This window comes from Uloborus diversus, chromosome 6 (genome assembly GCF_026930045.1).
Source record: "Uloborus diversus isolate 005 chromosome 6, Udiv.v.3.1, whole genome shotgun sequence".
Lineage (NCBI taxonomy): Eukaryota > Metazoa > Arthropoda > Arachnida > Araneae > Uloboridae > Uloborus > Uloborus diversus.
The window spans coordinates 59,743,739-59,815,827 of NC_072736.1; the positions used below are offsets into that span (position 1 = coordinate 59,743,739).

The window sequence follows — 72,089 nt, forward strand, 5'->3', positions numbered from 1 at the left end:
TGGAGTTTCTGTTATTCTTCATTTTTGTTTTTCTCAGCATCCTTTAAAAAAAGCGAGACTAAATTCTCTATTTACTGTTTGTAAAGGTGTTCCCGGCTCTGTATTTCGTCGGTCGGAGAAGTTCGGTGGAATGGGTCAGCGCTGCATTTATGCTGAAATAAAATGGGAAAAATTTGTAGCCTGTCCTGTAGCAGCTTTACACTCTTGCTCCTGTATCCTACATCTACCGACTAAGCTAGAAATAATTTTTCACATTCCATCTAGTCATTAATGCAGTGCTGATTCATTCCTTCCAACTCTCCCTCAATTTTAACGGAGATTTCTTTAAAGAGTAAATCATAGTCTTGATTATATTTTTGCGCAGTTGATATTTTTTGAAGAAACTGTCATTATTCTGACGGGAATACCTTCCGTAACAAATTTTACACATGGATAGTTGAATTGGGTAAAAAAAAATTGAGATCCGTATCCGTGGATTTTGACAGTAATGATCCGTATCCGCGGATCTACTTTTTTAACGATCCGGTACATCAATAGTCCTGATGGTTGGGCGTATTATAGGCACAATACTCGCAAGGAACCCCGAACTTTTTTCAGCAGACAACAAGGGGGTGGCTCACTCATGGTGTGGGGAGCATTCTCTTTCAATGGAATAACCGATATATCTTTCTTAAAAGGTCGTCAATGTTCCAAAGATTATCAGAAAATGCTTGAAGTACAGTTACTTCCATTTGGACAATTACTTGGAGGGAGCCAATGGATACTGATATTTCCACAAGACAACTGCTCCATTCACGTGTCTAAATCTACACTGCAGTGGTTTAGACAAAACCAAGTAACTCTTATGGACTGACCCAAACTCAATAGAGAACCTCTGGGGAAAATTAGCTCGAGATATATAATGCTAATGGGAGGCAGATTGCAACAGTTCAAGATCTTAGGCTGCAAATTGAACGCAGTTGGTTTTCATTAAAGCCAGAAGTTCTTCTTCAAACTTTTGTTTTAAGTATGCCTGATCGAGTTTTTGAAGTTATTAGAAAAATGGCTTAAAAATTTGAACATTGAAGAAAAATAATGATTTGTCTTGGGTCAGTAAAATTTAAGTTTAAAATTTTATCATTAAGTCTGATTGTTGAGCATAATTTATATAAAGTGTTAATATTGTAATGATATTTTTTATGATTCTAAATTGTTTTGAATTTTTTACTTCTCTTTTCAACTTGTAAAACATGAAAACCTTGTTGTCTCTAAGCTGTTGGGACACACTTTAGTTGCAGTTATACAGCCTGATTTGAAAAACTTTTCAATGAAAGCCTACCAAGGACCGGAACTTTAAAAGTGTTTTACTCAAACTTTAAAATGTCCACTTACATCCAGGGCTGTGGAATCGGAAGGAAAAAAGACCGATTTTAGAACCTTTAACTACGGCTTCTTTACCCCAAAATCAGTTCAACTCTGGCTTGTCAAGCACTGGCAGAGTTGCGGACTTTGAGGGGAATGAGACTCCAACTCTTGAAACTTTCATTTCCCGACTTCGACGCCCCTGCTTACACCCCTTTGCTACTCACTGCCTCATATTAAAACAATTTTATTGTTAGTATATTAACTTCATTTTAATGTTAGCAAAAAATCATTTTGCAGTAATATATGTTACGGAACTGAATGTTGGATGGAAGGGACACCTTTATACACATAAGCTCCTACAGTAATGTTTCAATAACAAATTTCCATCCTAAATAAATGCATGATTTTGAGGCAGTTATCCGTCCCAACTTTTTGCATATCATTAATAGGGCTCTAGGAATCGGAACTTGCGCATTTTATACATTAATCAAACTTCATTGGCCTTTTTCATGCTATCTTTCCATTAAAAAAAAAGCACCAGTGAATTTGATTACATCTGATAATCAAGTACAGAACAATTGATGCATGTAACTTTTCAGAGGAGAGTTAATCTGTAGTCCTATTCAAAAATACTATCAAACATTACAGACTACTTACTGTCCTGATTTTTTTTTCTAAGTCACTCGGACGACTCACTCAAAGGAAAAGGTTTGCATCAGGGGCGTTTATAGAAATTTATTTTGGTAGGGGCTCAAGGTAATTATGAGAATTTTCCAAAATTAATGTAAAAATATTAAATTCTTATTCAATCAATTTCTTTACTTAATTTTGGGAGGCCCATTCGGCTCTCACCTGTAGTACCTCCTTAGTTTCTATCTAAGTTCATTTATTTGCAACTTCATGAGTGTTTCATGTTTAGAAACAGCAGTAGTATGCATATTCGACGAGCTGATCTTCTGCACATGGAATGAATGGTATATAATGAATGCATCATGCTAGAAAATTTGTTCTTCACTTTTCTACAACTTTTTTGTGATGTGTCATCCAGTTTGTGTTGTTGCAGTTAGTGTTAGCTTGAAGCAAGTATAAAAAAAAGGCCTCTAGTTTAAATTACTGTTTCAAGAACGTTGTCGACATCATTCTATGTGATGTGTTTAAATGTTTAATATTAACTTACTTAATTTTTCCTTGAACTGGAATTAATACTTTTGCATTAATTTTAACTTTTTACATGTTAGAAGCTGAATAAAAGGATATTTTTCTTCAAAACGTTTTCTCAAACTCTTATTTTTACAACTTGATTAATGTTTGAACTCAGTATGTAACTTAGCTGTATTCAGACTCAGTTTACTATTCAAGCTTTTTCCAACTGACAAGAAGATTAAATTGCATACCCCATTTAGAAAGCACAACAGAATATCGCATTGTTCTGAAACTTGTTTTGTGATGACATAAGTTGAATAAAGAACTTAATTAAGAGTTATTTGGACGATCTTATTTCCTAATCGTTTTAAATGAGTTTTCTTTATCGAATTTTGTTCAGGTTTTGTATATTAAACCTAATAGAATTATAATATTTTACGATATTTTCAATTTGAATTTCTTTGAAACCTTTTCGACTATCAGAATTTTTTCACCAAAAAAAAGAAAAGAAAAGTGAATTGAGATCAATACTAGAAATAAAAGACCTCTCACACACAAAATTTAAATATTGATTTATTGTAAAAATGACTCATTCATACATATTTACAAATATTACAAAAGAAGAAACATTCCTTCCATCATCACTAAATGGGGTCTATACAGACTGGGGGTCACGTGGTCGGCCTGGGCTTCAGGATCAATCTCCCATTCTGAAAAAGAAAATACATTTTACTATTTCATATACTTGGGATGGAGATGTAACATTAATCTATATATATATAAAAATGGAGTTTGGTAAATTTGTTCCCTAAGATCTCAGAAACTACCCGGCAGATTTGGCTGAAACTTTCACCGTTTGTTGTTTTTGGTACTGGGGAGGTTTGTAGACCAGGTCGAAAAAAATCCGATTGATAGTTCCTTTTTTATTCTAATTTGCCCAAATTTTTGCATAAATGCCCCAATATGACGGTGAAAAAATAGGTGCACATATTAAAATTGTGTGTCCGTCGAAAGCGTTTATTTTTCTGCTGAAGATGGCATCTGTTAGAAAGTTCTAAGTTGTATGAAAAACGAGTTATGAGCTTTTTTTGGTCCATGTTCGAAGGCTTTCCTCAACCCAATTCATTATTTAGTGTATCATCTCAACTCCCAGTTCATAGTTAGAATTGTTGAATGTTTTTGTGTTTCGTCTGACTGTTTGAGGCTTTTCTCAAGTCAAATCTTAAAGTAACGTTTTTTCCCTAAGATTGGCTAATAATACTAGATTTGGTTGATTATTTTCCATTTAAACGGAATTTTAGTGTAATTAATGGGTTTTTTCTTTTATTATTTGTGCTGATTGGATTTTTCAATCATTATCCAATTTAACAGCAGAAACCTCGTCAAAATTAATACAGAAAGATTTCAGTAGCGGATGCATTTGGCAGTTTTTTCAACTGTCACGGTTTTTGAAGTCAAAGACTGCGTCATAATGTTTCTTAGCTTTCACCATATAAACAAAATATCGCCAATCAAAGAATCTTTAAAAAAACTTTTTTTATGGTGTTAAAAAATCCAGCAACTAAATTAGGCAAATCCATAAACAACACAAAAACTTCCATTAATTTTCCTTTTTGCACAATTTCAAACAATCGCCAAATTTTACTACTTATTTTGAGAGCATTTCGGATGAAACTCTTTAGCGCCATTTTATGGTGGCCAAAAGTATCTCAGCATCTTGCGACAATATCTCTGTAACAAAAATTAATATCATATCGTTTTACAAAGTAAGGAAAGGAGGGGGAGCATCATCGAAGGTATCCCAAAACGATTCCCGCAAATTCGGTAAAATCGCACCAAGAGCCCACAATGATTAAAATTTCCCAAAATAACTAAAGCAAGTATAAGAGGGGATTACGAGCACGGCTACATTTTTTTAAACACTTCGTACTTCAATAGCCATACAGAGAAGGTTTTAGATTCCATGTTCATACTGTGGAAATTTGTATATGCTTAAATATCGTGCTTTCGTTTCTAAATCAATACTTATTTCGTTCTTTATACTTATTGCTATTTTAGTTTTATGGGTAAGGAAGAAACTCGATTTTTAATCACGTCAAAAAGACGTGTTTTAAATTCTTTCACTTAAAACAGAAAACAAAAGCAAGTAACAATTTTTTCTCATAATTATTACTGACCCAGGCAACGCCGGGTATTTTTGCTAGTTTCTTATAAATGAAGACTAGTTTTGACAAAAATTAAAAACATAAAAAATTATTTTAATTTTCTTAATTTTAAAAACCCAAAATGCTTCATTTCTACCTGGCATAAAGTTGCCTTAAATGAATTTTTACAGCAAAAACTCTTTTTTTTTTTTACTTCCTGTGGTTCACTTATTGTGAAACTTAGTTTTTCAGTGAAAAAATACTATAGTGAAATCCCAATTTTAGGTTTGCTGAATTTACGTTTTCCCGCATTTCATGTTTTTTTCATGAGGTCCCAGTTTTTCCCAGGGCTGTGGAGTCGGAAGGAAAATGGCCGACCCTGACTCCGACTCCAGATTTTTTTTTTAATTGTATTTTTTCAACTCCCTCTCTTCAGGGGAAGGGGGAAAACCTCTAAACAGAGATTGAAATATTAATTCCTTTTTATGACAATTTCGCATTTTGTTTTTTATTGTAAACCCAAGACGAATACAACGTTAGAAATTCAATTTAAAAATCAAATTTTCCAATAGTTACGAGTTAAAAAGTGAGATGACTTAAAAATCCCTTTTAAAAAATTTAAAAAGGATTATCTGTAATTTGCCCCCATTTAATGTTTAACAAATAGATATTGATCAAATCGTGTGCTTTCAATTTTTAAAAGCTGTAACTTGAGAGAAAAAAGCTTTTTTTCTAAATCCAAGTTATTGAGAGGGGGTGGTTTGCTCTGGGTGACACCCATCTGGTAGATGACACCCAAAGTTAATTTCAGAGTTATGAAAAATATAAATATTTTAATTCAGAAAATTTTCGTGAATATATTTTAAATTATATTTCATCAATAAAATTTCCACGAAAATCGGGCACATATACGTCAGGAGCTAATTTTACACAAAATGCAGCGGTATACAAATTTGTACGAATAGCTTTTATTATACCTATATTTCTTCTTCGCTAAATTTTTAATTTAAATTTTATTGGCTGCTTTAGAATTAACCTTAATATGAAGATTTTAAGATTAACTGCAATTAATTAAGTGTTGTAATCAAGAAATCATTTACACTTATTTTGTTCCATACTTTTTAGTGAGAACCAAGCTTATAGAAATAGCCTTAATAAAGAAAAAAACATTAGATTATTTCATCGGATCATTTGGATTCGTGCTTTCGCGCCAGAATTGCCGATCACCCTTAAACGTTTCAACCTTAGCTACGGGCCTCGACTTACTAATTTGTTACGTTTCTTTTCTATTTTATAACTGAGATCGAACAAAACACTATATTTCTATTTTTATTTGAAAGTAATTACTTGAAAACGTTAGGCAACAAAACCGTTTGCTGACAGTTGCTATTAGTTAAGTCGAGGGGTCTAAGGACCCTTAACCTTCAAAATTTTCGACTTTCTGGAAAAAATATATGTTATGCATAATTTGATTCTGAACAATATGATACCTTATTTTTTACCATACGCCAAAAACTTTTCAAGTTATCGTAAAAATGCGTAAACTTTCCCCATAGATCTTTATGTTAATAGCAGCTGTTTAAGCCTCTTTTTCTCAGGTACCGGTTTCTTCAGTTTTCTTGTTTTGCGCGCATGATATCTCAAAAAGTTTCTTATATATTTCCGTAAAACTTTTTATACATGTTCGTCTGGTATATATTTATGATCTGAATCTAAATTTTAACTAAAAATGAAAGGTAATATTAAAAAAAATATATTTTTTTGCCCAAAATTTTGGAAATTTTTGATTATGATTGTAAAATTTCAAAAAATAAAAAAATAATTTAAAAAAATAAAACAAATTTAGGTTTAGGTCATAAATACAAACCAGACAAACAAGTATGAAAAGTTTTACGGCAATATGTAAGAAACTTTCTGAGATATTATAGGCGCAAAACGAGGAAACCGAAGAAACCGGCACCTGAGAAAAAGAGGCTTAAACAGCTGCTGTTAACACAAATCTCTATGGGAAAAGTTACCGCATTTTTACAATAACTTGAAAAGTTTTTGGCGTATGGTAATAAATAAGGTATCAAATTGTTCAGAATTAAAATATGCATAACATATATTTTTTCCAGAAAGTCGAAAATTTTGAAGGTTAAGGGTCCTTAGACCCCTTAAGTCGAAAAGCAAGCAAACTAGTGGACAGCTACAGAAAGTTCACTAAGCACTCAAGCTAGCTGATTGCCATAATGGCAGTTATTTTCTCATTAGTATCTTTTAATACATGTAATCGAACAAATAGGTAGTCAGTTTTTAAAAAATGCAAGGAAAGTCAGTGAAAAGGAAAAAAAGAAAAAGAAGCCCGGAGTCGGAGTCAATCGGCATGTTTTCTAACAACTCCGACTCCTTTACCCCAAAATCAGTCCGACTCCGACTCTTCAATTCCGACTCCACAGCCCTGGTTTTTCCGTACACAGTGAAACCTCTCGGCGCAGCCCCTCTCTGTTCCGTAAAATTTAGGCTGTTGCAATACAATTTCTACAATGCGTAATATAAGCAAATCTAACATAAAAAGTGAAGTTTGAGATCTTTCTTAGAGGGGAAATGGTATGTTATTTAATTATTGTTTTCATTTTTTGAAGAAAGGATACATTTTGTGACAGTTTTTATTCTTCTCCAACAGCTGTTTCAAATTTGTTTTTCAGTTCAAAATAAAAATCTCTAACAAATTTATGTGTCGTTGCATCCAAATTTCTGATGACTTCATCTACTGTCCTCAAAATCATTTCAGTTAAAAGTTTAGCTTGCAGATGATTACAAAACGTATTAGTAAATTAATCGTCAAAAGCGGAATTAGTGCCTGAAAAGCACTAAAGTTTATTTGTTCTAAAAACGTTAATAATGCACACAGTGAACTGATTAGTTAATTTGAATCAAACTCAAACCAATGTTTTGAGATTAGATTGATATATTGATTGTGATAGATTTGTTTGAAAAAACGCCTTTTTTAACAGACTTGTTGACCAGAAGACATTTTTCTTAGTCGGCACTGTAATTTATCAAGGCACTCTATTGCTGTTCTGTGCTGATATGAATTCAAAATCGTACTCTTAATTCTCTTGCCGATTTTCCGTGCTTATATTGCTCAGAACTTGAATACATTGTTTGAGATTCATATAAATGATCTTCGACAGTGCTATTTGCCACCCAGATCACACATACACACACTGACCAACTAATAAATAAAATAAACGTAAGAGACATTTTTACTCAAATTATAAGAATTCCTTAATAGCCAGTAAGTCTTCCCCTTGAACTGATAGACTGTAGATTAGAAACAGGAAGTGAATTGATTTTCCTGAAAAATGGCATGGACGCACTCACTTCTTGGCTGTTGCTAGGGTTGTTTTTAACATTAAATCAAAGGGCTAAAAAATTGGCTATTAAGGGTTGTGGCCGCTTAAAACAGGAGGCCGCTTGAAAATGTTTTACTGTTCTAATAATGCTAATTTTAACCATATTATAAGTCTTATTTATGAATGAAGAGATCTGGGGAAAAAATGCATTGTAAACATTAACTGTAGGTGCAGCAAACCAAATGACCTTTAAATATTCAATTACGGTAAAGCCATGCTGGTATCACTAGTATCAAATATATCATTGAAACAATTAATTCATAAAATATTAATAATGACCTGGCTGGTGAAGTGAAAGAAAGAAGTTAAAATTATTTATTCCATTTTTAGCACTATGTTGCTCTAAATACTAAAATGAGTCTCCATTTGAAATTCATTAAATTTTGGTATAAATTATTTTTTTTAGTAGGCTATTATGGCAGTTGGCTCATACGTGAGATATAGACATTTTGAATTGAGTTATTTTAATTGAATTGTTTCCTAAAATTTGAGAAAATTTCAAGATTGTCATATAAAAATAAGATAACACAACACTTACATCATCACAGGACATGTTGAAATCGGCCAACACCTGGCGTACTCTAGATACTATACTAGTATGGTATAGGAATTAAATATGAGCAAAAAAAATCTTAAACAGGGTTCGCGTTTACGCGCTATAGCGGGTTTTTTACGCAAATTCGCGGGAAAGGGACGTAACTTCCGCGAAAATTCCGGTCCTAGGGACCCAGAACACCCAAAAGATAAAATCCAGAAAAAAAATTGTGGAAAATGCTGAAGATCTATCTAGTGAATGCTTTTAAGCTTCAATGACCAGGAGAATCAACAGAAAAGTATTAAAATGACCTTATCTCTCTATCAGCTATTCAAACACACCCCTACTGTTGACCAGTCAATGGAATGTTAGTGATAAGACTGGAGCTTACAGTGACCTCCTGGGCAGAGCTCAAGGAGCAAAATATTGCAAGTTCATAAATAGCCCATTGTACTGTATGCTAAGAATAAGTTCTCCCTCAACTTTTATCTTGGGGAAATTCCTGAAAACAACAACAAAGATCAAAAGTAAGAGTGGTTTCAATGCAATCTTCAGGATTGATACAGGACAACTGAGTAGTAAAAGCTTATCTATTTTGCATTCATCTAACCAGAATTACTTTTGAAAATTATTATCTTGCATCCTCAATAAAAGGATGGGTGAAAAAAAAATGGCGAACATTTTCCCGATCGCGCAAAACACAAAGTTCTGAACTTAACATTTTTCTTGTTAAATTACTTATGAATATGAACTTTATACGAAAGCACTTTAACCTTGTTCATTTTCTAGTAATTCACCTATTTCTGAGGGGCTATTTTTATTAGGACTTGCAAAAGTCACGTATTAATCGATCGCGCCATTTTGAAAATGGCGAAATTTTAAAAGTAGCACCGAAGCCAACACAGATATTTTAAAAGAGTCAAAATGAAGTCAAATTTTCTAATTTAAGATTGCAAATGAGCAATTTTCATACTCATGTGAGAAAATGTTTCGTTTTTGCGATCGCAATTTTTGCGTTGGGTTAATTCGCTTGCGATTTTTTTCTATTTCTATGAAATTGCTATTGATAATTGATGGAGGGGGGGGGGGCTGTTTGCTTTTTTTCACCTAGAAAAATGTTTACGAAAGCAAAGGTTAAGGGAGTGCTTTCTGCTTGATCAATCAAAGGCATTTATTTTTTATTTCATGGTAAAATCCAACTTTAAAGTAAATTTTAAGTTTACCTCATTGTAACTGACTAAATAGTTTCTCAAATAACTAAATCTTGCAAGTGTATTATTTGAACATATGATAATCACAGAAAAAAAGGGCAAAATTAACCAATTTAGTTTATTTCATACCTTTTTCAAATAACTATGTGGATAGTTTCTTTTCCCTAAGTATAAATAGTTGTATATTATTCAATTATATGCTAAGATTTTCTGTTTAAAATTTAAGGGACTCATTTTTTCCGCCAAAGGACCCAAATCTATTTCATTAATGGGTCCTTGGGACCCAAGTTACGGATAGTTGAGCGCGAACACTGAAACATACATGTTTAACTAGAGCTGTAATGAGTTGCACTTTGGCGAATGATGAGTACTAGGCCCATTATACTAAATTACCCAGAGCATCCAAGCATGTTCTTTCAAAAAAAAAGAAAAGAAATACTGTAACCAAAATTATGACCATTTACATATTTAGCTGCTTACATGTTTGATTGAGCATCTATCTTTTGTATAGATTTTCGTGATAATGATTTTTTCGGTATAGTAATAACAGTTACCCTGATACAATAAGTATTTGCCATGGTAACATATTCCCTGCAAAAATAAATGAACAGGAAAAGTGAAAATTTCTAAGGATACATGGACGGTGCAACAACTCTCCTGTGGATACCCATCAGGAAGAGGACAATGAGAACAGTACTACTGATACTAAAAAACAGATGATTTAGGAGAGACTGGACAAATCCAACCTGCAAGAACAAAGACAGAAATATTAAATTGAGGAACTATATGGGGAACATTCAAAATTTTGAACCAAACCACTAGTTTTTAAGAGAGTTGTCAAGCTGAAAATGATTAAAATGAGATAAAATACAGGGTAATCATTCCAATAAGAGATGCTGTATCATCATGGTTTCAGTTTAAAAAAGTGAAAAGCTACATTTTTGCTGAAAAACAGTATGCATTTTCTCCAGAAAATAACTTTTGAATGCAAATATTTTTCAACTTTGAAACCTTTTGTTTTCTTTTTTTTTTTCCCTCATTCTTACATGAAAGTTTTACCTACTAGAAGTAACCATAAACAATGGCCTAGCTAAGTTCCGATTATTTTACTCATAAATAAAATAAATAAAACAAATGCCTTTTTCACAGAAAAATAAATAAAAAATAAATAAATAATAATAATAATGTCTGAAAATTGAGACCAATTTAATATCAAAGTAGAAATTTTGTTAATTGTGCAAACAATGAATGATTAGTGGGATTCTATTACTAAGTTTTCTTAATTAAAGTACAGCTTATTTTTCAGTTATCCTTTTAGTTCAAATGTGCATTAAAAAATAGTACAGTGAAATCCCTCTAACGGGACAATTTTTTTTGTCCGCAAGACAGGAGTTTAATATTGTTATTTGCCATGGAATCAGGGAATCAAAAATTGTCCTCATGAGAGTCCACCTTTGAGTGGTGTCCGTTAGGAGGGGTTTTACTGTACCTATTTAGTAAGTTTGAGAACATACTGGTAATTTATAATTTTGGTAGAATGTCTAATATTGATGTATTTCCCCTCCACCATTTATTTTCACCTCAGAAATAATGACATTGGTATGTCATGGAGGTGAGGAATTTTCCATAGCTAATGGATACATTTTTCAGCGAAATATTTTTTTTCTTAGTTTCTACAATCTGCACATGTTAAACATGCCTGAAAATAAACAAGAGGGCTCTCCTGTATCATGGAAAATAAAATGTGATGTCAGTACTGCCACGGGTAATGAGGAATGGCATTTTGTGTTTAGGTAACAAAGGTGAGAATTTATTGTGTTACATAATTCATTATGCTACTAAAACGAACTAAAACACAATAAACAATTAGTATTTGAGACATTTGTGAAAGGAATAATAAATAAATAAGTATGTACTTTTAACTAAACAAGTTATTAAGCAACATAAACAGTCACACCAGGTGTGTGACATGCCACGGAGGTGAAAATTCACATGTTGTGAACCAAAAATATATTAAAATAAAACTTATTATTAAAAATTTGTTGGCAGGTTTAAGTAGATATATTTTTGATGAAATTAAAAAGCATTGTTCAATGAATTGCTCCTTAAAGGTTTTACAGTAAAAGGTGTGTGACAGAAAAGTTACTTTTTGAACAATGACCCATATGTATTTAGAGGATACATACATATTGTTTTTCACATATTACAAGATCTGTATTATTTCACATCTACAAGAAAACAAATTTCACATCTACAAGAAAATTGCTTTCTAAAGTTTTTACTATTCCCATCCTGTCAAAAGTAGTTGATTTTCTACCCAACAATTAGAATGAAATGGCAATCAGTGTTCGTACTCAATTTGAGAAATAAAATGAAGGAGTTTTGGAGGAGTAAAATGAGATTTTGAAGGAGTACTAATGGAGTGTCATTAAATGTCACAATTTTTTTCAATATTATTTGACCATCTGCATCCTTTATCACAAAGTTACATTTCACCTAGTGATGTGGATCGGGTAAATACCCAGCGGGTAGGTAAATATTTTTTGGGTATTTACCCGGGTATTTACCCAAGGCCTGGGTAAATACCCAAAAACTGGGTATTTTACAAAAATTGCAAAAAAGCGAATGAGAATTTTTTTTTTAAATCTAAATATGAAATAATTGGTAAAACTGACATATACATATGTATTTACACAGTTTATAATATTTTTTATTGGAAGACTTGATGAAATCATGAAAGAAACATATTGTGAACCAAAGAACCTTTCTTTTAAATGTCATAATTGGAGAAGTATAAGCAATTCATTATGAACTTTAGGATTTTAAAATCACAATCTAGGTTAGTCATATCCAAAATGAAAAAAAAAAGGAAGCATGAGGGATGTTTGGAAGAATAAACTGAGAAGTTATTAAGAAACTATGGTGTTATTTATTTTATTGATATTTAAGTGATATCATGGAAAATATAGAAACAGTTTTCACATTAATAAACCAAAAAAAAAAAAAAAAAGCAAAATTTTCTTTTCTGTTGCCTTGCTCATTTGCATTTGCTCCCCTGTAGGGTGGGAAGGTAAATATTTTTTTGGGCATTTATCCGAAGGCAGGGAAAATCCCCTAGTAATTGCGCATTTTGCAAAAAAATTTAGGTAGTATTAAAAGGTGACTATTATCTTTTTTAAACAGAAACCCTAAAATAAAAGATTAAAAATTTTAAATGAATTTTAAATGTTTATGTATATTATGTGTGTGTGTATATATATATGTGTGTTTGATACAGAATACACCTGAACAATTGAACTAAGTTTGGAGGAAATTTCTGCATAAGATATAAGTAAATAAATTGTAATAATAAATTGAGCGACATTTCGTTACATTTTGATGTCATGCAGGGACATATTACTGGGTTATAAAAGACTAGGACCTTAAAAAATTGATGTTTGCTTTTTTTTTTGTAACCAGTTAAGCTTTTTTCTTTTTGTAGAATGGCTTTTTATATCTGAAATTTGGCTATCAACATTGATTAGGCATATCCAACACATTTAATTTGAATATCATATTAGATTGCTAAGCTGTTTCACACAATAATTCTTTAAATATGTGATCAAAATGCAATTTTTGGGCAAAAATTTATTGTTTTGTATATGGTTGGTTGTATATATACATAATGGAATACATACAGAAAAGTATTTTAGATGAATATAAATTTTTGAAATAAATACCCGGGTATTTACCCATTTTGGGTATTTACCCGGGTATATACCCTGGGTATTTACCCCTAAAAATAAATACCCGGGTATTTTACATCACTAATTTCACCCCAAACTTCTCTTGTCACGTTATATTTTTTACAAACTTATTGTTAAAATAACTGTGTGATGTCACTTTTTGTCACCCTCTCTCTTCCCCTTGTCACAATTTCATGAGCCCGTCTCCTCCTCAAAGCATGCCATCACTTGTGGATGACCCTTTTTACAATATCATAACTGCAATTAACTAAACAATTGTTTTTTTTTAATGCAATCACTTAATATGGTATATCTACTCATGTATTTTTAAATATTTAAATAATAATTAGACAACCTGACTTTTGCTGCTGAGAGTGTGATGGAGGGAAAAACAATAATCATAAAACTTGAAAAAAATAGCCAAACACCATTTAAGCATGTTTTACTTCACTTATGAAATGTCTTAGTCTTCTAATAAAATTCTCACCTTCAACTTTTATGAATTAACTATGATCAATTTGTAAATCGAAAAAAATAAATGCACGAAATTACTACATTAAAATTGCCTTCGTGACAAAGTTAGTTGTCAATCGAAGTATTTTAAGTTTCTGTTATAGAGGAAGATTATGTAGTCTTGAACTAAAAAAGAAGGAGTTTTGAAGGAGTTAAAACCAAAATGAAGGAGTTTGAAAGGCCCTTCAAAAAAATTTCATAAATGAAGGAGTATTGGAGGAGTTTTGAAGGAGCGTACGAACCCTGGCAATTCATAGCTTAACTTTGATGTCTTGAATTATAATTTAAATGAATTTTACTAAATTTTATGCTTTAAACTAAGTTGAAGGTTACTGAGTTAGTACAGTATTTGCTATTTGCACTATTTTAATGCAGCTGTTAAATGTTGTGTAAAATAATTTTTAAAATGAAAGTTTATAAACACAATTTGAGTGAATAAGAGAATACTACCTCAAACCATTTTTTATATTCATATCATAGATTGTACAAAACCATCTTAAAATTATACAGGAGAAATATGCATAACTCATTCATGACATAGAATTTGGAGAAGGCTTAGCATGACAATACTTTTCAAGAATGAAATGAGCTTTTTTCAAGGACTAGTTACGACTATTTGAAAGCGCAGATATTTCTACAATAAAATAACAAATGCTGATTTGGTTCCAGTTCATATAAAAGTTTCAGCATTAGACAAAAACTTTTACACCAAACTATAAATACTTTAAAATCAATTTTTAATAGTGTGGGCAAGGTTTACATCAGTATCTTTATTCAATTTAAACTAAAAAATAATAATACAGTAGGCGCCATCACTTTGGGACAAATACCGTTTGAAAACAATAACCGAAAAGAATGCAAGACACACAAAAGAATGATTTATTCAATTAAGAAGCATTTACTTTTACAACTGCAAGTTAAAATTACAATGACTTAACTAAACGCAGTTTTAAATTATAAATTACTAAATTAGCAGAATGGAATAGCTTTTTTTACCTATTGATTAAACCATCCTTCCGATACAACAAAGTCTTTCTTGCCCATTTTAAAAGCAAAATCTTCTCTATTTTTTGCTGCATTATCGAACCGTTAACTTGAGCAGCACCCTTGTCCCTGACATTTGTAAACCACAGTTTCAAAACAGTCTCAGCTGCACCTTCTTTTCCAGTACAGTTTTGCTTGTTGTTTAAATTTTCATTTAGACTTACTTTCTTTTTAATCCCCTCACGACTTTTTAGTAGCTTACAAAGTAACGGCCGAGAAATGCTTAAATATTCTGCAGCATAGCATTTCTTTGACTCATCACGGTTAAATTGTCAAAGCATTTTAAAGTGTCAAATTTTACTTTGACAGCTTCATTGCGCTATTTTTCTACAGCTAAAATGTTTGACTGTTTAGAGTGAAGTTTTTAATGTAACCGAGCAGGAGAAAAAATCCTCTAGCTTTACTGATAAGAAGGGAACTTGCTTTCCTGGAAGCTACTTGTCAGGGTTAACCTTTGTATTTCTGTTGAATGAAGAACAAAAAAGGGGAAAAAATGGAAAGTTTATACAAAACTGATAACAATAAATGAAGACACTGATTACAAACTCAGAGTTTTTTAACACATGTTAATATACAAGTTTTCCAGGACTGCGTGATTCTGATAATGTTAAGCAAATGATAACATTAATTGTGATAACATTAGGGGATCATTAGGATTTAGATCACATTACTAAGTGGGCAGATAAATGGGGTATGGCAGTTAATGTAGGGAAATGTCAAGTGCTACACTTAGGTCATGGAAATAAGCGTATGAGATATCGTTTACAGGGTTCAGTCATAAATCAGGCAGAAAATGTTATGGATCTGGGTGTCTTTATAAATCAGGACTTCAAGTTTAGTCAACAGTGCAGTATTGCTAGTAACAAAGCCAACAAAATGCTTGGGTTCATCAATAGATCTATTTCAAACAAATCTAAGAAAGTTCTTCTGCCTTTATATAGGAGTTTAGTAAGACCTCATTTGGAGTATGCTGTTCAGTTTTGGTCGCCTTATCTGAAGAAAGATATTTTTGTATTGGAAAGGGTTCAAAGAAGGGTAACTAAATTAGTAAAGGGACTCTCAGATTTAGATTATGATACCAGACTTAATAGGCTTAACATGTATAGCCTGGAGCAAAGGAGAGTCAGAGGGGACATGATTCAGTTATTTAAATTTATCAAAATGAAAGATGTAAATGGATTAAATTTTTGCGGGGAAAGCAGGACAAGGGGTCATTGTTTTAAGCTATTTAAATCTCAGGCTAACTTGGAAATCAGGAAAAACTATTACTTTAGCCGGGTCGTGGGCACTTGGAATAGCTTACCGGAAGAGGCGGTAATGAGCAAGGGAGTGGATAGCTTTAAGAGGGCCATTGATCTTCATTGGGGACTAATTAATTGACTAGGACCAGCCTAGCTGGGCCCAGAGCCTGTTGCTGGTCGTCACATTTGTATTTGTATTTGTATATTTGTATTAAGGGGCGCCTACTGTAACCAGGGTTGGCTTTTTGCCAGCAGAAACTGGTTATAACCAGTTAAAACCAGCAGAAACTGGGAAAAATAAAAAAGCATCTTCATTAATTCAAGTAATTACAAAATGATATTTGTTTAAGTAAACTAAAAAATGCAATTCCATTTCATCATTGTAAAAAATAAAACTCATTGCCCTTGATTTAGTTTGATCAGAAAGAGAACTGTTTAACTGCAAATGCTCCAAACATTTGTATTAATCTAAACGACGAGATTCTTAAAGGCACTTAAGAAAAAGAAGTGACATACAGATTTAAACAGGCAGTTACTGGTTGTCATTTGCTAACTTATACACGTCATCTAAAATGCTTGGAACTAAAATTATCATGTGCTCAAGAAGAAAATGCCAGAATTTTACTTGCCGATCCTCGATTTTATACCTAATATCACAGCTTTACAAAACAAATTGACCCTATTTCCAAAAACTTATTTTTCTAGTCAAATTTTAAAACCATCCCAATTACTACATAGTGGACCAGTTTAAAAAATATATACAATTGATGAAAGTTTCATGAATCTTTGCTGGATCCTTGATGGCATTGCCATCTAGTTCTTCTGTTGCGAGAGTATTCTGTTATTTCTCCTCTATTCATATTAAATTAAGAAATCATTTATTTTCAATCCACCTTTTCTTTGAGACAGCTGCAGAGTGCAAAAAAACATAATGTTTGATTTTTAATGATATTGTAATTAAATTGTGCTTTGGCTAACATTTCATTATTTTCCCATGCTAAATTCCTATTGGGTATCAAAGATTTCTTTTATGTCATTTTTTGAGTTTTTGCCAGTTTCTGCCACAAATGTGGCAGAAAGGGGTTTTTGCCATGCCGGTTTTAACCGGTTTCTACCAGTGGTTTTAACCACCTCGGCAGAAACTTGCCAACCCTGACTGTAACAACAATAATTTTTTTTTTTTAATGATCAGTCTATTAAGTTCACGTACCTGTGATGTTAGCGGGTCCATAAGCCACTGCCAAGCACCTATGGCGGTACAGAGAGAGACAACAGCAAACATCACTAAAAGAAGAGAAGATTGGCTTCTTGTAATGTAATTCAAAAAAACATACCACTAACCATACTGAAGTATTATTAAAAAAAAACTAAGTGTTAAACAACAGTACTAGAATACAGAATGAAAAGGAGGTTATTGAATAATATTAAGTCTGAGAAGGATTTCATTTGCACTAACTGTGTTGAACTCTCAGAAATCAGAGTTAGGATGCTTACTTTGGAGGGTGAGTTAGCATTAGGCTGTAGGAGTGTAGATGGGGTAAACACTCCAGAGGGAAAGGGGGAAGTTAGTAAAAAGGAGGTGGGCATTAGCTGTGTGTTAGATAGTGGGAACATTCCAGAGGTAAAGGAGGAAGTTAGTAAAAAGGAGGTGGGCATTAGCTGTGTGTTAGATAGTGGGAATATTCCAGAGGTAAAGGGGAAAGTTATTGCTGAGGTGACAGACTGGGAAACAAAGGGTATAATTTTGGGAGATTCAATGGTGCATGAGGTGGGAAACTCAATAGGCAGAGTTAAACGTAAGGTGGCTAGATGTTGTTTGTCAGGGACTCGGGTGAGAGATGTAAATAGGGTTGCTGAAAAGAAGAGGGTATTTAATAAAGAGGATGTAGTTACTTTGTGGGTGGGAACTAACGATGTAGGCCATAGTAACAAGGATGAGTTTACAAAGGAATGGGATTCCCTGTTGGACAAAGCAACCAACTGTTCGGCAAATGTCCAAGTGGTTGGTTTGCTTCCCAGGTATGGAGTGCATAGGAGTTGGTTAAACCAACGGGCTAGGTGTATGAACCTGGTACTCAAGGAAATTTGGGTTAAGCGCAGTATCAGGTTTATTGATGTGTGGAGTAAATGTAAACGCGATTGGATTGCTAGGGATGGCCTGCATCTGAGTTCTACAGGTGTCAAAATGGTTAGTGGTTTGGTTTTAGAGGCTTCAGAATCAAAAAACTAAGTTGGAATGGGGGGCATGGTTTAAGGAGCAGAACTCGAAAGGGTACGAACTATTGGGATTTTAGTAGAAATGGAAATAGGGTGGCTAATAAGAGAAAAGATCTTAACAGTTGGGATTCAAATAATCGTGCAGCATTAAATAAAAGTAAGATGGGCCTACTTAAGGTTTTTTATACAAATGCTCGTAGTATTAGGAACAAGATGGAAGAATTGAAAAGCATAATTATAGACGCGAGGTTGGATATTATTGGAGTTACCGAGACATGGGCTACCGAAAGTGATGATGATTTATTATCTATTGCTGGGTATAATTTGTTTAGACAAGATAGAGTAGGTAAAAGAGGTGGTGGGGTTTTATTTTATGTCAGAGACACTTTAATTTGCAATGAATTGGTAATTAATGATAAACCTAATGAAATTGATATGATTTGGCTGGAGTTGATTAGTAATAAGGGGCAAAAAACTACGTTTAGGGAACATTTATAGGCCACCCAACTTAAGCCAGGGTCAAGACGAACAGATGTTTAGTATTATTAGTGACATTTCTAGCAAGGGGTCAGTCATCATAATGGGAGATTTTAATTTTCCAGGAATTGATTGGAATAATTTTACCATAGTAATAGCAGAGAAGAGGAATTTTTGAAAGTAATTGGTGACTGTTTCTTAGATCAAATTGTAACTTAGGGTACTCGACAGGACCCGATTTTGGATCTAGTTTTCTGTGACATGGAAGGCTCTGTTCAGGGGTTATGTGTAGGGGAACACATTGGAGATAGTGACCACAACAGTATTAGGTTTGGGATTAAATTTGATATGCACAAAGTAGAGAATTTTAGGTTTGTGCCCAATTTCAGAAACACCGACTTTGTGGCACTTCGGCAGAGTTTGAAAGCAGTTTTTTCTTCTGGATTGAACAATAGCGATGTGAATCTTCAGTGGGCAGAGTTTAAGGAAAATCTAGTGAATACGGTTAAGGATCATGTTCCTCTTAGGAGAAAGGGTGTCAACTCTAAAATTTGGCCAATGTAGTTCTCCAGGGAAACTAAAGACGCTCTAAAATACAAGCAAGCTGCTTTTCATAGGTTTAGAGAAACAGGTCACACTGCAGATAGGCTCCAATATTGTAAGGCAAGGCGTAAATTTAAGTATTTGGTACGGATTCAGAAAAAAGAGTTGGAGCAAAGACTAGCAGATAACATAAACAGGAATCCCAAGAGGTTTTTTGCATACGCTAATTCGGGGAAAGTTAGAAATAGTCATAATTGGGCCACTGGTTGATGAGCACGGAATTTTAATTCAGGACGATAGTGGTATTGCTAATGTTCTTAATATTTTTTTTTCGAGTGTTTTTAACGATAACTGTATCTCAACAGTTGACATTAACAAGACACAAGCTATAGTACAGCTTGAGGACTTTGTATTTTCCAGGGATGACATTTTACTTCATTTGAAAAAAATTAAAGAGACTAAGGCTCCGGGACCAGATAATATTTATCCAAAAATTTTAGTTGAATGTGCAGAGGAATTAGCAGATGTAATCGCAAACATTTTCAATGCTTCTTATAATTCGGGGACAGCGCCAGAGGACTGGAAGCTGGCTAACATTACACCACTCTTCAAGAAAGGGTCTAAAGGGAGTGCGGGAAATTATAGACCTGTGAGTCTAACTTTGGTGATTTGCAAAATTTTTGAAACATTGATGAAAATTAAGATAGTAAATTTTCTAGAGACTAATAATCTATTGACTAGTTTTCAGTATGGTTTCAGGAAAGGTAATCTTGTGCAACTAATTTATTACATTTCTATGACAAAGTTACCATGGCTTTGGACAATAAGAAACCTGTAGATGTTGTTTACATTGATTTTCAAAAAGCTTTCGATAAGGTACCGCATGTTGCTCTACTTAGCAAATTAGCTGATATAGGAATAGGAGGGAAAACTTTCATTTGGGTAAAAAACTGGCTAACCGGAAGGAAACAAAGAGTAGTTGTAAGGGGAAATTATTCTAATTGGAGTGAGGTCTTAAGCGGGGTTCCTCAAGGATCAGTGTTAGGGCCTGTTTTGTTCATTGTCTTTATGAAGCATGAATTGTTTTGCTGATGATGTAAAAGTTATGGGGATTGACGAAAATGATAAACAAGTAAAACAGCTGCAAGAGGATTTAGATCATATTACTAAGTGGGCAGATAAATGGGGTATGGCAGTTAATGTAGGGAAATGTCAAGTGCTACACTTAGGTCATGGAAATAAGCGTATGAGATATCGTTTACAGGGTTCAGTCATAAATCAGGCAGAAAATGTTATGGATCTGGGTATCTTTATACATCAGGACTTCAAGTTTAGTCAACAGTGCAGTATTGCTAGTAACAAAGCCAACAAAATGCTTGGGTTTATCAATAGATCTATTTCAAACAAATCTAAGAAAGTTCTTCTGCCTTTATATAGGAGTTTAGTAAGACCTCATTTGGAGTATGCTGTTCAGTTTTGGTCGCCTTATCTGAAGAAAGATATTTTTGTATTGGAAAGGGTTCAAAGAAGGGTAACTAAATTAGTAAGGGGACTCTCAGATTTAGATTATGATACCAGACTTAATAGGCTTAACATGTATAGCCTGTAGCAAAGGAGAGTCAGAGGGGACATGATTCAGTTATTTAAATTTATCAATATGAAAGATGTAAATGGATTAAATTTTTGCGGGGAAAGCAGGACAAGGGGTCATTGTTTTAAACTATTTAAATCTCAGGCTAACTTGGAAATCAGGAAAAACTACTACTTTAGCAGGGTCGTGGGCACTTGGAATAGCTTACCGGAAGAGGCGGTAATGAGCAAGGGAGTGGATAGCTTTAAGAGGGCCATTGATCTTCATTGGGGACTAATTAATTGACTAGGACCAGCCTAGCTGGGCCCAGAGCCTGTTGCTGGTCGTCACATTTGTATTTGTATTTGAACGATATTCACAAAAATATTTCTGGGAACATGAATTGCTTTGCTGATGATGTCAAAGTTATGGGGACTGTAGAAAATGAAGAACAAGCAAATCAGCTGCAAGAGGATCTAGATCATATTACGGAGTGGGCTGATAAATGGGGTATGGCTGTTAATGTTGGGAAATGTCAAGTGCTACATTTAGGGCATGGAAATAAGTGTACAAGTTATTATTTGCAAGGTTCAGTCATTAGTCAGGCAGACAAAGTTACTGATCTGGGGGTCTTAATAAGTCAGGATTTAAAGTTTAGCCAACAGTGCAGCATTGCTAGCAACAAAGCCAATAAGATGCTTGGGTTTATCAATAGATCTATTTCAAACAAATCTAAAGAAGTTCTTCTGCCCTTATATAGAAGTTTGGTTAGATCCCATTTGGAGTATGCTGTTCAGTTTTGGTCTCCTTATCTTAAGAAAGACATTAATGTATTGGAAAGGGTTCAAAGGCGGGCTACAAGGCTAATAAGTGGACTTTCCCACTTAGATTATGATTCCAGGCTTAGAAGGCTTAAAATGTACAGTCTTGAGCAAAGAAGAGACCCAGCGGACATGATTCAGCTGTTCAAATTTATTAAAACGAAAGATGTTACGGGGCTAAAGTTTAGCACTGAAAACAGGACAAGGGGTCATTGTTTTAAGCTATTTAAATCTCAGGCTAACATGGATATTAGGAAAAATTATTATTTTAGCAGGGTAGTGGAACCTTGGAACAGCTTACCGGAAGAGGTGGTAATGAGCAAGGGAGTAGACAGTTTTAAGAGGGCCATTGATCTTCACTGGGGATTGTAAATTGACTAGGACCAGTCTAGCTGAGCCCAGAGCCTGTTGCTGGTCGTCACTTTTGTATTTGTATTTGTATTGTTAGAATGATGAACTAATTACTGAGAAATCATTGGCTGGAAAACCAGAACGTTACTATGAAGTTACAACAAGAACATATTGCCCTCTCAATAAAATTGTACCTCTATCATACATTTTTAGAAGGGCACTGCGCCTTGCCCCCTCTTCTTTCGGGTAGGGCTCGACCGATGGCATTTTTTGGCCGATGGGCCGATGCCGATTGTTGGCCGATTGTTCAAAGATGGCCGATGGCCGATTGTTTCCCTCAAATGGCCGATTGCCGATGGCCGATGCCGTTGGCCGATGGCAAAAAAAAAAGTTAAAAAAAATAATTTGAATTCTGATATTTTTAATTATGTTTTTCGCAATCACCAGTTGCGACAGGACCCTACTCATTGAAGTTATTGTTTCTAGAAACTACTCCTGTCCCCCAAACCTGCCATGAACCTGGGCGGTTACGTGTGTATAGTTGTGTGTGTGTGTGTAGGCGCGCATGCATGTAAAGGCTTATGTGTGCGTTGACCTGTGCATGCAAGTAGGCGTGTGTGTTTCTCTGCGTGTGTAAGTTCTTGTGCATGTGTAGACTTGTGTGTGCATATACTTGTGTATGCACATAAGCGTGTGTGTGTATGAGCGTGTGTAGGATATGGACGCCACCGACCAGGAGAAGCGGATTTCGGGGGACATTGCTCAGGATCGGAGGAGTCGCGCCTGCGGAGGACAGTGGGCGGGAGTGCTGCAGAGTCGGGGGGAGGGAATAAAATCAGCGTAACGTCAAGGACAGTCAAATGAGAACAATAAGCAATCATGATTGCTCAAAAAAAAATCTAACAGAAATAAATTTATAAGTTTGTCAGGGATTTAAAGGATCATTGTGTCAGGCTAGGACTAGGTCGGCACGACATACGGAAGTGCGTACGTGACAGGGCGAAGGGGCTACGAGACCCAAAAACTGCATACGTGCGTCCCCTAGCCCTCCGTGTTGACCGAAGGTCAGGCACCCCCTATAAATAGAACCCACCGGAGAGAAGGGGGAGAAGACCGAAGAGAGAACGACACAGTTGCGGTCGCGGAGGCTGCCGGTTTTTCTACGGGACCAAGCGAGGTCCGAACTGAACTTTAGGAGCGGGAGAGTTGGGCCCGTGATCCTGAAAGAGAACTGTAGAGACGGGAGAGATTGTGCCCGTCGTAAAGGTGGACTGTTACGAACGATAGAGTAGTGCCCGGTCCCCAAGGTGGATTTACAAAAACCGTGAAAGACTGAGCACCGTATATGGTATCAACGTGAACATATGTGAATAGTTGTTGTGTATATAGATATAACTAAATAAATCGATATTTAACCCAGAATCTGTGTGCCGTGGAACCTAACTCATTGATTCAATTCACTTTACTTCCTTTCTACGAATAATGAATTGTAATCACAAAAAAAAAAAAAAAAAAATCAGATTTCGACCTAAATTTCTATTTTATGAGTACATTCATATGTACCTAAAAAAATATTACCCTGAATTGTTCACATTACCGAAGTAGATCTATCTACAAAATGGTCATCTTAAACGACTATGCAGCGAAAAAATAATTCTTAAAAAGAGTGAAATCTATTGCGGGTGCATTCATTCTTTCTGAGTGCTAGCTTTATCGAAAAAAGACGCTTTACGAAAAAACCAAGACTAAAACTTTTCTTTATTCGCGTGAAATTCGGAGAGACTCCGTTTGATGAGCGAAATATAAAAACATTCTTTAAAAGAAGGACTCAAAAACATTTTCATTGGTTCGATTCTGTCACGTGATTTTGTTTAGGGAGAATCTTCTATACCTCCACGTTAGGCTTACCCAACGTTGGTCGCGAGTACCAAGTGGATCTCGCTATCTAAATGGCTTCATTTAATGAATTTAAACAATATTTGTTGCCGAGTGAGGTTTCTGAAGGAAGTGCACAAAAACTGCATGGTAAGTGCGAAGAATTTTCTTTTTTATTAAAACTTGAAACAGTTAATATTTCTTGAACTGCTCGTATATCATTACAAATCATCCACGTGCAATGTTACGGCGAACTTTTTGTAACTTTTTCTTCCAAATGAATGAAACTTTCATCAACAATTTTGTTTCGGTCATCGAATCAAAAATAGGACATTTGAAACAGCCGTTACCATCTTTGGTGTGTGTGTGTGTACTGTATATATATTTTAGGCAGGTGTTACAGACCCGACCATGCGCAAATCTATAGGTCGGATACCAAATCCGCTCCCGATGGTCGGAGCTCCAACCACTGCGTGTATTTTAAATTAATCGAATATTGTTTGTGTGTATAATAAACTTTAAAGAGTATCATAAACTTTGTACAATACACTCATTCATATGTGTAACATCCAATTCATTAATTAAGTAAGTGTCCTGACGGGGAGGGGGGGGGGAATTCTCTACATACCCTTACTTGGAGGGGGGGGTAGATCCATTCTTACTAATATTTTCCAAGCGGATATTTTATATTAGAAATCCGCGGTCAAGTGGTTTGGCAAATATTATATTTCATTTGCTTCAGGAAGGTAAAAGTATGTATTATAGGATGAGCTGTTTTGTGTTTCAAACAATGAAACGTGTAAAATATAATAAAAGAATCACTCAGTGTTTTGCATGTCTTATTTTTAATTAGTATCGCATCATATACAAAAATTATTTGTCGAAAAAACATTCGGTCTAGATTCCTTACAGTAAACATTTCTTTACTCAAAAAGGTTTTAAAAAATAATAATGATAGTTAATTTAAGAATGATCCCAGTGATGTAATACTTGTTATTTTATTATTGTGAAGAAAAAAAAGAATCTTACGTAAGATGGGGGGGGGAGGGAATCTTACATACCCTTACATAGGGGGAAGGGAAGGTCAAAAATATTGCCAAAATTGTCCTTACGTAATTAATGAATGGCCCCGAAGAAACAAAATTGAATTCAAACGTATCTTGTCATAATTTATGAGTGACTTTTTAAATTAATTTGAACTGAGGTAACTTTTAAAACATTATTAATGTTAAAAGGCATACCGAGAATATCAATATAGAGTTTCAAAATTTTAAATCTATTTATTTGGAACTGTGTGGGTTTGTTTAATTTTATTTTAATCTTTAAATTCGGAAATGTACGTAATATTGCACGTGGGTGATTTGTAACGATATACGAGTAGTTCAAGAAATATTACCAGTTAAAGTTTTAATAAATTAGAAAAGTTTTCGTACTTACCATACAGTTTTTGTGCAACCTCTTCGGAAACACTAAAAACAGTTTTTTTTTCACACTTTTTTAACCTAATTTTTTTTTTCAAATGAAATAACAATTTTAAAAACAGTTTTAAATTCAAATACACAGCATAAGCACATGAAAACACATTTAAACTAGTATGTTGTGGCCATCACGAAACTTTCTTCTATATTTTTCCTTTTTCTGATCCCTCCCCATGCTTGACGAGGAAGCAATATTCCTAACAGAAACAAAATTACACATGCAAAAACTTGACGACCATCCCAATGTCTGAATTATTGTAAAAACAAAACAAAGAGCGAAAATTGAAAGTTACTTTAAAAGCCTTACTTGAATTAATTACAAATATTTTATTTATTAACAAACATTAGTGGCAACAGTTAAAAATTTTAAATCATTGAGATAATATTTCCGATCATTTCCATACAATTAAAATCACGAGAAATACGCAGACGACAATCTATTACGATTTATCTTTCTTATTGTTGCATTAATAAAACTATTTTTATTCGTAAAAAAAAAAAAAAAATCAACACCTCTTGGAGCGATTGGAGTCAAAATTGAACCAAAGCCTGTTTACGTATGGATTCACATATCTTCCAAATTTCAACCAGAACGTAGCATTACTTCTTGAGATAGGGCACTCACAATGGAAAAAAAGAACGGGCGATTGCGCTACCCCCTTTTTAGCTGTTGACACCAAAATAAAATCAGCTCTTATACCTACTAAGGGCTACTTGCCGATAAATTTTTCTTTCATTCCGTTCATTATTTCTTGAGATACAGCAGTCACAATTGACGACAAAAAACGTTCTATAGCTCAACCCCCGTTTGAGTTATTGACACCAAAATTGAATCAGCACCTGTTCCTGTTAATGGCAACATATGGACAAAATTTTGTTTGATTCCGCCAGTTACTTCCTGAGGAATAGCAAGCACGCGTAACTCAAAAAACGTCCCATTGCTCCACCCCCCTTGGAGGAATTCGCGCCAAAAACTAATGGGCACAAGTTCACATACGGGCACATATGTGTACCAAATTTCGTTCGATTTCATGCGGTAGTTTTTGCTGTAGAGCGGCCACAAAAAACTGGTCACACACAGACGTGACACACATACATACACACACACATACATACATACACACACACATACATACACACACACACACAGACAGACAGACATTTTCCAAAAATAGTCGAAATGAACTCAGCACACCTCAAAACGTTCGAATCCGTCAAAATTCGAAATTTGAAAATTTGCACGAATCCAATACTTTCTTCTATATATTAGATATAGAAGAAAGTAAAAACAGTTTCACCAAATGAGAGTGAAATGATTTAATCTATTTTATTCTAAAAAAGAGTGAAATAGCGGCTTTCCAAAACGGAAAGCAGTCACTCATTTAGGATATTAATTTAGTCTTAAAAAAGAGTGGAAAACACTTATCAAAAGGGAGTGAAATTAGCTTATCCAAATGGAGTGAAAATAACCACTCCGCAAAAGGAATGAAATTCACTCCTATAAGGAAAGTGCGTTTTCGAAACTGTAAAGGAGTGAAAATTTACTCAGTCTGAGTTAAAATCGCTGGAATTTTTTAAGAGAGTGTACTTCTGCCAACGTTCGTATAACTTTTAGAAGGACTCCTGGAAGAAATTTATCGCAACCTCCTGTAAGGCCTCTAGCGCTGCTGCTTTAATTTCATCGTGGGGAAGAAGGCGACTTTCATGTTGAGGATGCACGGTTCGATTGGTCAATACTCTGATATGACAAACAAATAACATAACGTTTCGTCAAACTTAGCTCCGTGTGACTTTTACCTGTTCCCAGCAAAAAAAAAAAAAATCAATGACGCCGCTTTCTTCTGCATCACAGAACTTAGCAAAAATGGCTTCCAGGAGTGTTTCCAAAAGTTATATGAACACTGACAGAAGAAGTACATAGTCCCTCAAGGTGACCTTTTGAAGGTGGATGTGCTTCGGTACTGTAAACTATTCTGGGTAAGATATTATACAGCTTGTCCCCCGAACTTTTGGATCGTAATACGTACAATCTGTATAGGGTGTAGTTATGCTTCTCCTTTTTTGACTGCTGTACGATGGAAAACAAAGAACAAGAGAGAGAGAAAAAAAAGCAGAAAAACAAAGAGACTGTTTGATAACCAATTGATTTGTTTTTGTTTTGTTTTTAAATTGAACATATATATTGAACACTAAGATTTCATTAATATTGTAATAATGTATGGATTTAAGTACATTAAACATAGTTAAAAAACATTAAATTATGTTGTTTAATCATTCAAAAAAAATTAAGAATAAAACTATGAAACCGTCAACAAATTACACAATTAAAGTGGAAAGATTGCACGTAGACTTTTTTTAGTCATCAAATTAAACAAAAAAGGTAACAGATAAATTACAATGTTAAATCATAATAGGAATATTTTTATACTTATTTAAAATTTATGAATAGAAAAGTTTGCATTTTTTATAAAAGCAAAACAGTGACATAAATTATGCGGAAAAAAGAAATAGCCATGAAAAGAGCGAGGTTCTTAAAACGCAGCTACAATAAACAAACTCAATATTTACACCAAGTTAATAACTGAATACATATACTACTTGATCTGGTGTTTGCACACGTAATATTGAACAAATTGATTGTTTAATCTTTCATGAAGCACTACAAACAAGTTCAAATTAAACTTTTCAACGTAACAATAATTTTCTGAAATTTAAAAAATTGCATAATAGAAAATCCTTGAAACTTTTCTATAACATATTATTAAAAATATGATGAAAACGAAAATAACTCATTCATTGATTTTATATAAATATATAAATACATAAAAATAGTAACTTACAACAGAAAAAAAATCGATCGCTATTATTGATGCAAAGAAGATGGCGCATTACGAAATATAGGTAAAACAAGTATAAGAAATACGCAAAATGACATTTCTCGACCAAAATAAATAATCGCTAATTATTTAAGAAATACTTGAAACGACGAGGGTGGGTTACGAGGGTCACCCTCTGATTTTGGAGTAACTCACAACATTAAACTTCGGTCACAAGTTCGGCCTCATTTTTTTAGTACAGAAACGCTACCACCAACGCTTCGAGAGATTCTGAATCTACTTCAGCACTATCGAAGAAAAAATTCAAAACTCCCTTTGACTTCCGAATTACGTCACCATTCAAAGCGTCTTTAATCAATTTCTTACATTAATGCTCTAAATTCTTCCTAAACAATAGATAAAGCTTGAAAAAAATATCTCTAATTTTATGAATAGTGTTAGTTTTAAGCAACTAAGAAGTACAACTAGAGTTTAATTTCAGAAATTGAGGGAGCGGGATGAGGGGCACGCAAGCGTTCTCGGAAATGCAAAAAATAGTCGTAAAAAATAGAGTTCAAAACAATCATAAACATTGAGCTGAAAAACCCTTTTAAAACTTGCACCCGAGTTTGTTTTGACGTGCAGTGGCGAATTTTAAACATAGCAAATGTTGCAATTGCGCGAGAAGCCCCATAACCATAGGAGCACCGTAAGAGTTACAAAAACGCTTATGATAAATGTATCACAACTTCTGTGATAGAGAAATAGGGCCTCAAAATGCATTTCGACGGGCCCCAAACTTTTAATTCAGCCGAAGCGATACAGAAAAGAATGCATTACTGTGATTCATATTACAAATATCGAAAAATTAAAAATTACCGTCTGTTCAACGGGAATCTAACAAAATGAAACAGAACCGGTTTCGCCATCTCAAATGTTTTCCCCATGATCTCCAATTCGGCAACATATCACCAAATGATCGTCAGTCTGAGACGCTATATTAGTTTTCCATTGAAATAAGTAATAAATAACCACAAAAGATGAGTAAATAGGCTTTTTAGAACACCCGATCGAAAACAAAAAAGGGAAGTGCACAACTGGAACGTACGCACACCCCACATGCAAAATTTTAGCCTTCTACAGCTTACCATTTTTGGGTTATGACTTATGAGAGATACACACGTACATCCAGCCGCAAAAAACAACGCAATAATTAACTTGTTTGGTACCTGAATGCAGTATTAAAAACTCTTTCAGGTGTGACTAAATAAGAAATTCATATTGAAATTTAAGTAAACAACTTTATATGAAAACAATAACTCCCTTTACTTTGTATTAAAAAGTAAAACAACAAAGGTCCTTTTTTTTTCAAAAACATCGGCCAATTCCATCGGCTTTTCGATGTATGTTAAGGCCGATGGGCCGATGTTTCCTGCAAGTTAGCATCGGCGGCCGATGCCGATGCCAATGGCAAAATTGTTGAACCATCGGCGCCGATGCATCGGCCAGGCCGATGCATCGGTCGAGTCCTACTTTCGGGCAGCCTTAATGCTTCCCGCCTTCTTTTTTTGCACCCTCTTTGCCCCTTTTTGTTTATCAACACTTGATCTCAAAAACAAATTTTTCTCAAAAGGTGTTTAAATTCAAACCAGCCAGGCTTTAAAATGTAACTCTTTCACACGGCCGTCCGAAGAGCTGACGGCGCCCGGGGCGAAAGTTTCCTGCCCCCCCCCCTATACACACACAGAAAAATCAAGTTAGTTATAACATCAACGATAATACATAAAAAAAATTTTTTACATATTAATGAACAGAACAATCAGAGGGCTATGCATAATACAAATTAAAACACAAGCAATTAATCTGTTACGAATATTTGTAAAACATTAATGCCCAAAAACTTTTTGAAAAATGGAAATGTTGAAAATCCAAATATTTATCTAGTAAAATGTTATCCCGCTAGATAAAAAACAATTAAAACTGAGTTGGTTTTGCATATTGATCAAACTAAGAACGCGAATAAATAATTTGCTGATTATAAATAGAAAATGTATTTATCGAAGTAAATTATATCAAAATTAAATTTTGATCTGGAGTCATGAGGCTTTTCAAGAGTTTTTTGGTTTTACTAGTACGAACATTAATGCCAGCTTTCATTTATGTTATAAACAAAGATGTTTTTCTTTTGCATCAAATACTTGTATGTTTGAGGGAAACGCTCACAAATACTCAACAATATCGAAAATCGCTCAGAATAGCGTTTTTGAAGCTCTAATTTTGAAAAATTACTGGCCTTGGTAATACAAGTGGCCTTACAAATGGCAGTTTAAGACTTGAGTTTAAGAAAATATTTGTACAAGAGTCCCCATGCCGCCTTTCTTTAATATCACAAGCAATGGGTTTTTTAAACGACACTTACAAAACGTTTAGTTGAATAGCCCCTGAATGTAAAACATCTCTCAAATCTTTTTAACCATAATTTTGAACAATTTCGGGGACCAGGGAAATGCTACAGATCCTCCTATCATAAAATCTTCAAAGTTTGTCTAAAGTTGCGTTTTTTAAACTTCAACTTCGAAAACTCGCTGAGGGAAAAGGAATTGATTTCAATCTATTTTAAAAATAATCGATAGGAAACAGTCTCTGAGCTCCCTCCCATAGCGTAACGTCAATAAACATGGCCTGTAATCGTGTTTTTAAAACTAAAAGTTTCAAAATTTTAACCGAACAGCTTTTGACCTTTTTTCCTATCCAATCAAAAAAATTTTTTTGAATGTGCTCCCTTAAAACATTTTTATGTTTATGTCGCTGCACGCAGGGGCAGAATTCAAGCAAATTTGGTGAGAACTAGACAAAGGAGAATCGCCTTTTGTTTGATTCTAAACAGTTAAATTTTCAGAAATTGCATCTGCTTCAACGATACAAAGAAAACTAATGTTTTGGAGAATTAGAGAGAGGAATATTTTCATGGAAAAAGCAGAGAATCATGCAATGATTCTCTATTTTGTGTGTCTATGATTGTTTATCTATGATACACGAAAAGAAGGGGCGCTGAACGGCGCTCCTAATTTTATGCAATCATGGCATTTTATACGATGAGGGGCGCAGCAAAGCGCTCCTCGTGAAAATGTCGTTTTCGTGTGAATGTCGTCGTGTTCCGTCGAAACAAGGGGCGCCTTGCGGCGCCCTCTCATTTCGTAGCACCCGGGGCGTTTGCCCCGCTTGACAACCCCCTTGGGACGGCCCTGCTCTTTCATTAGCCTTTCCCCTAGAATGGTGTGGGAAGATTGTACGGGCAGTTCTCAAAAGGTGGGAGGGGCATTCCACGGTATTTTTGACATTATGTAGAGCCCGTAACTTGACATTTTTTTGGCATAACTTTTTAATTTACCGTTTGATTTGCAAATTATTCCATTCTGAGCTGGTGTGTTGGTAGGAAAAGATCAAAATAAAATAATATGCTAATCAAACAGTAATCTAAAAAGTTATTGCAAAAAAGGTCATGTTACGGACTCTACATAAATGTCAAAAATACCGTGGAATGCCCCGGGAACAAAAAAGTTAACTTTGAGCAATTTCAAAAATTTTCAAATTTGACATCAATTTTGCTTTTATTCTATAGTATCGTACCTAGAACACAATATATGAACATGAAAAGACAGCAGGTATTTGTAAAAATTGTTAATTATCAAATTAAATCAGCTGTCTGTAGGTAACAGATTTTGGACATTGTTGTCCTGTAGGTAACGGATTTTGGACATCATCATAATGTAAGTTTCACCATTTTTGACAATTGTTAATCTGATTTTTAACTTTTCCAATGAAAATTTTGTTTACTACTTTTTGAATTTTGCAATTTAATAATAAAGAGGATATTATTGAAGTATTTGAATGGCTATACATATGATAAAGTTTTGGAATGATTTTGAAGAATTTGATGAAAGGTAAAAAAAAAGGTAAACTATACAAACTCTTCTTTTATTAAATAACATTTGTATTTCTCTGGATTATTAACTTTCATTTTCTGTAAATATTTTCCAAACTTAGAATGTGCTTCTACCAGAACCTCACTTTTTGTTCTACTTCTAGGAGACATAATCTCGTGTGAGCATTAAACTTTGCAATAAATCCTTTTGCAAATAGGAATTAAAAATCAATAATGACTTCAGTAAACATATAAATACAACAAATTCCATTAAAGAACTTAATTAAATTATTTAAAGCATTTTTTCAAAACATGTTGTTAATTCAAAAGACTTACTATCTCTCAAATCTCAAGATAGAATGAAAATTACCAACTGATATTTGTTCACAAATTAACTGCAGACAATTTTTTTTTTAACTCTAAAAAATTCGAGAATTAAAACAATTATTTAAATTAAAAAATACAAATGTAAAAAGTGACATCAGTTTTAATAACAAATATTTTTTCTTATGTCTTAAGAATTAAAACGATGTCTAAAATAAAATTATTGAAAAAAGAAATTCGTATTTCTATTTGGAGATCGTTAAATTGTTTCCAAAAAAAGAAGAGAAAAAAAATCCTAAAATAATAAAAGCGGGGGAAAAAAATTGCTAGCGCAGGTGATAGTCGCCAAAACTGGTGCAGCTAACGATAAACTATATTTGTCACACTGGAATTCCCCTCTGGTAACCTTAGCTTATCATAAACTGTGTTGTCGCCAACGGAGGTTTGCTTGGCAATTTTAGCGCAAAATGGCTATCGTTACGATCATAACCAGCCATGTTTCTACTGTAATTTATGTATTGTTCAATGAAAAACGTATTAATTATGCAAAATACCAATGGATTAAAGAAGATAACATTATAATAAACTTTTTTTTTGAGTTTAGAAGACAGTGGATCATTAAAAATTATGAATAAACGGACAGAATTATCGGTGTCAAGATCGTAACGCCATTTGGACATCTCACATGTTTGTTTAAGAAAAATCATTTTCCTTCTAAGATACTGCATAAAAGCTTATGAAAGCACTTTTAAACAATTAAAAATTAATTCTGAGGATCGATAAATACCTTTAAAACAAAAACATCATATATTTAGTTTTCAATTAATAGCATTGTAAAGATCGTAACTTTTGGACATGCATCAAATTTCAAACTTACTTTTTTCTAAAATCATTTACAAAGTAAATAATCTGTCTTTACTTTTGTTATTTGTGTAAAATATTAACAAAATTTATTCAGTGTAAGATTCATACCTTTAATTTTTTTTTGAAATGTATGGAAATAATTTAAAAAAAATTTTTTTAATGGTACATTTGCTCAGTTAACGTTTTGATATGTCCAAAATTGTGCCTTTTAGCAAAGAAAATATTTTTTTAAGGGCATTTGAAGAGCATTTTTTCCATAATTTATGTCCATTCTTGTCTCTATACAGTATTATAATTTGACTCAAAAATTTTTGAGTTAATTAAAACGAAAGTTATTTGGCTTTGAAGCTTCAAAGTTGAGGTCTATGTTTGCTCCCACCTTTTGAGAACTGCCCGTACCATAAACCCTTGCATTTTTTTTACTCAGAATTCCATTGAGAAAGTGCCTTCTTACGCCCTTTTATGATGAAGTACCTGTCTTTTTTATGATACTGGGGAAATACTAATGAAAGAAATATAATGAGTCCACATGTTTTTATAATGAAAATCATCAGACTTCTTTTCAAAACAGGTTTCTCATAAGGTCCTGCTAGTGCCCCAAAGCAGAATACTACTAAATTTGCAATGTAGTTCGCAGAACAATGCCTGAGCTGCAGAACAATCTGTTCAAATGTGAGAGGAAAACTCAGACAAACTTTCTGCAGAAATTCTACAGATTTCTGAAATTTCTGCAGAAAATCTGCAGTTTCTGCAGACTTTCTGCAAACATCTTTCAACAGGAAAGAATTTTGCACAAATTCTGCAGCTTTCGTACATTTGTGAAACAAAATATAGCAGATAACTCTCAGTTTAACTATTAATCAGGTTTACCCAAAATGTTCTTGAGTAATGGGGACAATATTAAAGGACCTCTAAGACTTCCTCCAGAATGATAAAATTCAACAGTTTTAATTGAATAGTAGAGCTATACAATGTTTTATTTTTAAAAAAGGCCAATACCAACGAAATAAAAAAAATTGCCTATGCACTTACCTCTCCATCTCTTCGTTTGCGGTTGATAATAAGCAATCACTTCAACCAGACGCCTCTCAAAAGCTTTTAAATCTAAAAATAAAAGCATAAATTACAATCGAACTAAAAAAATGATCATGTAACAGAGCAATAATTTTCAAAACATGCTAAAAGTCACAGCATCCATAGAATTTTTAAATTTAACAAAAAATAAATACTTACAGGGGACTTTTTCCATAAAAAACAGAAAAAAAAAGTACAAATTGTAAATGAAAATTACTTACTGTAGCAAACATCAAAGCACACAAGGAATAAATAAATAAATACCAATAAAATAATAATCTAAGAAAGCATGCAAAAAGGAATATCACAATGCCAGCTATGGCATTACCTTCACATGTAGTTTGCTCCAAAGTCATTTTGAACAAAACTATCAGATCGGGATGAACGCATGGGGTTACCGATGGCGAAACGATGTAATGATTAGAATCTTTCAATGAAAATTAAAAAGTCCATTTGTTAATTCTTAATGGAAAGTTGACAATTGATTGCAATGTTGATGCCGATAAGTGCAAAATAACCGATGCCATCAGAATCCAAAATATTTCTAATAATAGAATGATGAGAATGATATATTAAAATAAAGTGAATAAATATAGTCTATATGCATTAATATTCAAATGAGTATAATTTTTTATGCTCTTAATCATAATTTGCAGTATAATTTAATTCAGTGTAGTGTTTGTTTCGTTATATATATGAGTTAAAAGTTTTCCAAATATTGTCAAGACACTTCTACTTCAACTTTGTTTACTTCCAGCTTTGCTCTGACCCAGTGCGATGATCGTGACACTGACACTTGTCTGACAGATTGAATGTCTGATATTTGTTACATCTCGTAGAACTATAATGTGATATTTTCCTAATTTCTACTTCCGAAGATGAACGGTGATCACCATGAGGTATATTCTTTTCTTTACAGGTTAAGTGTCGAAAAAAGAAAAAAAAAATAAAGAAAATTAATTTGAATTTTGTCATGTTGAATTCAAATTATGTTTTTCGCAATCACGAGTGTGTGTTTGTATGTTTGTGTGTGGGGGGGGGGGGGAATATGTGTATGTGTGTAGGCATGTGTGTTTGTGTCTGTGTGCAGTCATGAGTGTGAAGGGTAGTTGTGTGTATGAGTGTTTGTGTGCGTGGGGGCGGGGTATGTGTATGTGTGTGTGTAAGCATATGTGTTTGTGTCTGTGTGCAGGCATGAATGTGTGGGCAGTTGTGTGTATTTGTGTATATGTGTAGGTGTCTGTATGCATGCGTGTGTGTATGTGTGTAGGGGTATGTGTGTGTATGGTGGTGTTTGTGTATGTGTTTGTGTGTGCGTGTGTGTTGGTGCGTGTATGTATGCGTGTGTGTGTAGGATATGGACGCAACCTGGAGACGGTTTTCGCTAGAGGAGCAGCATCGTGAGGCCGGCCGACGCGACTGGTGGTGCTGGCAGAGAGTGGCGCCGCGCCGGTGGGAAAAATGATAGCACGCCAAAAACAGTCAAATGAAAGCAATAAGCAATCGTGATTGCTCAAAAAAAAAAACTTACTGCCCTTAAATAATTTTCTCTTGTATTCCTTATTTATTTATGAAACTGATAGAGTATTAATTAGCTTACGAAGATCTTCCATAATGAACTTATTTAACAAATTATTTGAATAAATTCTCATGTAATCTTCAATTGTTAATTTTTATTTATCCTACTGTAACGACGAATTATATCATTGACTGCATGTAACTTTCGTTTTATTTAAAACCAGACAATTCGTCAGCTATCAATTTTTCTGAAATAGTTAATCCATAACCTCCATCGTGCCATCTGGGCACATAAATGGAAATTTTCAGAGGGCGAAGGCAAGAGGCACACAAACCACTAGCGCATTGTAAGTGGAAAGGAAGCTTAGATAACAATTTTTTTTTCGTGTGATTCTTTTTTTTTCCTATAATTTATTCAAGTAATATAGTCCACACTGATGTCATTTGTTGATATTATGGTTAATTTATACATACACAACTAAATAAATAGTTGACACCAGATGTGACGAACCTTTAACTTATGAATGAACACAAAAACTCAATTTTTCAAATACTTTGCTTGTCCCGAAAAATCATACCTTTATAAAATTTTGCATCCTGGAATGTTTTAAACTTTTTCCGTGGTGAACATAATTAGACAACTAGTCCACATTTTTCATTATCGTGTGATTTCATTTATAGTTCTAATATTTAGTTGTATAAGTACCAACTAATATCTGCATCATTTTTATTTAATTAATTTATTTATTTATTATTATTATTTTTTTTTTTTTTTTTGCAGCATAACTAAATCTTTCTCTTGCTGTGTAGAAAAAATTAAAAGGGTGTTTTTTGTTGTTTTTAAATAAAAATAAAGTTTGTTTTGCTGAAAATTTACTTCAAATACAAGTTTTCTATAATTTTAAAGACCTTTTAACCTTAAAAATCCCAAAACCACATCAGAACAATTAATACTTGAGTATCAAAAAATAAAAATTTATTTGTATCAATTGTAAATGGGTCATTCCATGTCAAGTGATCCAAAATTTGAGAAATTTTTTCACTCGTATTTTTGTATTTCTTTGCAATTTGGTTTATCGATTGTACCCTTCAAGGTAATCAAAAGTCCAAATTTTTAGATTTTTATCTCTTTTTATTTTTTTACTTATAAGACTTTAATTTTTGGAAAAACCCTCTTTTTTTCATGGATGCTTGAATATACGTCCCAAATTTAAAATAATTGAATACTTCCCACTTTTTGGAAAAACGTTTATTCTAACCAAATATAAGTGCAAATTAGGTATTTAAATGAACGTGCCACGTTTTTTAGACCTTAAAGTGTGCATTTCATTTCAAATATACTCAATTAAAAATAATCTTGGACAGAATAATCCTAAAGTTTATAGTGATGAAGATTTACATTGAGTCAAAAAATTACAATATTCATATTAAAGGAGGGAAAAACACTTTCAAAAAAAAAAAAAAAAAATTCAATACTAGAATGCGTCATTTTTTGCTGGATTCAATGCTTTAACCTTTTCTCACACGGATTCTGCCATCTGTTTACATTAATCGTTTCTGATACTGTTTCCATACCCTCTACAATGCGGCAACGAGCTCAATTTTGTTGGTGGGAACCGGGTCTTGAACCACTTTCTTTTAGATTTGACGATACCACAAATTCTTGATCGTATTGAAATTGGTAGAGTTGCTTGACCTGTTTAATACCGAAATTCCTCTTTCTGTTTAAAATCTGTGAGTCGATTTAGAGATGTGACACGGAGTAGAATCTTGATGAAAGATAAAATGTGTCACTAAATGTGTAACTGCTGTGCCTCAGATGAAGTATCATGCAGTACAGTCGGATCCTGACTTACGCGAGGGATGCGTTCCAAGACCCCTCACGCAAGTCGAAATTTCGCGTTGTGAAACAATATATGTTTAGAAATTTTTTATAAACATACGCAATGATTTCAGACATGTGTTAACACTCCTCAAGTTGTTTCAAACCCTTTCTTAACTATATATTAGCGCATCTTTTATGAAGAACTGACTTTTTACTGTATTTCAAAAAAGGATTACTATTTATCATAAATTGCTGTCATGAAGCACAGAATCAATGATCAGTCAGAGATATGAATTTAAACAGTACGGTACTTACATTAAGTTTTTTACTACATTATAACAGCACTGAACAGTAGATATCGTAAACTTAATCCCACCAAAAACATTCTGTAAAAAACTAGCCAAGTCTCGATGGAGCTGCTTGTTTATCTCTAAAAAGTAATGAAATCTAGACAAAGTCATGAGAAGTCCAGGGTTCCTTACTGCGATTTCTTTATTATTATAGTTAATGTTGTGTGACTTGGCCGTTAAACATTCTTTATACGTTAGTGGGTACAAGTCAATTTCGTTTATACGTTTTCCATGTGGCAATTTTCCATCGTCAATGGGTAGCGGTTCTGGCGACACATTGGTGCAATGGTGTCATGAAGCACCTGGTTTTGTACCCTTGTGTACCCTTTAACGGCCAACAGCAAACTACCGCAAAGCGTTGCAAATGAATGAAAGGAATTTCATTCATTTTGATGTATGAATTAACTTAAAGATTATATTTTTTAAAATTAAATATCTGTATAAAATTACAGAAAAAAATAGTACTTTTTGACATGAAATTTTTTACAACTACGTATTTATTATGCATTAATTTAATATATACTATATATATATATATATATATATATATATATATATATATATATATATATATATATATATATATATATATATATATATATATATATATATATATATATATATAATCAAGTCATAAGAACATTTTTTTTCCCGAAAGTCGGCAAACATTTTCATTAATTCTTTATTATACATTATTTTGAAAAATATCGATACAAATAATTGTTGTAGAACCAGTTTTTTTTTCTTAAAATTATCAAATCGTTTGCATGCAAAAACCCGCTAAAACAATTTAAAATTTACATTTCATCATCGCCAAGTAAAAAGCTGCTGCCTCTTTTATTTATAACCCGCTCCCCCCACCCCGTGTTCATAACTCATTTTAAAGGTGGAGGGGGGGAGGAAAGCAAGTGCTGTTGTAAGTTAAGTAGTAACTTGTAATGAATGATCACTGTCACTGAAAATTGATTTTAATTTAATTAAAAATATGAACTGTTCATGTTTACAAGCTTAAACATGAACAGTTTTAACCATAATTTTCTTTCAAAAACAAAAACATGTGCACAGAAATGACAGAAACAATAAAACATACCATGAATATTTTTTCCCTCCAGGATGGTAAAAACCATGGAGAAAACAGGTTTTTACGAGTGCGCTAAAAACCATGGTAAAAACTGATAAATGCCACAGGTGGTAAAAACCATTCCAACCCTGGCTGCTATTGGTTTAGAAGGAGGGGATCAGAATATCGTAGTATTCAGTTAACGTGAACTTCAATTTTGAAACCTTAAACCTTAGAATTTCTTGATCCTTGTTTCTTCTTTAAATTGCTATCCATTCATTCAATTAATATTCATCACAATCTTTTGATACCTTGTTTTCGTCAGTTTCCATTGTTGTGGTAGAATTGTTGTGAATTCATAGGATGGCCATGTTATTTACTTTTTTAAATCCCTTTTGCGTACCCTGGCCGTTTCTTTAGGCGAATCATATGGGCAAATCAATTCATATTACGAACAGTGCGAGACATCGTTAGGCATCGTTGAGTTTCGAGGTACTTAAGTGCTGTAGGCAGTTGTCAGCTGCACATAATAGGCCGTCTTGGAACTCTGTAGAGCACAGTCCAGTTGAAACAGTTTCACAACTGTCAATTACGTGTTTCTGATCTGTACTCAAATTTTCAGTATTTTCCTTTACTTTTGCCAATGTAGAAATACATGACAGAGGTAACCTAGAATGATAGCATAAGTAGGTTTTCGCATACCATCAGCTTGTGTTTGATTGAACCAGAAAAGTCTTAGGTTCAGTACTTTCTCTATCTTATTTATCAGAAGTTTAGACCGGGAGCTCGTTCGTATGAAAAATGTACACCAAATGTTTTGCAGTTCTTTATTTATTTCCCTCTTTTTTTTAACACCTGCAATGACACTGTTGTTTTTTGTTTTTCTTTTCATTCCAAGTTCTAACGGGGCTGTCGTTTAACGCGACTGTTTTGACTTCTTTTTACAAAAAAGGAAGTATTGTATTCGCGTAAAAATTTTCACTCAAAGTTGGGCCTTAATTTCCATTTTGCTGACCTCCGAATCAATGTTGAGTTTTTTTTTCAACCCAACCACACTTTTAAGGATGTAAGAACGCCTAAGAACGTAAAACACTCGAAATATCCATTTTGACATTCTCCGACTTAATTACAACGACTTTTCCCGTGACGTCCGTATGTGTGTGCGGATGTGCGTATGTATGTCGCATAACTCAAGAACGGTATGTCCTAGAAAATTGAAATTTAGTACCTTAGACTCCTAGTGGGGTCTAGTTGTGCACCTCCCCTTTTGGTTGCATTCGGGTGTTTCTAAAGGGGTCTTTTGCCCCTTTTTTGGGGGGAAATCATTGTTAATTTTGATGTATACTCAAGTTGTGTTATAATTTGGCGGACACTTGGCGATGTATCGCCAGTCTTTTGGTCGCCAAGTTTTGTCACCATGTTGGCGACTAATTTGGCGATTTTTTTTCTTTTCCTTTTTTTCAGTAGGGCTGTAGTTTAGTAGCGTAGTAGCGCTGGTATTTATCAAATTTGTCAAAAGATAATTGTTTTGAAACAAACTTTCGTTCAGGAAGACCAAAGAAAACAACTGAACGACAAGACAGAGAGATGATGAGATTAGTTCAACCCAGAACCTGTCAACACGGTCAGTTTGTAAAAAAAGTAAGCTTTCCAGTGTCAAAATCAACAGTACATCGACGACTGCAGGCAAGTGCATTTCTTGTTTATCGCAAAATACGTCGTTCGTCGAAGTTTACAAAACCGCATAAAGATGCTCGTGTTCACTGTTCAGTGGGCCCAAAATCACATGAATTGGACAAATGAATGGTTATGTGTTCTTTTTAGTGATGAAAAGATATTCAATTTAGATGGTCCTGATGGTTGGGCGTATTACCAGCATGATATTCGCAAGGAACCCCGAACACTTTTCGGCAAACAACAGGGGGAGGCTCACTCATGGTGTGGGGATAATTCGCTTTCAATGGAATAACCAATATATCTTTCTTGGAAGGACGTCAATGTTCCGAAGATTATCAGAAAACGCTTGAAGAACAGTTAGTTCCATTTGGAAAATGGATACTGGATGGGAACCAATGGATATTTCAACAAGACAACTGCTCCATTCACGTGTCTAAATCTACACTGCAGTGGTTTAGACAAAACCAAGTAACTCTTATGGACTGGCCAGCCTTAAGTCCTGACCCAAACCCAATAGAGAACCTCTGGGGAATATTAGCTCGAAATGTATACGCTAATGGGAGGCAGTTTGCAACAGTTCAAGATCTAAGGCAGCAAATTGAACGCAGTTGGTTTTCATTAAAGCCAGACGTTCTTCAAACTTTTGTTTTAAGCATGCCTGATCGAGTTTTTGAATTTATTAGGAAAAATGGCTTAAAAATTTGAACATTGAAGAAAAATAATGATTTGTCTATAAACTTTTGGGACAGTAAAATTTAAGTTAAAATTTTTTAAAAGTATGTGAATGTTTAATATAATTTGTATAAAGTGTTAATATTGTATTGATATTTTTTATGATTCTAAATTGTTTTGAATTCGTTACTTCTGTTTTTAACTTGTAAAACATGAAAACCCTGTTGTATCTAAACTTTTGGGACGTATAAAGTAAGTCTGCTGTGCGTTAATGCTAACATTAGAGAATTTGGGAACATTATAAAATGCTTGGCAGCCAAATAAGATATCTAAATTAATTTTTAATTATATTTTAATTACTCCTCCACTGTATTGTGAATGGGAGCTGCAAATAGCATTTTGTTATATCAATTAATGATAATTTGAGTAGCGCTAGTGATTAGTGATTTTGGATACAACTTCTTACTTGCAATTTATTATGCATTTTGTAATTGGATGCATAATATTTTTAAAAAAGTGCTTAAGCAGTCCTTAATTTTGATTTCGGAAATTGAATGTTAACATCGATGGAAAGGTAGGAGAAATTTTCAATATTCCTTCAAATAAGGACATTTCCCATTTTTTTTAAAACTTAAAACAAAATTCCAACGATCGTGTTAATGTTATTAATATTGATTATCGTACTGTTATTAAAATCCAATTGGTAGATTTTTCTATTTTAAATTCAATAATTTTAATTTTTGTACTTCTGACACTGATAATTTGAAGACTCTGATGTCTTGACATATCTGCTGCGTAAAATAGCTTTTTTTGTTTCATTTTCAATTTTTATTTTGCTTTGTTAAATGCAAATAAATAAAATTTCATTAGAACTTCAAATAACTAAGCATATGAATGCTACTCTATTGAAACTTTTAAAACTTCTCCGGCATTTTTCCCCTTCACCTTTTTGGAATTTTCAGTCACCTTTAGCTACATCTTCAACAGCATTTTCTTGTGGCAAAACTGCAGCTGAAGAATCAGAAAAGAATTATATTTCGTGGCTCCAAAATCCTTTCTTTTATATTCTCCAACAAAGTCGTTAAAACATTTTTTACTGCTAGCGTAGTGTAAGTGCAGAAAAAACAACTAGACGCACTGTTCCAAGCAGTGCACTTATGAAATCTTGAATTTCTGATTTTTCCTTCTAAATACTTCTTTTCCTTTTCTCACTCATTCCATACTTTTCTCTACGCTAGTGAAGTAATAAATTATATTTCAAGCTCAACATGTATCCACTAATTAACACTGAAATCTGACGAAAACACCATAAATTGTTCTTGCCTGACGTGAATGATGACGATGACGAACTATTTGTGGTTCTATTCTAGACCGTAGACGAAAAATAATCCCTCTCACTCTTATCTCTGGAAGATTCAAGAGATAATTACGTTATCGTTGCTCAAAAAAATCTCATTTTTCATATTCTCCTATAAAATCTTTAAAACTTGTTTTACTCCTAGCGTAGTGTCAGTACAGGAAAAACAACTACACTCACTGTCCTTAGCGTTGCGTTACTTATAAACATTTTACTTTTTCTAAGTGTATTTAATGCTTTTTAATTTCAACTTAATCATTCTGTACTTTTAATTATGTTAGTGAATTATATATTAAATTTCAATTATATTTCAAGTTCTACGTGCATCCGCTAACTAGCACAGAAATCTGACGACAGCAGCATAAATTTTGCATGCATGATGTGAATGATGAGGATGGCGAATTATTTGTAGATCCATCCAAGATCGTAGATGAAAATTAATCCTTCTCATGCTTATTTTTGGAAGATTCAAGAGAGAATTACTTTATCGTAGTTCAAACATTTTATTTTTCAGTCTCCAGTAAAATCTTTAAAACTTGTTTTACTGCTAGCGTAGTGTCAGTACAGGGAAAACAACTAGACTCGCTGCCCTAAGCGTTGCGCTTCTTATGAAGACTTTTATTTCTTCTAAGCGCATATAATGCTTATAAAATTTAACTTTATCCTTCTGCATATTTTTTATGCAGAATGGATTGAATGGATATGAATTATTTGATGCTATTTCAAGCTCAACGTACATAAGCTAACTAGCACAGAAATCCGTCAAGAGCAGCATAAATTTTGCATGCATGATGTGAATGATGAGGACGGCGAATTATTTGTAGTTCCATCCAAGATCGTAGATGAAAATTAATCCTTCTGTCATGCTTATTTTTGGAAGATTCAAGAGAGAATTACTTTATCGTAGCTTAAACATTTTATTTTTCATATTCTCCAGTAAAATCTTTAAAACTTGTTTTACTGCGAGCGTAGTGTCAGTACAGGGAAACGAACTAGACTCGCTGCCCTAAGCGATGCGCTTCTTATGAAGACTTTTATTTCTTCTAAGCGCATTTAATGCTTATAAAATTTAACTTTATCTTTCTGCACTTTTTTTATGCCAGTGAATTAATTGATACTATTTCAAGTTCAACGTACATGAGCTAACTAGCACAGAAATCCGTCAAGAGCAGCATAAATTTTGCATGCATGATGTGAATGATGGAGATGGCGAATTATTTGTAGTTCCATCCAAGATCGTAGATGATAATTAATCCTTCTCATGCCTATTTTTGGAAGATTCAAGAGAGAATTACTTTATCGTAGCTCAAACATTTTATTTTTCATATTCTCCAGTAAAATCTTTAAAACTTGTTTTACTGCTAGCGTAGTGTCAGTACAGGGAAACCAACTAGACTCGCTGCCCTAAGCGTTGCGCTTCTTATAAAGACTTTTATTTCTTCTAAGTGCATTTAATGCTTATAAAATATAACTTTATCTTTCTGCACTTTTTTTACGCCAGTGAATTAATTGATGCAATTTCAAGCTAAACGTACATGAGCTAACTAGCACAGAAATCCGTCAATAGCAGCATAAATTTTGCATGCATGATGTGAATGATGAGGATGGCAAATTATTTGTAGTTTTATCCAAGATTGTAGATGAAAATTAATCCTTTTCATGCTTATTTTTCGATGATTCAAGAGAGAATTACTTTATCGTAGCTCAAACATATTATTTTTCATATTCTCCAGTAAAATCTTTAAAACTTGTTTAAACTGCTAGCGTAGTGTCAGTACAGGGAAAACAACTAGACTCGCGGCCCTAAGCGTTGCGCTTCTTATGAAGACTTTTATTTCTTCTAAGTGCATTTAATGCTTATAAAATATAACTTTATCTTTCTGCACTTTTTTTACGCCAGTGAATTAATTGATGCAATTTCAAGCTAAACGTACATGAGCTAACTAGCACAGAAATCCGTCAAGAGCAGCATAAATTTTGCATGCATGATGTGAATGATGAAGAGGGCGAATTATTTGTAGTTCCATCCAAGATCGTAGATGAAAATTAATCCTTCTCATGCTTATTTTTGGAAGATTCAAGAGAGAATTATTTTATCGTAGTTCAAACATTTTATTTTTCAGTCTCCAGTAAAATCTTTAAAACTTGTTTTACTGCAAAGGTAGTGTCAGTACAGGGAAACCAACTAGACTCGCTGCCCTAAGCGATGCGCTTCTTATGAAGACTTTTATTTCTTCTAAGTGCATTTAATGCTTATAAAATTTAACTTTATCTTTCTGCACTTTTTTTATGCCAGTGACTTAATTGATGCTATTTCAAGCTCAACTTACATGAGCTAACTAGCACAGAAATCCGTCAAGAGCAGCATAAATTTTGCATGCATGATGTGAGTGATGAGGATGGCGAATTATTTGTAGTTCCATCGAAGATCGTAGATGAAAATTAATCATTCTCATGCTTATTTTTGGAAGATTGAAGAGAGAATTAATTTATCGTAGCTTAAACATTTTATTTTTTATATTCTCCAGTAAAATCTTTAAAAACTTGTTTTACTGCTACCGTAGTGTCAGTACAGGGAAACCAACTAGACTTGCTGCCTTAAGCGTTGCGCTTCTTATGAAGACTTTTATTTCTTCTAAGTGCATTTAATGCTTATAAAATATAACTTTATCTTTCTGCACTTTTTTTGCGCCAGTGATTTAATTGATGCTATTTCAAGCTAAACGTACATGAGCTAACTAGCACAGAAATCCGTCAATAGCAGCATAAATTTTGCATGCATGATGTGAATAATGAGGATGGCAAATTATTTGTAGTTTTATCCAAGATCGTAGATGAAAATTAATCCTTTTCATGCTTATTTTTCGATAATTCAAGAGAGAATTACTTTATCGTAGCTCAAACATTTTGTTTTTCATATTCTCCAGTAAAATCTTTAAAACTTTTTTAAACTGCTAGCGTAGTGTCAGTACAGGGAAAACAACTAGACTCGCGGCCCTAAGCGTTGCGCTTCTTATGAAGACTTATATTTCTTCTAAGTGCATATAATGCTTATAAAATTTAACTTTATCTTTCTGCACTTTTTTATGCCAGTGAATTAATTGATGCTATTTCAAGCTCAACGTACATGAGCTAACTAGCAGAGAAATCCGTCAAGAGCAGCATAAATTTTGCATGCATGATGTGAATGATGAAGAGGGCGAATTATTTGTAGTTCCATCCAAGATCGTAGATGAAAATTAATCCTTCTCATGCTTATTTTTGGAAGATTCAAGAGAGAATTATTTTATCGTAGTTCAAACATTTTATTTTTCAGTCTCCAGTAAAATCTTTAAAACTTGTTTTACTGCTGGCGTAGTGTCAGTACAGGGACACCAACTAGATTCGCTGCCCTAAGTGTTGCGCTTCTTATGAAGACTTTTATTTCTTCTAAGTGCATTTAATGCTTATAAAATATAACTTTATCTTTCTGCACTTTTTTTACGCCAGTGAATTAATTGATGCAATTTCAAGCTAAACGTACATAAGCTAACTAGCACAGAAATCCGTCAAGAGCAGCATAAATTTTGCATGCATGATGTGAGTGATGAGGATGGCGAATTATTTGTAGTTCCATCGAAGATCGTAGATGAAAATTAATCATTCTCATGCTTATTTTTGGAAGATTCAAGAGAGAATTACTTTATCGTAGCTTAAACATTTTATTTTTCATATTCTCCAGTAAAATCTTTAAAACTTGTTTTACTGCTAGCGTAGTGTCAGTACAGGGAAACCAACTAGACTCGCTGCCCTAAGCGTTGCGCTTCTTATGAAGACTTTTATTTCTTCTAAGTGCATTTAATGCTTATAAAATATAACTTTATCTTTCTGCACTTTTTTTACGCCAGTGAATTAATTGATGCAATTTCAAGCTAAACGTACATGAGCTAACTAGCACAGAAATCCGTCAAGAGCAGCATAAATTTTGCATGCATGATGTGAATGATGAAGAGATCGAATTATTTGTAGTTCCATCCAAAATCGTAGATGAAAATTAATCCTTCTCATGCTTATTTTTGGAAGATTCAAGAGAGAATTATTTTATCGTAGTTCAAACATTTTATTTTTCAGTCTCCAGTAAAATCTTTAAAACTTGTTTTACTGCAAAGGTAGTGTCAGTACAAGGAAAACAACTAGACTCGCTGCCCTAAGCGTTGCGCTTCTTATGAAGACTTTCATTTCTTCTAAGTGCATTTAATGCTTATAAAATTTAACTTTCTCTTTCTGCATTTTTTTATGCCAGTGAATTATTTGATGCTATTTCAAGCTCAACGTACATGAGCTAACTAGCACAGAAATCCGTCAAGAGCAGCATAAATTTTGCACGCATGATGTGAATGATGAGGATGGCGAATTATTTGTAGTTCCATCCAAGATCGTAGATGAAAATTAATCCTTCTCATGCTTATTTTTGGAAGATTCAAGAGAGAATTACTTTATCGTAGCTTAAACATTTTATTTTTCATATTCTCCAGTAAAATCTTTAAAACTTGTTTTACTGCTAGCGTAGTGTCAGTACAGGGAAACCAACTAGACTCGCTGCCCTAAGCGTTGCGCTTCTTATGAAGACTTTTATTTCTTCTAAGTGCATTTAATGCTTATAAAATATAACTTTATCTTTCTGCACTTTTTTATGCCAGTGAATTAATTGATGCTATCTCAAGCTCAACTTACATGAGCTAACTAGCACAGAAATCCGTCAAGAGCAGCATAAATTTTGCATGCATGATGTGAGTGATGAGGATGGCGAATTATTTGTAGTTCAATCGAAGATCGTAGATGAAAATTAATCATTCTCATGCTTATTTTTGGAAGATTCAAGAGAGAATTACTTTATCGTAGCTTAAACATTTTATTTTTCATATTCTCCAGTAAAATCTTTAAAACTTGTTTTACTGCTAGCGTAGTCTCAGTACAGCGAAACCAACTAGACTCGCTGCCCTAAGCGTTGCGCTTCTTATGAAGACTTTTATTTCTTCTAAGTGCATATAATGCTTATAAAATATAACTTTATCTTTCTGCACTTTTTTTATGCCAGTGAATTAATTGATGCTATTTCAAGCTCAACGTACATGAGCTAACTAGCACAGAAATCCGTCAAGAGCAGCATAAATTTTGCATGCATGATGTGAGTGATGAGGATGGCGAATTATTTGTAGTTCCATCCAAGATCGTAGATGAAAATTAATCATTCTCATGCTTATTTTTGGAAGATTCAAGAGAGAATTACTTTATCGTAGCTTAAACATTTTATTTTTCATATTCTCCAGTAAAATCGTTAAAACTTGTTTTACTGCTAGCGTAGTGTCAGTACAAGGAAAACAACTAGACTCGCTGCCCTAAGCGTTGCGCTTCTTATGAAGACTTTCATTTCTTCTAAGTGTATTTAATGCTTATAAAATTTAACTTTATCTTTCTGCATTTTTTTTATGCCAGTGAATTATTTGATGCTATTTCAAGCTCAACGTACATGAGCTAACTAGCACAGAAATCCGTCAAGAGCAGCTTAAATTTTGCATGCATGATGTGAATGATGAGGATGGCGAATTATTTGTAGTTCCATGCAAGATCGTAAATGAAAATTAATCCTTCTCATGCTTATTTTTGGAAGATTCAAGAGATAATTTCTTTATTGTAGCTTAAACATTTTATTTTTCATATTCTCCAGTAAAATCTTTAAAACTTGTTTTACTGCTAGCGTAGTGGCAGTACAGGGAAAACAACTAGACTCGCGGCACTAAGCGTTGCGCTACTTATGAAGACTTTTATTTCTTCTAAGCATATTTAATGCTTTTTAAATTTAGCTTTATCTTTCTGCACTTTTTTTATGCCAGTGAATTAATGAATGCTATTTCAAGCTCAACGTACATGAGCTAACTAGCACAGAAATCCGTCAAGAGCAGCATATATTTTGCATGCATGAAGTGAGGGGTGCCGCGAATTTTCCAAAAGGTATAGTTTATTGTGCTGTGAGAAGATTTTAGTTCTTTAAATGGTGCCGCGAATCGGAACAGTTTGGGATGTTGTGTCCTAAAAAAGCAGTAAACTTCTCATAAAGTTTATAGTTTTCATTCTAAGTGCATTTAATGGTTCACCGGTTTTCAAAAATGGTTCAAAAATTCAGAGAGCGCTGTAGTCAAATGTTTTTTTTTTAAATTAGTGTATGAAAGTTTTAATTAGTTGTTATTGAACAGAGGTCATTCCGATGTGTTTGATATGGTCACGTTTCACAGGAGTAATATGACCATTCGATTGCATAATGTTAAAGCTATGAAGCTATGAAAGATAGCCATATCGAATCAATGGGTTCTATATGATCAATGAGATTTGACCTCTGTTCAATAAGCACACTTTCAAACACCAATTAAAAAACATTTGACTACAGCACTCTCTGATGTCTAATTTTCGAACTATTTTTAAATATCTTTGTATAAAAATTCCAGATCTGCTGGTGCAACATACATTTTGCTTCACCTTTCTATCTCACCCAGTTTTGCTGTTAAATCATTTTAAAGTAGGGGAGTCCTTTCTCATAAATCCGTTAAAAAACATTTGACTACCCCGCTTTCTGAATTTTTGAATTATTTTTGAATAAAAATTTCCAGAGCACTGGTGCAGCATAATACTTATTTCATCTTTCTATTTCACACGGTTTTGCTGTAATGTCATTTCAAAATAGGGTAGTTCTTTTTCAAACACCCTGTATTAAGACATTTATTTAGTTTAAAGTCCTTAGAGATCAATTTTTCTCCAAGCATTTCCTTAGTTTGGCTTCTGTGACTTTTTTTTTTTTTTTGTCTTCAGATAGTTAGTTATCTGATTGACTACTATGAGATTGACTTATTTTTATCTCTGACTCTAGACTGTTTCTCAAGCATTGGAAGAGGCACGGAACCTAATCGACGAGAGAAAATACCTAGAGGCAGAGAATCGACTTTCTGCGTTGATCAACTTTTTAGAAAATGAGCCCGACAGCATTAAGAGGTACCTCTAGCACTCAGTTACTTATTTCGTGACGCAGAATTGCTTTTAGACAGCAATCATTATCAGTTACTGAAAGTTTCATACTATGGGAATATTGAAAGACAACTGTTTGCCACATAATTTCTAAAATAACTAAGCTTTAAAAAATAATTAAATAAAAAGAAATATTATAAAAATAGCGTTATATGACTCGAATAGTCAATGTGTTTATTTAATCAAAGGCACCGGCAGATTCATATGCAGGGGTGCACTCGCAGAGTTCAGCAAAACAAGCACAATTCTAGCCTCTTTCGCCAAATTACAACACGTATACGAAGCGTTGGGTGGGTTTTTCATACTTTAGCCTTCAATGCATGTTTGAAAGTGAGCAACAATCAGCAGAGTATGATAAATGAATGATAAAGCCGTCATCATTGAAGCAAAAATTAGCAACTGAATTCTGTTTTGGGGTAAGCTTTTTTTCGGATACAAAAATACAGATCTGATTAATTTTTCTTAGCTTTCCCGTTTTCGGGATATATGTGAAGGAAGTATTGCGTGTAATGGGTGTTATTTCAAGATTGCAAGTGTCGGTGTATCGGACACGATCCGAAAATATTTCATGCACCTTTTAAGTATTATGGGACTTCATACATGTCACCGAATTTAATATAGAAATTGAAACCTATGCGCTATTTAAGAGAATGAGCACTGACTACCGTAAATTTATGTACCATTTTTGCGCCTTCAAAGGCGGCTATGTACGCATTTTTGCGATAATTAGGTATGCAGTTAACTTTAAGGAGCACGATTTTTCTTAGAACTGTTTCTCACAACTTAATAAGTGAATTCTGAGTAGGAATTTTCTTGCTCGAATATACAAGGTATCAACCAGAAATGCCCTATTTTCAGTTTGTTCTCTATGCAAAAGGAAATGAAATAAATATTTTTGTATTCATCACGAATATAAGTTGCATCCCTAGTTTTAAAAATAGAAATTAATTTTTGTGAAACCTGACAAGTTCACTTGAGTGAAAACCTTTGGTGGACATTTCCAACTTGTTTACCAGAGAAATGTTGACCTTGTTCATGTCGTCTTTGGTAGCTCACTGAAAGGGGAAGGTATTGTTGGTACGGTTTATCCCCAGTTTTGCCAACATTTAAAATTCCTCCCATACATGCATCAAAAGCTATGATTGAAAATAAAAACGGGGGGGGGGGATTTCGTGCCCCCGCGAAACGGGGGGGGGGGACACCGTCGGTACTGAGTTGAGTTAGATTGTCGTCACAGTGTAACTGCAAAAGGGTAAAGAGCATAAATCAGCTTCAATGATTCCCGTTTTTACTTAACTCCCCTAGAAGAAAGAAATACTCTCAAGGTCAGGGGGCTTTAAGTTACCGGACCCGAACTGCAAGTCGTTAAGCTTCCATGTGCATGTGAATACAATTTTCGTTTCTCTGCAGGAATCGGTTTCTTTCCGAAGCATACAACAATCTGGGACAAGTGTTTTACCGGAAGGTGGAATTCGATAGGGCAGTGGGCTGCTACGGGAAAGCGACGGAGCTCAAAAATGATTTCGCTGCAGCCTTCTACAATCGTGGGACAATCCAATATCGCCTCGGTGAGTTATTGGACTTTTATATTTTCTTAAATCTTTATTCAGTTCTCGCAGGGGCGCCTCCAGAACCAGGTAGTCCGGACAACCCAGGACCCCACGGCTAACGGGGCTTCGCGTCGACTCGCTGATTACTGACTTATCACATCCTACAAAACATCTTAGACGTATTTTTGCACATTAGCTTTGTATAGGAAGCAGAAATTAATGACATTCAAGCCTGTCAATTCGATGTCTGCCCCCCGATGGCAGGGGGCGAAGGGGGATCAGGCAAATATCATTGATGAACAACATAAACCACACCCTCTTATGTGTAAAAGGAGGAAATAGTCAATGGAGGAAGCAAGTCGAATCATTGGCTTAGCAAAAGCTAACCCAAAGACCCCAAGTCACGTGACTCAACAACGGCGAAAGGTTGGCACGTTTTGCGTCAAACAAGCGGGAGAAACCTGATTTCTTCCAATGCTTTGCTTAAAAAGCTGTCACGTGACTTGGGGTTTTGGCTTCACGTATGAAAGTTTTTACTCCCTCCATTTTTTTTTTCTTCTCAATGATTTGACTCCCCCCTCCCCCAAGTAAATGACGGGCCTGTTGGCATTACATCTGGTGGGGGGGGGGAGTTATGCAAACTGCTTGGTTTTCAGTAAAAGCACCAAAAATCCGCCTTCGTCACGTGATATCTGCTGATTCTAGTTCGCTGTTTTCGGCAGCATGCATATTCGGATCATGGTATTTTGTGGCAAAATCAGCAGTTTTTAAAATGTAAGAATAACGAAAGTAACTACAGGCAAGTGAAGCAAGTGATGTAAAGGACACTAAGACTTTTTTTTGCGCACTTACCCTTTCTGACCTGGCGTCCGGTATATCGGACAAAAGCTTTAAACAGCTGCGAATCATTTATTAATTGATTAAATTACTTGATTTGGGGGGGGGGGATTGGCAACACTAATATATAGGGATTGGGAGGATAGTGGCTCATTTTTCCGATTATGGATTTTGGTCGCAAAGGCGAGGTTCTTTTTTCTGATTTTGTAAAAAATGTACGATTTTTATGAATCATTTCAAACGCTTATATATTATCTTTCATTATTGTTTGGAGAACATTTATTTTACAATGAAATTTGTTTGATATTTCGTCGTTTTTATGTCTGAAATATTAATTTCAAAGTATAAGTCCGGAATATTGGACGGATCATAACTCACTCAATTTTTTGCCTGCAAACTTGAAATTTCGTCTATAAGATACTCCTAAGCATAGTACACTGTGTACCAAATACAATTGTTGGTTATTTTTTTCGTAATTCCGACTAAAGGGGTTAAAATGCACGGCAAAGTTAAGGTTGTCTAGTTGTCTTTTTTACTAGAACGGGGATACGTTTACCGATCACCCCCGCATAAAATAGAGCTCTGCATTCGAGAAAGGCGAGCGAAGTGCCTTCTCGTGGAAAACGGATTATACCTCCCTGCCTCGTGTGAAGTCCGTTACGTCAGACCTTCACCAAATTTGGGGAAATTCCAACGTAAACTGCGGATTTGTAAAAGGAACATGCACACAAACATAAAAGCACACACAATTCATTGTTTATGAAGAGGTGTAGAAACAAAGCGCCTTGTGAAGGAAAATGGCGTTTAAATGATTTTTTTTTTCGCTTTCTGCAGGTTTTTATGCTTCTGCCTTGGAGGACATGAGAAAAGCTGTTACACTCGATCCCCTGAACGTTGAATTTGTAGCTGGGCTTCGTGCCACAGAAGAAGCCAGTCCGAAAGAATCCTGAAGAACAGAACCTCTTGTGAAGCCCCTTCAACTATTTTCATATTCAAACTCGCACGCAATGTGCTGTATCGAAGTACTTCTGAGTTCCTAACTTTTTTTACAATAATTAATGAAATAAAAAAAATTAATGTCCCATGTTTTTAAAATAAACTAAAAAGTTTTTATTGTGAGACTCTGAGAAGTTGAGCTCCGGCTCTGACAATGTTTATCTCTGTTTCGAAAAATAGGGAGAGGTAATTGGCTCTAAGTTGAGTTGAGAAACTTTCTTAGTAGTTTTTCAAAAATATTCCAACTAAAATCCGAACCAATAACACTTCTATTTTTCACAAAGCTCCCCTAAAACAGGTAAAAATAGTCAAGGTCACATCTCAACTAACCAGAGCAGCACTATGCAAGGTCGCATCCAGAAATTTTTTGGGGAGTGGCCCAGTTTCGCACATTGCCCTAGCACACACACACACACACGTATATGTATGTATGTATGTATATATATATATGTGTGTGTGTGTGTGTGTGTGTACATGTCTTTTTTACTGACACAGCTCTCATGTTTTTGTCTCGTTTTTTAATGCTCTCGCTGTTTTTATTTTTATTTTATATATTTTTATTTTATTCGCTTTGTAGTGGGAAGGATAGCAAGAGAGTGGTTCTTTAAGTGGAATGTAGAATATCCATTATTTCAGGGGTCCGGGTGTTTCTTCCCCGAGAATTTTTTTTTTTTAATAGAATTAAAAATCTGTATTTTGAGGCCTTATATGGGGATAATTGAGACTACAAAAATATGAAGAAAAATATGCAAACAAAACCTTTTGAAAGTTAGGCATTCTTTTGCTAGTCAAGAGCAATCAAAATAAAAATTGCTCGTGCCACAAATCGTTCACATTAATGACAGAGAGGAAAAGCTGGAGGAGAAAAGGGAAGCAAGTCGTCACCTGCTCATATCGGATTTTAGTTTAATTTGCAACCAACATCTCCCCCCCCCCTTTATTTCATCAAATGCTCTTTTGTAAAAAATGTACAAAATGCTTTAAAAGAAATGGTGAAGGGATTCAGAAAATAAGTAACGAAAGAGTAATATTCTGGCCATTCGGACAATTCATACTTTATTTTCTTGATAAGAGACATAGGCGTAAACTAGGAAGGGGGGCACAGGTTTTTGAGGCACCTACGTTTTTGAGTCATGGGCAGAGTTTTTATTTTGCCCCCTTAGCTTTTAAGCAAAAAGAAAATTTTAATTGTTTTTTAAATGATATATACCTTATTTTCAAATGATAATAAAATGTAATTCGTATATTACTGATGCAATTGTAATGAATTATATGCAAAAGTTGTATCCTTGTAGTCAATTACCAATTAGTAATTTCAACCCGTAGTTTATCTGTTTTCAAACTGCACCACAGCGGCGCAATCATAAGCCCAGAAGAGGCCCGTGTACCTGATCCCTAAGTGATGATGACCCCCCCTCCCAATATTTATAGGCCTAGTTTACTAAAATCCTGTAATCTTAGTTTACTAAATTTAGGTAGTAAACTCGGATTACATGCCCAAAAAAATGAGTGTTTTCGAGAAAGAGTGGAAATGTTGCTGCATTTCCGAAGTTTTTCTTAAAGCGAAATTTAAATAGTTTAACTGGTGTTCACATGAATGAATTTACCAACCATGTAATAAACAAGCCAAAACGGAACAGTGGCGTAACCAGAAAGGGGGCCCACGGGGCTCATCTCCCCCCCCCCCCTTCCAGAATGCTGAGTTGAATGCTTTTTAAGAGTATTCTTTATTATTGATGAGAAGATATAAAAATACGTCTTTTGAAAACGAAGTGATTTTTATAAATTAATAGTAATGTTAGGAAAAATCTTAATTTCTTTAAAAAATCAATCTTTGAATTTAAAATTTTAAAAGTTACAACTCATTGATCAGCTAATCGCCTCCTTTCCCCTTTCCTATTCCTTTTCTTTTTTTTCTAGCTCGCCTAAAAATAGGAAAATGCTGCTCCTCCAAAGCCCCTCCCCCCACACACACACCGGAAGCATTATGGAGCATTTGAAATTTCGTTTTCAGGTCTTCAATTTCGCGAATTTTCCAGGGAAAAGCCCTCAATTACCGAACAACATCGAAAATTGCGTTTCAAATTGCGTTTTTAGAGCTTTAATTTCGAAAAATTACCGCCTTAATATTACAAAATATGGCATTACAATCGCGTTTTTAGGACTTGAATTTCAGAAAATTTTCGGGAAAATGTCCCTGTACTACTTTTCTCCAATATAATAAGCTATTTGGTTTCTTAAACTACACTTACAAAAATTTTAAGTGAAATAACCTTTGAATATAAAACATTGCTTTAGTTTTTAGTACTTTAATTTTGAAAATTTTACCAGGGAAGAGCTTCAGGACCTTCCTCCCAAAAAATCTTCAACGTTTGTCTAAAATTTCATTTTTGAAGCTTCAATTTCGAAAACTTGCACGGGGAGGAAGAATTGATTTCGATCAAAAAAAAAAAAAAAAAAATCGATCGGGGACAGTCCCTAAGCTCCATCCCTTACCCTAACGTCGATAAATATGGCCGACAATCGCGTTTTTAAAGGTTCAATTTCTGGAAACTTCCGCTGAGACCCCTGTATATTTTGTTCACCTAACATCTGTGAACAAAGTCTAAAATTGCGTTTTTAAAGCTTTCAAGTTTCAAAAATTTTCCGGGGTAGAACCCCTGGTTCCCCCCCCCCTTTCTTATCAGATCAAAAAATTTTCTTCCCTTTTTCGATATGCCCCCCCCCCCCCTAAAAACTTTTTTCTGATGCGCCAGTGAAATAAAATATTTCTTGCATTATGTTAACTGGATGGCGGGATATAAATCAAATAAATTTCCTTTTAAGAAAAAGTTTGCTCCCCCCCCCCTCCCTCGCACTTCAGGTGGCCATTTTACGCCTCTGATAAGAGACCAAATTTAATTACTTTTCATGGAATTTTAAAAACTTAAATAATTTTCAAAGACTCCAGAACAGTTGAAATTATTTAAAGCACTTTATTGTCACTTTTCAAAAATTGATTGTACAGTCTTGCAATTATAACTTTGTAACACACACTTGTTTTAAGTTAAAAATAAGTGAAACAAAATATTTCTCAAATCAAATAATTTTTTCTGCAATTACAATTTACAGGTAGTGCAAAAAATGAAATAGAGTGGCATTATATTTGTTATAGGTGTTAAGTATATAAGGTTTGTTGTAAGGGGTTTATTTTTTTCTCATGCTTAAGATATTAACAGTATGCGGTAGAAGTTAACAGTATGCAGTTAGATAAAAACAAGCACAAAAGAACTTACAAAATAATGATTTCGGTATTAAATAAATGGCAAGACATGAAGCATATGAATCACAAAAATTTATCTTGAGAAATACGCTACAAAAACGCGAGAATCATGATTTTTGCATTTTTTACGCAGGATGCAATCAAAGCTAGATAATGTAGACGCACGCCGTGCGCTTATACATCCGCTGACGTACGGATACATTCGCCGCGGAGTTGCACGTCATCCGATAATCGTTAAAGTTCTTACCCTTAACTTCTAATTCGTTTGAAATTGATATTGATATTGATATTATTTATTTAGATTGCAAAAATTATTACAAGACAGTATTTACACAAGTGCGTTCGGTGGATACATTCGCTGCGGTCATGCGCATCTCGCCAAAATCGTTCAAATTCTTATTGCTTAGTTCTAATTTCTTTTAAACTGTTATTATCTACATGTATAAAACGCTTATGCGTGGCGCAAAACGAGCCTTTATTTCTTTCTCTCCGTTGTCAACGATCCGCTTTGTTTACGATCGTTGTTTACAAGTGTTGCAGACTCGCTGCTAGCGTTAGATGTCTTGCGTTAGAATTTTGATTTTTGAATGAGTGTTTCCAATCACTTGAATATAATTTACAAAGAAAAGAGCAGTGTGCTTAGGAGTCTTTAGATGAAAGATTTAAACGCTGATCGGTAAGAAATGCTGCCGATAGGATTAGGCGCGCAAACGCACGCCGTGAACCGCGAATTGCAAATCGAGTGAGTTCTGTAAGTGGTTTTAAACATATTTCCGGTATAATCATACACTTTACTGGAGAAAAGAGTTGAAATAACAGTGATAGTAATCAAACTGGAGAAAAATATTATTTTATTTTTAAAAAAAATGCTAATAATAACACTGATACTTAGCCTCGAATACCACTTATTTTATCCGATAGTAACGTGCCTTTTAAATTCAAGCGTCAATTTCCTGTTAGATTAGCCTTCCTAATGACTATAAATAACGCACAGGGTCAAACTTTTTATAAATTTTTTTAAGATTTGACAAAACCACTTTTCAGTCATAGACATGTCATATGTAAGGCATTCAAGAGTCATAGTATCTGAAAACCCAGAAATTTTCTTTCGTGTATGCAGAGAATTATTATGATTTTCTTCTTTTTTTTAAAAAAATCCTTTGCAAAGTTAATGTTGATGTCGAAAGGTTTTTCCCTTAACCATAGTGCTTACAAAAAATAAAGTTCCTTACTTACCAGGGCTGCAAAGGCGGAGGAAAAATGTCTTACTCCGACTACAGGATTTTTTGAGACTCCGACTTCTTTACCTAAAATTAGTCTGACTCCGACTGTAACTCCGCAAATATTGGCAGAGCTGCGAATTTTGAAAGAAAATTACCGACTCCGTCAAATTTTCCACCTTCGACTCTGACTCTTTTACCATAAAACCAGAGTCCGACTCCACAGCCCTGCTATAGCTTACCACGAAAAGAAGGTAGATGACCTTAATGCAAAAACATCATTTGTAATAGGTTGTTTGTTATTATTTTGGAATAGATAGGATTAGCGAGACCATGCCTCTTACTATTTGGTGCTTTCTGGAAGATTCTACCTATTACAAATGATGGTTCGCTTCCAGGTCATCCACCTTCTTTTCGCACTGTCAAAAATGAAACGCTCAATTTTAACGATTCGGCAATCCTCGAGCACTATTTCGTTATTTTCTACGATCCTTTCGTCACCGAATCACGTGATATTTGACGAAACCAGAAATCTCAAATTTTTCAAGAAATAATTTCGTCCCGATTTCGTCACATTACAGTGCATTCTGGGAGTTTTCGTTTCAGTCTTGTACTTGCTCGTTAAAATATTTTACGGCAGTTATTCTAAAGGATTCATAAAGGTTAGTATTTATTTAAATTTGTATGTGCAATGTGACTTCTTTTATGTATTGTTACATTTTTGTTTACTGTTGTGTTTATTGTTGGATTTAAAACACATTAAAATTGAAAACGACCTGTTCGATTTGGTTTGGAATTCTGTATACACTAACTTTGAGTCACCTCCACGTTAGGCTTAACTAGCGTTATTTTTTATTTGCAAATGAAAATGTGTGTTTGTTGACATTTGTTTCCGAAAACGTACTTCCTTTATTTCCCCCCGTTAGACAATTGACAAAGATGATCAAAGCATTTTTACGAATTTAAACTTACATAAAAAATTCCACCGTCGCTACAGCAACGCAGATAATAAATACAGCGCCTTGATAAATAGCATAGAACTTTGAAGCTTTCAATTTCAACGTTGAATGTGTTTCATGGTTATGTGTTTTCATTCTTCTTCATGAATTTTACTAATATAATTCTGGTGAACGAAGTGTTTTTGTTTAATAATTCAAAATTTTTTTCCTCTGCAATTTTTATTTTCTTAAACAAATATTCCGCCCCCCCCCCACCCCCTCTCTAAGTATTGGTATTTTTTCTTCTTCTACTCTACATGTAATATTTTATTCAATACAATAATAATTTATACAGTAGCTCTCTCACAAAAGTGTACGTAACACTTATCATTTTCAATGAAATATTGCTCTACCCATTAGGTAAGATTAATATTTTGAAATGGGTAAACAATAGATCTTTTATAGTTAGTTCTTAACAAAACTACATGAAATATTTTAATAGCAAAATGAAATATGATTTTGAAGAAATTAATAATCAGAAAGTATTAAGAACTTTATCTCACAAGTGTTCATAAAAATATTTTTTAATAATTGCTTAACAACCTTTTAAACAAGCCCACAAAAATCGAGGAAAAAAAGCGCTTAATGCAATTAAAAATAAATGCAAACTAGCTTTTAGCTTACGGTTCGGAAATGATACCCTCCCCCCCCCTTTTTTTGTTAGGCTCGTTGACCGGACTTATTAAAGTCGCACCCCATGTTGTTTATGTAATGTCATCCCCTTCTGCAGGTGTCTCTTGTTTATGTTGTATCAATACTTCACTATTTGTTGAGTCTGTTTCTTTTTTTCTTTTGAATGGTTTTACTTGCAAAATAAAACATGAAATAAAGTAAGTATTAATTTAAAACAAAGCATTTTAAGTTACAAAGAAAACATTAATTTCTATAAAGAACTATATCTTTGTGCTTTGCAGCTAAATATTTTCAATATTTTTTCAATTTATCCCAAATTTAAAATAAGTTATTGAAGGTAACCTTGATTTTAAAAAAAAAAGTTAAGTTAGCAGCATTTTGGAAATAATAACAATTATAAAGCGTTCTTTGTTGTTTATTTTCGCATTTAGTACGCTAAATTCTATGTTAATTTGTGCTACCTGATTTGTGATAATTATGAATTTTTCCATTATACATAGTTTCTACAGCTGAAATAAATACAGCATTAATTATATTGCCATATTTGCTGCCTCAAGGAATTATCAGCAAAATAAAGGGAATTCTCTTCAGAAGCATTTCATAGATGAACTACTAGTAAGTGCAAATTTAAGTTAGAGTAATGGTTTTTGTTGCAGACAAAGTAAAATGTCTATGTAAAATTTCAATTGAAAAATTGAAAGGAAAATAAAAAGTATATGATAAAAACTAGTAAACTTTTCTCGATACGCTAGTCACTATTTTCATTACATACCTTTGAATCTCTTACTTGCAATTCTGTCTTGGCGTTGGCCATGGTTGCATTAATGCTTATGGAGCTATCTTAGTAAATCAGTAAAGTTCTAATCAATTATGTTATATAAAGTACCTAATTTCCCTTGAAGTTCCAGACAGGTAAATATGAAGTATGTACCAAAGTACTTCAAAGTATAAAGTATGTACTGCATGCAATAATACACTTCCTGTATTAAACATAAATTTTGCCAAACAAGCATTCTACATAGAAGCAAAATTAATAAGATAAATAATCGATTGAAAAAAGAAAAAGGTAAGCTTTTTTTCAAGATTATCTAATTTCATTTTCTGTATCTACTTTTCGAACAAAGATATACAAACTTAAAGCTGTACATTTTATTGCACTGTTTCTTTAAAATTTATGTTATTAGTTTTTAAAAAAATCTTTTTTTTTTCTTTTTTTTCTGGAATTTTTTATGCGATGCAATGAAGAAGTAAATCTCCAGCAATTTTCTCTTGAGCAAATATTGATGTAACTCTGCATAAAAGTAACCTATGTCTTATTCTTCCAGAACCCAATGTCTGCTGAGGAAGTAGCACTTCTATATTTCCAGTAGGACTGGACGATGTAGGAATTTTTACATCGTGATGCATCGCCAAACTTACATCGCGAGTAGTTGAAGCAGTTTGAATTATTCTTCCTGCTATAGGTGGCAAACCCCCGATTAGGGGAGTTTTCCTTGCAAAAATCGAAGCTTTTGTCAGAATTGTCCCAAATTTGGCACGAAAACTACCCTATGGGAATTCACAAATATCAAAGGACAAAATGTACCAAACTTGGAATAGATCCGACAAAAACCCACGCGGGGGATTCCCCATGCATAGCGGGACTAAAATGGGGGAACTCTCGAGCATCAAAGGAATTCTGTGCCAAATTGTTAAAAGATCTTATAAAAACTGGTTTTTGAAAAAAAAATAGACCCCAATAGCTGGACGAAAACTCCCCAATGAGAATTCCTGAGCATCAAAGAAGTTCTTTGCCAAATTCAGAAAAGATCCCACAAAAACTTGCTTTTTATAAGGAGAACCCCAATGGGGTTGCCCCCCCCCCCCCATAGAGGAAGGAAAACTAATCTGCTTGAATTCCCGAGCATCGAACGACCTCTGTGCCAAATTTAGAAGAAATCCGACAGAAATTGGTTTTTATAAGAATAACCCCAATGAGGGGTTGCCCCCCCCCCCTCCCATAGAAGAACGAAAATTATCCGGCTTGAATTCCCGAGCATTAAAAGACCTCTGTGTAAAATTTGGAAAAGATTCGACAAAAACGTGGTTTTTATAAGAGGCACCCCCAATGGGGTTCCCTCCCCCCCCCCCCCACAATAGAGGGACGATAACTACTTTTTGATTCCCGAGCATCAAACGACCTCTGTGCCAAATTTAGAAGAAATCCGACAGAACTTGGTTTTTGTAAGGAGAAACCCCATGGGCGTTGCCCCCCCCCCCCATGGAGGGACTAAAACCATTGTGTGTGCATTCCCGAGCATCAAAGGACCTCTGTGCCAAATTTGGAAAAATTAGACAAAAACTTGGCTTTTATAAGGAGATCCCCTATGAGGGTTGTTCCCCCCCCCCCCCATAGCGGGAAGAAAACTGCTCAATGAGTATTCCTGAGCAACAAGAATGAACCTCTGTGCCAAATATGGAAAAGATCCGGCAAAAAATAGATTTTTTTCAGGAAAATCCCCCTTATGGGGTTTTAGTTAGATACCATGGGGAGTTTATGGGACCGGACTAACATGCGGGTTTCCGTTTTTTTTTTTTTTTTTTTTTTTTTGCTTGGATAAAAAAAAAAAAAAGCTTGGATGTAAGCAAACTTGTGGCGCACACTGATCTATCGGTTTAGAGGTTTTTATTTCAAACCGGTGTAATGATGTAGGGTGTACTGTACATCGGTATTTTACGATGCATCGATGCATCGTAAAGCCCTAATTCCCAGGTATCATTTCACATTGTTCTTTAATTTGAATTTGCAATAATTATTTTTATATTTTAAAGAAATTGTCTGCTTGTATTTTTACATTAATAAAAAAAATTTTAACATCTTTTATGTGTCTCTTTTTTCAACAAATACTTGCCTTTTGCTTTAGGCAGAGGGGGGGAGTGCAAGCCAGTCATTTCGATTTTTTTTTTCCAATTGTGGAAAAAGGTGTACACTCTTCAAAATTTTTATAGAGAACCAACTAAAAACACGGCCTTTCGTACGTAACGAATAAAAGTTCAAAAATCAAAGGGGGGGGGAATGTCAACCCCCATAAATGACCCCCCCCCCCCGTAAATGACGGGCCTGTGAGTGTGACTATGCGCATCAAAGTGGGAAATTATGGTGGTAAGATTCTGAAGTAAAGATTTGATAAGATACAGTCGAACCTCGTTAAAACGAACTTTAATAGATCATTAAAATCGAAAAAAATCATTAAATTCGTCTTATCCGAAAAACAAAAAACAATGGGACAGAGAATACAAAAAAGTCAAAAAAAAAAAAGAAAGAAAGAAAGATAACTAATCAGCTCAAAAAAGAAAAAATAAAAATAAAAGAAATAAACTCAAAAAATTACGAAATTAACATGCTCAAATATGACGAAATTATTTGACGAAACTAATTCTCTGAAAACTACGAAAATGATTGTCGATTTGACAAAACTAGAATGAAGAAATATTTCGTTACATTTGACGAAATTCGCATCTTCAAACCAGAGACGAAAGCAGTTTCCTCAATTTGACGAAATGTTCGCTCGGAGCATATCCCTGGAAGCAATTTCGTCAAACACGAAGAAAATTTCGTCGAATATGAAAGTCCATTTCTGAGAGTGCGTGGTCAAGCTTAACTAACTGCAACCTGTAAATACTGAAGTTTTTTTTTCCAACCACATTTTTTTATATATAGTGAAGCACCGCTTATACGTTTTTGAAGGGACTAATGAAAAAAGCATACAAATGAAAAAATGTATAATTGGTAAAGAAAATGTATATTAGACCCTCTAGGGACAATTTAAAAAACATATAATTGATAAAAACGAATAGAAGAGAAACATTTAAACCGTGCTTCGCTGTATTATGTTATTCCACATAGACAAAATGAATTTATTGGACAATTCTCATTGCAAAATATGTCACTTAGTTTTGCAATGCATTGAAGTTAAGAACTGAACAACAATGACAAAGTAAAGCAACAAATTGAATCGTGAAACCTGATTTTACTGCTAATATGTTTTCACAAAATCATTTTGACCCTCTGCTATATTTATAGTCATTAGGAAGGCTAATCTAACGGGAAATTGTTTACGTTTGAATTTAAAAGGCACATTGCTATCGAATGAAATAAATGATATCTTAGGTATGACAAATATTAGTGTTATATAATAATCAATATTGTTTTTACTACAATAATATTTTTCTCTAGTTTTATAATTATCAGTCTTAGATCAACCCTTTTTCTCCAGTAAAGTGCATGATTAATCCGTAAATGTATTCGGAAACACTTGCGGAATTCTCTCGATTTGAAGACGGTATGCATTTGTGCACCTTAGCGTATCGGCAGCATTTCTGACCAATCGGGTTCAGATCTTTCATCTGAAGACTCCGTAGCCTGCTTCGTAAATTACATTAAGTGCTCCGAAGCCCAGAGGCTCAGTGGTAGCCCTTCCATGCTCCGGGTTGGACATGATTGATTCAGCTGTTCATCCCTTCAGTGGGTCGATAAAATAAGTACCAAGTATGCTTGGGAACTAAACCCTGGGGGTTCCGCGTTAGGCTGACCTCTTAACCGGAACATCTGCCTAGCACCCCAGAGTCTTTTGTCAGAAGGAGTGAGATGGGTGCAGTAGACCTTGGGGCCCTCATAAGCTGTTGTGCCATTGGATTTGGTTTCTTGACTCTTAACCCACTCATTCCAACATTTTTTTTACTAAATCACTGCTTTCAGAGAATGTCAGAAGTTGCTTGCTCTTTGCAACTGTTAGACACATTAAAACATATATACACACATGTTTTGACACTGAACATAGTATAGTTAGTGACCATGAAGTGTTTTTAAGTGTGTAAACATGGTAGGGTTTTTTCACTGCAATTTCTTTTGCATTCAGTAAATGTAGGAAACAAAGATTATATTATGTTTGTAATTTTAGTACAAAAATGTTCCTTTGCATACTTCTCTCAAAAAATAATGGAATTGCAAACTTTTGCTTTGTAATAATCCAACCACGAGTTGCATGTCAAACTAATTGTCCCCTTTTAAATGTATGAAAATCATAAGTGTTATGATATTCATATTAAAAAAAAACTTTTTTTAATACAGATAAAGCTAGACCAATATTTGGTGACCGGTGAGCGAGCGTAGCGAGCTCGGATCGCGAAGCGATCCGAAGGAACTGCGTAAGCAGTTCCGGGGGTTGGCGAGCGTTAACGAGCAGGGGGCGATAGCCCCCTAGTTTTATTAATTTTGTAAAAATTATTAATGAATAGTATACAATGCAAGCGCGTAAGGCGTAATATATTCGCTGCTGTGCGGATACATTCGTTGCGGGCACGAGCATCTCGCGACAATCTCATTCAGGTTCTCATTTCTTCTCATTTTTTTAAATGGCTAATGTAAAACGCAGTAATCGTAGCTAGATAATATAGACGGATGCAGATACATTCGCTGCTTAAGAAAATATTTGCTGCTTTGCGGATACATTCATTGCGGACATGCGCATCTCGCCACAATCGAGAGTAATGTTCTAGTTTTCCACCTATAGTTTTTTAATTCTGTTAAAAAATTACGAAAAAGTTAGTCCTCCTTTCTTTATGCCTATTCATCAAGTGGTGATAACTGAGCAATTCTTTTCATGTGGCTTTGTATTTCTTTTTTTCCTCTTTTTTTTTTGGCGCCCATATCAAATTACAAAAGCACCTGTGACTTTAAAGCATATCATATGGGGCCATCAAGTTCTCACTTGCCATATTTTTGGAAATTTGCACGGCACCCGCGCGCCACGCTTTTAGTTTAACAAACCAATGTGAAAGAAAAGTATTTTCTGTTAGTTTTATTTATTTTTTTTTTTTTTGAAGACCTACATTTAACAGACTACATTTAAACAAATGAAATGTTTCAAAAAAAAATCTTAACTCCTTATTGATAGCTAATTATAATTACCTTAAATCAACCACGGACTTTGCCGAATTTCGGATCGCTGCAGAAAATTTTGATATTGTGCGGTAAAAAAAAACTTTGAACGATCGCCTTTATGGATGTTTAAAAAAGTTATGAACTTACTTTGAAATAATTACAGGATAAACTCGCTTAAATTTCAGTAACTTAGTCCAAAAAACGATACTTAAAGCAGGAGATTCGGACTTTAATGCGAAATGAAATTCCGCAAATTTTCCCGATCAATACTCGAAAATTTGGAAAATTTCCCGATTTTAGCTCAATGCCTTTAGCTAAAAGCTAAAGAATTGAAACATATTCTGGCATAATTTATATTACTTTCTGTTAATTCAAGACTTAAATTACAGTAGAAGCTAAACTGTGCGAAAAAGGCTGGACAAACCGATTGTTATTTCATCAATTTTTTTCGCATAGTTTATCGCTTGGGGACAAAAAGCGTGTTTATTAATGCTACCAGAAATTCAAAAGGAAAGTTTTATTTTTTATTCAAACCACATTTTGAACACATTTCCGATCATTTTGAAGAAAGTTCCAAACATTTTATTTTCCTTCTTTTCAAAGTAGTTTATTTTCTGTAAAATGTTGTAAACTGAAGAAAAAGGACATAGTATGCGCCACACCTGCTGTATCCGCAGCATCGGCAATTAAAAAACTTTTTTTTATCGTAACCGCCACGGCGCTTACGCTCGAAAATACGGCATAGTTTTGGAATCTTTGTGTGCATGGGGTTATTAAGGGACCAAAGGTAGATGGGGGACTTGCTACTAGATTTATTGCACTTGTTTTTGTCTCCTCCCTCAACAGTGCATTCAAAGAAGCAGCGAATTGCTAGTTTTTCCTTCATTCTCAGAAATTTGGGTGTCCTATTGATTTCTTGACTTGACAGCTTAAGAAGGGAAAGTTCCCACCAATGTATGATCTGTAATGGAGATATAATTCCCAAAAATAAATGAGCTTACGATTGAAAAATCTGCTAAAAGAAGCTTAGTTTTAAAATTTTGAAATTTAGCTTAGGTCTTTGCATCTATAGGCTCACATAATTGGTTTGAAAATTAGTTCTTTGTAACCTCAAAGCTTATACCTGCAATTATTTGCAATTTTGTGCTATATAACGTTGTTTTAGCCAATCTAACTTTTACGAAATGTATTTATTTCTTATGGTTAAAAATGTTCTTTTTTTTTTCTTTTTTTTTTTGAATCCGGACGCCCCCTACCTCCCCTTTTACGTGATAGACAGTTATTAGCTTGCAGATACTTTTGAGTTGCGTGCGCAGATACTTTATATTTTTATCTGATTCTCGATGTAATCAAAGAGCGGAATTTGGTACATCTTGGTAACCAGTTTTTTTTTTAAATATTAAACTTAAATTATTTAACAAATGGTCAAGTACTATGTTTTTAAGCATGCTCTTTCAGAAAAAAATACTTTTAAAATTTTGGAAACGATCCCATTGATTATGTACAATTTAACTAACAACTTTATCGCTCTGAAAATAGTATAAACTGAGGTGTAAGTTTTTCATTGATAATCTATTACCCTTCTAGTTATGCAATATGCGCTGTATGCTTTTTCTTTTAAAGCTTACAAGCATTTTGATAGCTGTGAAAAACTCACAACCTCAAATTTTCCAGACAATTTGTAAGGAATTCTGAAACTATATGGGGATTTAAATCTGCGTGGAGCTTAGAGAAATTATTTCCTATTTTTTAGTTTATTTTAAAAACACGATGGATAAACCTTTTTTATTTCATAAATTATTTTCTGCTTTTTATTATTGTACGGCTAAAATTTTTCAATGGATTTTAAATACTTCGATCAAACAATGACAGGTTAAATTGACGATGAGTGACGGAGTTCGATAAATTTCTTCAGTCAATAAAATTAGCTTAAACATTAAATTTCATTTTCAGTAAGTTACCGCCCCATAACCAGGGCTAAGGCAGAAATACATGGAATACACCACCAGCTCAGTCATTTCAGCCGACGACTGCAGTTTCGTGCTTATTAGCACTCATCAGCCCGGCATATTAAGTGACTGAGCTGCAGGTGGAAAACTTCTTAAGGAAGTCAAGAATGCCAAACTTCGAGTTGAACCGAACCATTGCTTCTGTCACTCGGTCTGGTCAGAGCTAATTCTATATTAGCTACCAGTTTGTTTGGCACTCTTGGCTTCCTTAAGAGGTTTCTCATCTCCAGCTCAGCTACTTCCTTTGCCGGGCTGATGAGTGCTAATAAACACGAAACTGCAGTCCTCGGCTGGAATGACTGAGCTGGTGGTGTATTTCATGTATTAAATTAACATGATAAATAACATTGTAACCCTGAAAAATATTTAACCGCATTAACTTTTCTCTGTGCAACAAAAGTTCAATGTAAGCAGAATATTTTTGAATGTAATAATATAAACGAATATGTACTTATTTTCCTGCGAATGAACTGGAGACACATAGCCGATTACAAAAATATACCAGAGATGAGCCAAGCAGAAATAAAAACACATATCTACTAAAAAGTTACAACTCAACCTAGCATTTCATTTTCGTTTTGCAGCATTTACATTGGAATTCACCAATATTTAATATGCCATATGCCTTGCAATGTTTTTTAGTTAACAAATGTGGTGTAATGTGTTTTTATATAGACAATTAAAAAAAATTCGTTTTTTAAAAGTTTTATAGTACTTTTTGGCGTTTTCTCACAGTTTGCCTTGCTAACAAGACATGTTTCTAACACGGGTAAACCGCTTTCATTTGTTATAACTGCTAAAATTTGTTAATCCCACTAGAAAATAGAATTAAAGTAAAGAGCAAAGAGCTCGTTATGATTAGAACAATATTAAATTCACACTCCCACCCGATGGAAAAAAAAAATGTTAAAATAAAAACAAAATCATTTTTTTAAAAAAAGTTTCAAAGAGCACTCTTTCCTCGGGTCCAAACTAACTTGTACCAAATTTCACAGCCATAGGTACTTTTCTCCGCACACACCCCACCACTTAGCTGTATGCCTTAGGTTCCACCGTCCGGGGGGTCCGCGTAGCGGGGCCCCCGCACGGCTGAGTGCGACGGTCGAACAGCCATAGGTACTAAGGGGCTCCTGATCATAGCAAAACGGACATTTTGTACACTTGAAAAGTTGTTTTCTAATTCGTGGTCTCCAATAACACTTAATTCCGCCTTTGAATTACGTTTAGCCTGAGGACCTTCATTGAAGTAGAAGCCCTTATACCTCATGTTCTTATTAATTGAGAAAATTGGAACAATCTCCCATTTTGTGTAGAACAAAAAGCTGTTTGGAATCGCAGATAGTATTAAAAGGTGTGGAGCTTTTTCATCCCCTTAATATGCAATTTGTTTGAAATTTTAGCTTTAAAAAAATTAGTTACCAAAAAAAAAAAAAGCAAATCAGATGACCGAAATGCAACGCCCCGGGGTCTGAACTAATTTTGTACCAAATTTAAAGACTGTAGGTGCCATGGGGGTCGTCTGGACGCGGGACAGCCACAGATACACTTTCTCAATTTCTCAGACGTTATTGTTTTTTTTTTTTTTTAATTTTTTTTAATTTGTGTTTTTTTTTTTTTTTTAATTTTTTTTTTTTAATGTAGAAAGAATCATGTATTAAATGCTATAGTTTTTAACGATAATTATGAATTTCTGAAAATGATATTATACTGCATACGAGTCTCACCGCAGATCTTCGGTAAAGAAACTTCCCGTATTATGAAAATCTGTTCAAGTTACATTCACATATATAATTACAATTAAAAATAAAATTAAGTATGTTTAATGATATAGTATTAATGCATATTTATATTTCTGGATACAAATCGCCCTTATTTCTTATCAGTTCTTTCAATAGTGATAAACAATGGGGGTGGTGCATCCGCAAATATATAAACATACACTTGTGATTATAAACATAAGAATTTGGGGGATAAATATTTACTTTAAAAATATAATAGTGGTGAATAATATTTTTGAAAAAATAATAAAAAATAACTCAAACGAAGTATTTAGTTTTAAACAAAATAATAAAATTGTTACCTTCAATTTTGTTCTGATGAAGTAATCCTCTCTTTCTCTGAAGCGTGAATATTTCTAAGAGCAACATTTTGTTTGTCATTTAATCTTCTTACCAAAGTTCGGTTAATTTTCATCAAAATTTATTTTGGTGATTAATACACCCATTTTCGGGACAATTTGGGGCAAACACTGTAATTTCAAACCAAAAAACGAGTTTTTAAAAATCAGGGCAGGGGCTGAAAATTCGGGCCATATGAGGCAGTGAGAAGCAAAGGGATGCTAGTGCACACTTTCAAGTTTTTAGTAAAATGCTTTTTAAGTTCCGGTCCTAGGTTGGCATTCATTCAAAAAAATTTCTAAATAAGGCTGTATAGCAATGTCTACCAGAGCAGCTATTACTATTTCTTGTCCCAAAACAGAGCAGAGATTCACCTACCATTTGTGCTGGTTACTATATCGAAATTTTTAAGTTTATCATTTACATCCGTTTGCTTCTTACTGTCTCATAGGGTTACCTATCATGAGGCCTTTTCTTTGCTCCTCTCTTAATATCCTGAATATTTCTTTGTGTGTGTTTTTTTTTTGTAATGTTTTTACGCCTTAACTACTCAACCGATCATGGATCATCATGAAATTATGTATACACGTTATCAGAGGTGTAGAATAGAACATCCAGAAAAAAGTTTTACAAAATTTTTATTCCAATTTCGAAGAAAATCATAAGTTTTCGAGTATCTTATCGAAAAACAGTCATCTTTGCTCGCTTTTGCAGTTTGGTAAAGCCCTTAAAAAGCTGCACAATGTGAACTTTACCCGAAGTTCGAGGGATAATTAGAACAACCCCTAATTCTTCATTTTGAGTTGATTTCGTATTCTAAAACGAGGCTTATATCTTCATTTTTAAAGTATCGTCTGCGGTTACTGGTCACGGAGTTGAAATGAAATGAAGTTGAATTTCCGATTGTTGCAGACGATATTTTTGTCAAGAAAAGTAATAAATGATTAGTATGAAGAATAAAAAAAAAAAGAAAGAAAAAGAAAAAAAGAAAAAAAAAACATTTCGAATTTTTAAAATTAATTTGAATTCTGAAATTTTGAATTCAATTTTGTTTTTCGCAATCACGAGTTGCAACAGGACCCTACTCATTGGGGGCTATTGTTTCTAGAAACAGCTCCTGTCCCCCCAAGCCTACCCCTCCTCCTAAGCGGTTACGTGTGTATAGTTGTGTGTGTGCGTGCAGGCGTGTGTGTATATGTAGGCACGCGTGCGTGCATGTGTAGGCTTGTGTGTATGCACGTAGGCGTGTATGTGTGTAAAGACTTGTGTGTATGAGCGTGTGTGTGTGTGTATGTGTATGATCGCGCATGTGTGTAGAACATGGACGTCTATAGCGTATAGCTCAGGACCGGAGCAGCCGCGCCGCGCCGCCTGCAGAGGCCGGTGGCGGTGGTGCTGGTGTCCCTGGTCCAAGCTGAAAAAAAACCAGACGCCAAGGACGGACTCTTTTTTTTTTTTTTTTAAGCAATCGTGATTACTCAAAAAATAAAAAAGAGTACAGTTTATCTCTCTTAATAAACTATCGTCTGTTTCGTAATGGGGTTGTTTCCATCAATCAAAAGTACTACTTTTAGCCACAAAAGTTGATAGAATGAGCAAAAAAAAAAAAAAAAATGAACGAAAAAAAAAATTTTATTTTCAAAACGTTTAATTTTTAATCATTTTTTTTTAATTTCAGATTTTTTCAAATAAGGCGTGGTCTTTGTGACAAGGGATGAACTTAGGCGCGCTAGCTCACTGCCGCTCTGAATGCTTACGCTTGCTGTGTACCGCGTTTCCAGGTTATGATAATTAAGAAGCGAATTAAATATTGCACTCTATGCTTGCTATCAACCATATCGTTGCCAGTTCACGTGAGTAAAGAAGCGAATTAAATATTGCGTTCTGTGTTAATGGCATCAATGAATGGCATTCCATCACTTGTGAGGTCATGTGCAGAAACGTAAAAAAAGAAGTTGAATCTGCGCACTTGTAAATGATTGTTAAAAAATATTAAACTTTGTCAAATTATTTTTAAAATAGTCAAATCCTATGTTTTTAAACATGCTCTTTCAGAAAAAAACTTTCAAAATTTCGGAAACGACCCCATTATTGTTATTTGTGGAAAAACGAGTGATTTTTTTTTTTTTTTTTTTTTTTTTTTTTTTGAGCAATCTCGATTGCTAATTCTTTTTATTTGACCGTCCTTGACGTTGTGGTTCCTTCTTCAGCTTGGACCAACGGCCTCTCCAATGCGCTCCAGGGAACAGTGCTCTGGTCCTGAGCACTGTTCCCTGGAATCCGCTTCTCTTGGGCGGTGGCGTCCATGTCCTACACACACGCACGCTCATACACATACACACTCACACACACATGCCTGCGTGCATATACACAGGTCTACGCACACACACACAACT

General features: G+C 34.2%; 2 protein-coding genes across 2 annotated transcripts; one reads left to right on the forward strand and one right to left on the reverse strand.

Moving 5' to 3' along the window:
- Positions 1–3,069: 3,069 nt before the first annotated feature.
- Positions 3,070–35,147, reverse strand: LOC129224418 (nuclear envelope phosphatase-regulatory subunit 1-like). Its single transcript, XM_054858866.1, has 6 exons — positions 34,962–35,147; positions 34,592–34,663; positions 17,509–17,582; positions 10,412–10,521; positions 8,568–8,622; positions 3,070–3,197 (listed from the first exon to the last, which is right to left on the reverse strand). The coding sequence occupies exons 1-6, from the start codon at positions 34,987–34,989 to the stop codon at positions 3,159–3,161; spliced, it is 378 nt and encodes a 125-aa protein (XP_054714841.1). The 5' UTR covers positions 34,990–35,147; the 3' UTR covers positions 3,070–3,158.
- A 237-nt stretch (positions 35,148–35,384) lies between these two features.
- Positions 35,385–53,613, forward strand: LOC129225094 (tetratricopeptide repeat protein 32-like). Its single transcript, XM_054859650.1, has 4 exons — positions 35,385–35,532; positions 49,994–50,115; positions 51,559–51,716; positions 53,370–53,613. Exons 1-4 carry the CDS (start codon positions 35,512–35,514, stop codon positions 53,483–53,485), a joined length of 417 nt encoding a protein of 138 aa, XP_054715625.1. The 5' UTR covers positions 35,385–35,511; the 3' UTR covers positions 53,486–53,613.
- The last annotated feature ends 18,476 nt before the right edge of the window (positions 53,614–72,089 follow it).

What these genes read in the sequence shown, in the direction of transcription:
- LOC129224418 (XM_054858866.1), bottom strand. Translation starts at nt 34,989, where the DNA reads ATGACTTTGGAGCAAACTACATGTGAAG. An exon ending in GGAGCAAACTACATGTGAAG is followed by an intron (nt 34,664 to 34,961) that starts GTAATGCCATAG and finishes TTTTATTTTTAG; the next exon opens with ATTTAAAAGCTTTTGAGAGG. An exon ending in TCAACATGTCCTGTGATGAT is followed by an intron (nt 3,198 to 8,567) that starts GTAAGTGTTGTG and finishes TTTCTTTTTCAG; the next exon opens with AATGGGAGATTGATCCTGAA.
- LOC129225094 (XM_054859650.1), top strand. Translation starts at nt 35,512, where the DNA reads ATGAACGGTGATCACCATGAG. An exon ending in TGAACGGTGATCACCATGAG is followed by an intron (nt 35,533 to 49,993) that starts GTATATTCTTTT and finishes CTCTGACTCTAG; the next exon opens with ACTGTTTCTCAAGCATTGGA. An exon ending in GAGCCCGACAGCATTAAGAG is followed by an intron (nt 50,116 to 51,558) that starts GTACCTCTAGCA and finishes GTTTCTCTGCAG; the next exon opens with GAATCGGTTTCTTTCCGAAG.